General features: G+C 43.7%; 1 protein-coding gene across 6 annotated transcripts; it reads right to left on the reverse strand.

The window, feature by feature from the left end:
• Nucleotides 1-7,468: 7,468 nt before the first annotated feature.
• LOC145355464 (peroxisomal succinyl-coenzyme A thioesterase-like) lies at nucleotides 7,469-57,501 on the reverse strand. Of its 6 annotated transcripts, none has more exons than XM_080207601.1 (12): nucleotides 57,443-57,501; nucleotides 48,432-48,575; nucleotides 42,603-42,809; nucleotides 39,137-39,236; nucleotides 35,643-35,833; nucleotides 33,164-33,339; nucleotides 30,598-30,717; nucleotides 29,087-29,169; nucleotides 27,401-27,494; nucleotides 10,288-10,368; nucleotides 10,039-10,180; nucleotides 7,469-8,372 (listed from the first exon to the last, which is right to left on the reverse strand). In XM_080207601.1, the coding sequence occupies exons 2-12, from the start codon at nucleotides 48,553-48,555 to the stop codon at nucleotides 8,239-8,241; spliced, it is 1,452 nt and encodes a 483-aa protein (XP_080063727.1). In that variant the 5' UTR covers nucleotides 48,556-48,575; nucleotides 57,443-57,501; the 3' UTR covers nucleotides 7,469-8,238. The 6 variants fall into 6 exon arrangements, with proteins under 6 accessions (XP_080063727.1, XP_080063726.1, XP_080063722.1 ...); XM_080207600.1 differs by lacking the exon at nucleotides 57,443-57,501 and adding an exon at nucleotides 57,330-57,428 and having other exon boundaries at nucleotides 48,474-48,575; XM_080207596.1 differs by lacking the exon at nucleotides 57,443-57,501 and adding an exon at nucleotides 57,330-57,428.
• Nucleotides 57,502-72,089: the final 14,588 nt, after the last annotated feature.

Consider the following 72,089-nt stretch of genomic DNA (forward strand, 5'->3'; position numbering starts at 1 on the left):
ACAGCTGCAGCAAGACCTCCCTACTTTTATATTCAATCCCCCTCGCTATGAAGGCCAGCATCCCATTCGCCTTCCTGACCACCTGCTGCACCTGCAAGCTGGGTTTTTGCGACTCATGCACAAGGACCCCGAGGTCCCTCTGCACCGTCGCCTGCTGCAGTTTTTCGCCCCGTAAGTAATAGTCCTTCCTACCATTCTTCCTACCAAAGTGGACCACCTCACACTTGCCAACATTAAATTCCATTTGCCATTTCCTGGCCCATTCGCCCAGCCTATCTACATCCTTCTGCAGACTCTCCACACCCTCCGCACAATTTGCCGTTCCCCCAATCTTGGTGTCATCAGCAAATTTCGACACCCTACACTCGGTTCCCTCCTCCAGATCATCTATATAAATGGTAAAAAGCTGAGGCCCCAGCACCGACCCCTGGGGCACTCCACTAGTCACCATCCGCCAATCCGAATAGCACCCGTTGACCCCCACTCTCTGCCTCCTATTTGACAACCAATCCTCTATCCACGCTAACACCCTACCCCCAACTCCATGTCCCTCGACCTTCTGCAATAACCTCTTGTGAGGTACTTTGTCAAACGCCTTCTGAAAATCTAGAAAGACCACATCCACCGGCTCTCCTCTATCCACCGCCCTAGACACATCCTCATAGAACTCCAGTAAATTTGTCAGACACGACTTCCCTTTAATGAAACCGTGCTGCGTCTGCTCTATCAAGCAATTCCCTTCAAGATGCCTCGCAATTTCCTCCTTAATGACAGATTCTAACATTTTACCTACCACAGACATTAAACTAACCGGCCTATAATTCCCCGCCTTTTGCCTGGCACTCTTCTTAAACAACGGCGTAACATTAGCCGTTTTCCAATCATCCGGCACTTCCCCGGAATCCAGCGACGTTTGGAAAATAACCACCAAGGCATCCACTATCACCTCCGCCATTTCTTTCAGAACCCGCGGATGCATTCCATCCGGTCCTGGGGACTTGTCCACAATCAGCCCCCTCCAGTCTGTCGAGCACCGCCTCTCTAGTAACAGTAATGTCATTAAGACCCTCCAGTCCTACCACCTTTCCATCGCTAACACCCGGCAAATTATTCACGTCCTCCTCCGTGAAGACAGAAACAAAAAAGTTATTCAATATCTTAGCCATATCCCCATCCCCTACCACTAGGTCCCCTTTCTCATCCTCTAAAGGACCAACATTCACCCTAGCCAGCCTCTTCCTTTTTATATATTTATAAAAACTCTTGCTATCCTTTTTTATATTAAGCGCTAGCCCAGCTTCATAGTTTCTCCTACCCTTCTTTATCAACTTCTTTGTCACTTTGTTGACATTTAAACCTCTCCCAATCCTCTTCTCGCCCACTACTCTTAGCTACTCTAAATTCCTCCGCTTTTAATTTAACACTTTCCTTCACCTCCTTCGTTATCCACGGCTTATTACCTCTCCTCCTACTATCCTTTTTGACCATCGGAATAAATTTCTGCTGAGCACCAAGAAAGATCTCCTTAAAGATCCTCCACTGCTCCTCAGCAGACCCTCCCTCCAACGCGCTCCCCCAGTCCACATTCGCCAATTCTTCTCTCATCCTACCGTACTCCCCTCTATTCAAACAAAGGACGTGTGTCCGGGAACCCACTTTCTCCTCCTCCATTTGCACCAGAAACTCCACCATACAATGATCACTCTCCCCAAGAGGATCCTTCACCGCAAGGTCCCTAATTCTACCCGCCTCATTACATAGCACCAGATCCAAGATAGCTCGCTCCCTCGTCGGCTCCAACACACACTGTTCGAGGAAACTATCCCGGCAGCATTCCAAGAACTCTTCCTCGAGCCCCCCGCGTCCAACATGGGTCGACCAATCAATATGCAGATTGAAATCCCCCATAACTACGGCCGTCCCATTCCTGCACGCTGCACTTATTTGCGCGTTAACAGCCCGTTCGACGATATTAGGATGCGATGTCCCATTAAAGGCTTGGTGTTCAGTTCTGGACCATGAACCTCAGGAAAAATATATTGGACTTGAAATGAGTACAGCACAGATTCAGCAGAATGATACTGGTGTAAACAACATTAAATTATGAGGTTAATTTGGTTTGTATTGCATTGAACAGATGGTAAAGATGGATAATATGATTGAAAGATATCAATAGAATCCTTACAGTGCAGAAGGAGGCCATTTGGCCCATCAAGTCTGCACCGACTCTCTGAATGAACATCTCATCCAGACCCACCTCTGTACCTTATCCCCATAACCCCAAGCACTTATCATGGCTAATCCAACTAACCTACACATCTCTGGACAATGAGGGGCAATTTTAGCACAGCAAATCCACCAAATCTGCACATCTTTGGAGTGAGGGAGGAAACCGGAGCACCCGGAGGAAACACACACAGACACGGGGAGAATGTGCAAACTCCACACAGTCATCCAAGGCAGGAATCAAACCTGGGTCCCTGGCGCAGTGAGGAAGCAGTGCCAATCACAGTGCCACCGTGCTGCCCTTACGATCGGGCTGACGGAGAGAAGTTAATTTCTCTGATGGCCGAGTCCAGTACGAGGCGCAAACCTTAAAATTCAATCGAGGCCATTCAGGGGTGATATCAGAAAGCAAATCCCTCAGACAAATGGGAATGAAAAGCTGGAACTCTCTCCTTTAAAAAGCTGTTGAGGCTGGTGCTGATTGGAACATTACAAAGGAAAGATTTTGATAGATTTTTGTTAAGTAAGAATAGTAATGGATAATCAACCAAATCAGGTAGGGAGGAGTCAAAGTAACAATTCTGAGGGATTTCCTTGAGGTTATTATTTGGTTTTGGGGGATTCCGTTTGTATTCTCACTAACTCCTTTATTAGGTGAAGTGATTACGTAGTAACATTATTCGTGACATTCTTTAAGTTTTCCTATTCAGCTAATTTCACCAACAAGGCAACAAAATATTAATGGCTTTAGTCGGGCCCCTTTGTCAATTGAAGAGGCCACAGAGATGATTCTCCCAAAAGTGCTGAATTGTTGGGAAAACTGTTCGAGATCACAACTGTTTCCTCAGTGCAGCTGCACACTCGAATCTCCGCACTCTGTGCAATGCAGAGGTTCCAATCGCAAATCTCATTAAAAACCCTCGGGAGCGGGGCCGATTCACACCAGAGTCTGACAGTACTGGAACTCTGTGCGTGCGCAGTGCCCCCGATCTGTCAGTCTCCCCATTTGGAGGTCAGTTTGATCACTGGCCAGTCTAGGACCCCCACTGTGCTGCCCCTCCACCACCCCCCACGGCCCGATCACAGCTCCACAACAATTCCCGGGCCAGCCCTGGCCCCTCCCCCACCATCCCAGAGTGCCGCGATGTCCAGCCCACATACCCCCAGCAGAGGCAATTCCCCCATCCCTTACCCAGGGAGACACCCCCCCTGCTGATTCCACGAGGGTCAGGCCCTTTGGGAGGCAGACTGCCCCTCCCAGACCGCCCCAATTGCTGGCCTCCCTCCAGCCTAGACCGATCCCCATGCAGAGTGGCAGCGGGATCACCCCTGGTTTTCTGGTCAGCTGTTTGACCGGATCTGTTTATTGCTGTTTGCTTTTAACTTGGATTTGGGACAATCCAGATCTGTTTGCTGATCTTTAACACATGAGGTGGGATTTTCCAGCCACGCTTGCCCAAGGCCTGAAATTCCTGCCTGAGGTCAACTGACCTTTGTACGGTTGCTGAATGTTCTGTCCCTCCCGCTGCGATTCTTGTGGGATGGGAAAATTCTGCCCACAGACTGTAAGCCTTCTGTTTGACAGGATGGTGTGGCATTTCATGGAGCTATCTGTATTTGAATCACGTGTCTTGTTTAACCCCAGTCCCAACCAGGTGCCAAGGGTACAAGTGGATGCAGAGATTTAAGGTAGAGGCAATATTTTGTTCTGCATACCAAATTGGATCCTACTCACCACCTGCACCCCACACCCCACACCTTCCCCATCATTTTAACTCACCAGGAATCGGGCACTGGATAGTCATCCATCCCGCAGCAACAGGGGTCCTGCTTTAAACAGAGTCATTGGCTGTCAGAAGTGTAATCGCAACGTGCTTACCTTGATAATGATGTGTGTTTATCCAGCAGTAAGAATCCACTAGTAGCAAGCAATAATACACAAAAAACCAACTTCACAAAATTAATCCAAAATAAAGGCGGTCACTGGGCCACAAATTCTCCCCCGGAAGACGTCTTAGAAGGCTCCTCTAATGAACAATATAAACCAGAAAGGAACAATCACATTGTTCGGGGCCCACAAAACACCCCCAGTAGTCAGAGGGAAATAGAACAGCAAACGTGTCAAGAAATTTCAGAGAAAAGTAATAAGGTAGTGATAGTAGGAGATTTCAGGGCATAAATGGGCTGGTCGGATGGGTTGATCAGTGGCAAGTGGAATTCAATTTGGATAAGTGTGAGGTGATGCCCTGGAAAAGATCTTTAGGCCAAATTAACAGGTGGAAAGACATTCTATGTTGGACATGAGCCATGCCCATCTTCAGCTTGAATGGGATGATACCTCCAGAAGTAAGTGACAATCAATACACATAAGGGACTCTACGAGTAGACCCATTTGTCTTTTGGGGTCTCGTCTGCAATGTGCCATCTTCCGAAGAGTTACGGAGAACATCCCTCAAGAACTACCCTCCTGTAATCTAAGTTTATCCTCCTCACTATTTACCACCCTACCAATTTTAGTATCCTCCTACATTTAAGTCTAAATGATTTATATAAACCCTGAGCAGCAAGAGTCCCCAACGCTGATCCCTGTGTGACCTCAGTGGACACAGTCTTCAGTCTGAAAAATACCCCTCAGCCATTATACTCTGCTTCCTGCCACTCATGATGTGGATGTGCCGGCGTTGGACTGGGGTAAACACAGTAAAAAGTCTGACAACACCAGGTTTTAGTCCAACCGATTTATTTGATAGTAAACTCACAAGCTTTCGAGGGGACTCCCTCTTCGTCAGGTGAATGGAGAGTTCTGGCCTCCAAGTCCTAAAGTGGCCACTTTAGGTCTTGAACAGCAGGTTAGGTGTAAAGATTCGCATTCTAATCAGTAATCTCTAAACTGTCTGTGCTTTATATGCTCTGTCTGAGGCCAGAACTCTCCATTCACCTGACGAAGAGGGAGTCCCCTCGAAAGCTTGTGAGTTTACTATCAAATAAATCAGTTGGACTAAAACCTGGTGTTGTCAGACTTTTTACTGTGTCCTGCCACTCAGCCAATTCTGGATCCAATTTGCCAGAATTTCCTTGAATCCCATGGGCTCTTACCTTTGCTATCAGTCTCCCATGTGTGATCTTGTCAAAGGCCTTGCTGAAGTCCAAGATTACACCCAATTTATTGCCCTCATCTACACACCTGGTCACTTAGATTGTGTTTTGTCACACAGGCTTCAGAACAGGAACATCTGGCCAACCTTGCAGCAATTCTCCCTCTTCTCTTGAGGAAGGAGAAATGCATTTTCTAGGCAGTCAAAATAACCTATTTAGGCCACCAAGTAGCCTGGTAGAGGATAAAGTAAAGACCATCAAGGAGGCACCAACCTCAAGGAACACCATGAAGCTAAAATCCTTTCTGGGATAAGTCAATTATTATGGAAAATGTATCCCAAATTTAGCTTCCATGCTGGCCCCTTTGCATTACCTTTCATAGAAATACCACATATGGTCTTGGGAGGCTCTGGAGATAGAGGAATTCCTAAGGTCAGACATCAGTTACTATCATTCAGCTTACTGGCCCATTTTGACCCTAAGAAAAGCTTACTTTAACCCTGTGACACTTCCCCACATTTGCGTTTGTGCAGTGCTGTCACATCACTGAAAAGATGCGATGGACAAGACCATTTTTATGCCTCCAGGACCCTTTTGGATGCAGGGCAAAGGTATTCTCAAATTTAGAAGGATTGGCTGTTGTATTTGATGTGAAGACGTTTCATCAATACATCTACAATAAAGGGATATTTTTACTGATGATAAAGCCCTACTATCAAGGGGGCGGGGGGTCCCACTACTACTTTGGCAGAGGATCAGTGGGAGAGGAAGGGTGTGAGGGCGATCAGGACTGGCCATTGGGTGTGTGGCAGGGGAGATCTGGAACACTGGCATTGGGGCTGGCCATCAGGATCAGGGTGGGGATGTCCATCGGTGCTAGCCCAGGGAGGTTTGGAAGACCAGCCATCAGGGGTGTGAGGGTGTTTGGAAGGCCAGAGATTGGGCTAGCCAGTTAAATGGAGGTCGGCAATGAGAGCCCACTGCACATATGCCAATCACTGCATGACAGACCAGCACATATGCAGTGGCCTACTCAGTGCTATGCTGCCAGCCCCTTGGGCAGAAATAGGTCCCACCCATAGATTTCCAAAGTGAACTGCACTAGGGCACTCTGTGATGCACAGCGTGTGGAAGATTCATTCTGGAAATCACACTGAAAATACCAGTGGGATTTACTTCCATTTTCCTGCATGTTGGGAACTTAGAACTTCTTTAGGAGAGTCCTGGCCCTTGATCTTTGAAGCTAATCCTTACTCAGTTCTGTAACTACCTAATCTTTTACTAACAGCTAGGTAACCTTCTTTTCCTTTCAAAGTGTCAAAATATCCTTTCATATTCAATTGCCAGTCTTGATCATCTGATAAATACATCTCTATAATGGTTATCAGATCGTACACATTGGTTTTAATTTGTACTATCAATTTATCTATCTTATTACAAATGCTTTGTGTATTTAGGTCAAGATTTTAAATCTGTCTTTACCAATTTTTTTCCAACTCTGGCACCACTTGTTCTCAAACTCTTATGTCTGTATGCTCTGCCCCTTCCAGTTATATTCTGGTTACCATGATCCATATTATCTTGTACTGCTGTATTGTCCTGTCTGTTAACTTTCTATATCTACACCCATGTGAACATACCAAACCCCTGCAGTTCAAGTGAAAGCTATCCCAATCATACACTCTTTCCTCAGTATGGTGCTCATGTCCCATGAAACAACCTCCACTTCTCCCACATAAATCTTTGAATTATACATTCAGCACTCGTTATTTGTCCTATGCCTTTCACGTGGCTCAGATAGTAAATCCAGAGATTATCCTTCCAGGTCTGCTTTTCAGCTGTCTATCTATTACTTTAATTCCATGTTTCTGGTTATTAATCTCTCGGCTAATGTGAATCTCAATGTTTTGTTTGCACTTTTTTGGATTTGTAAGCATGCATTGCTACTCTAAATGATATGATATGCTGTAACTTCAGCTCCAGGGCAGCATAACTGGGGCGTACTCCAAATAGAACCCCCCTCCCCCCACTTGCTGCACCCCGACCAAAAAAAAACCCCAAGTAAGGTTTGCACAGTTGCCCAATCCCTAAAAACAAAATAAGCACAGAACATTATGTGGCTCTTTCACAATAAATTTGCTCCAAGTTGTATTAATCCTTTTATTAGTGGTAGATGCAACATCTCATTCCGATAACATAACATTCATGATAAACATTTTCCTACAAGTTATAATATAATCAAAACAGAGCATGAGAGCCTCTTTCTGGCTTTCAGTATTGCATGATTATTCAGTGGAACATGTCATGTTCAAAATAACTTCTAAAATGAAAAGTATCTTTCAGAAGAAACTGCATTAGTCATTGAATATTTGGCAGTTATTCTGAGGAATATGCAGAACTACAATTGAAAAAGCAATTTTATTGAAGTAATTTTACAAAAATGATAAGCATAACTGATTACAATCAAAATATTGTAACATCCTTAAGGATACAATTTGAATTAGCAATTTTTTCAGTAATTCTCCAACAACTGAGCCAAATAGTAGTCCCAAACGTACACTTAATTCTTATGATTATCTGGAAAGGATGAATGTGCAGAGCTATGGAGAGAAGCACCAAATACATTGCTCCTTGGAGAGCCATCACAGGTACAATGGGCTGAATGGCCTCCTTCCATATTGTAACAACACTGTAGTCTGCTAATCTATAATTCTACTCCAAAGCACCAAAACAAGATTTTTGTTAGTTGTTCCCCAGAAATATACTAGTGTCAAAAAAAGGAAAAAAAATGTAGATTAGAGCAAGGACACCCTACAGTCAGAAAGTAAAATGGATTTTTTTCTTTTGACACAGAACAAGACAAAATTTCTCTCAGCACTGATGCAGTACAGAAAAAACAGTATGATATTGCCACTCTCACAGTTTAGCTTGGGCTACAGCAGTTGAGTGTTGAGGCGCAAGGTTTTTTTTTAGAAATGCTAGAATCTTTTTCCAGGAGTCCTCCTGAGCATCTGAATGAGGTTTGGTCTCTCCGCCCCACAACACATTCACTGCAGAAAGGAAGTGTACAATAAGGTATTATTAATTAGTATGTTGAAACATTATGTTAACGTAATGGTCAAGTCTTTGGTGTTGCTGGGAATCCTGTAACTGAACAAATTCTCAACTTAAATGTTTTCTCTTGCAACATCTCAGCGGAGAAAGAACTGAAATTTGCATTATGGAAGTTAACACTGGTGAAACATTAATGATCAAAACCAAAGGTTTTGAGAAATGTTACGCAGTCACGCATCACAAAGAATTCCTGCAATATTTCTGTCCATTTTTCAGTCACTGATTAACAATTAATGATGCTTAGAATAACTGGAGGTAGGTCAAATGGGTTCCTCCCCCCACAGCCTTCAGTGAATGAGGCCAACAGTTAACTTTAAATTTCCATTCTGCTTTTGAATCAAGTGAGTGCAGCATAATTTCAAAGTAACTTCATTGCAGTGTTAAGGTAAGCCTACTTGTGACTAATAAATAAACTTTATATCCGACTGTAAAATGGTGAGGGAGGAAAATACATTTCAAAGTAACCAAATTCAAAGAAAGAAACATACTTCTGAACATAATGTGCAGGCCTAAAGTAAACTGCTTTATATACCTTGCAAAATCCTCAAATCACAAGTGCACGCAAAGATCTTCTCCCAGTCAATGCAAATAATCATTTCAAAACTGAAGAGCAATCAGACACATGCTGAACACAGCTCTCAACTTAACTAAAATAAGCAAAAGACTATGGATGCTGGAATCTGACACGAACAGAGAATGTGCGAAAAACTGAGCAGGTCTGGCAGCATCTGTAGGGAGAAAGCAGTAGGACAGAGCAATTCTCCCAGCCCGCTGCGTTGCTCAAATAATGTAGCGGGCTGGGAGACATCAGCAGCAGCTGTTTCATGGGCTTCCATGAAATGGAAGGCGTCACAGCCTCTGGTTTTTCAGCTTCATCAGCTCAGCGCTGAGCTAATTAGCATATTGAAACTGCAATTTCCATATGATTAGCAGGCTTAGGACTGAAGTCTCCAGGCCCGCTAACGCCACTCCACCCCTGCCAGGAATGGTTCCCTTCTGCAGGATTTACTTCTTCTCCCCGCTAACAGGGAACACATGGCTCGACCCTGCTGGAGGGATGCAGCAGGCCCTCTAGGGAACTTGGGGAAAAGGGGCAGGGTGCCTCCAGGGCTGTGCCAGCCTGGCACTGCCAACAAGCATCAGGCTACCACTCTGCAATTGTACTGTTGAGGGAGGGCGGGAAGACGGTGATTGGGGCTGGTCAGCAGATTCAGGAGTGGGGGTAGGGGCACATAGGGGCTGGGCCGGGGAGGTTCAGGAGACTAGCGATCGATGGGGCAGGGGTGTCAGTAGGCCAGCGAAGGGAGGGTTGCGGGGCCGGCCAGTGATAGGAAGGCCAGCGATCCAGAGGCCAACAATGGGAAATTACTGCGCATTCACCAGTCTCTACTCTGACAGATTGGTGCATGCACAATGGCCTGCTCAGTGGCCCCAAAAAAAAGGGTCTCCCGCATCATAATGCTATCATTTTTAATGACCCAAGTAACATATTTGGGTCTAACTAATGAGGATAAGACTACCTAAAAATGACTGTATTTCAAATAGGAACATAAAATTGTTCATCAGTACTCAAAGTTAATTCTATTTTTGGGACAAGCTCACCTGTTTTGTTCATGGAATGCATCTTAAACTTGGATTCCTTGCAGTGCGGGCTATATGGAGGCTCAATCAGATGTCCTGTTAGAGGGTACGATAGTGATGTGAGCAAGTGATTCTTTCCTGCAGCCTCCAATATCTTCTCGATCTGAAAAAGTAAGCAAATATCTATGTTTCAATATTCCTGGTCCATATCTCAAATCCCATTCACAAATCAATCAATTTACCTTGAAATTGAGTTTAACAAGCAATTACCTCAATGGCTGATTCAGGTGCAGGCCAATTCTGATCATCCTCCCCAGAAATAAGCAACAAGGGGCAGCTAATTTTATCAACCTGCCAAACAAACATACAAGTTTACGAAATGGGGAGTTGACAACAGCCTACTCAGCTATGAAATCCTGGAACTATAAAATCTGACAGGCATGAGAAAATAGAAATGTCCCATGCGAGTGCCTGCCAGTTCTGTGTGGAGCAATTGAGTCAGTCCTATTTCCTCCATCTATCCCTGTAACACTGCAACTTGAATTCCCTCAAGAGTCTATCCATCTCCTTTGGAAAGAATCTTGGAACTTTTTCCTTCTGTGGTTGGATAGGAATTCAATTTCAATTTCTAAATAAGAGTGCCTTGTGAGATCTTGGAAGTTACCTGAGGGAGTTTCTCTGCATTGCTTCAGTGAAAATGAATATTTGAATTCAAATATTTGTTTTGAATGAACCTTTAATCATAAGTTTGTGCAACAAATGCCATTAAAATGTATAGTTTCAAAAAATTCAGTTAATATTTGAAGAAACAAAATTTCATATGCAGTTGGAAGCCACAGGTGAAAATTATACCGTTCCCAAATTAGATTTCAGCTTTTAATAGACTGGTAACCAATTCACAAGTTTGAAGGCCTTGAAGAGAAACTCTCTTTGTTAAACTACAGACAACCAGTTGATGAAGGTAGTACCTGTTTTAGATACAGTCACAAAATGAGCCATTACAAAGTGTATAGTTCCTAACTCTACAACCCACCATTAGTGTTAATAGGTGTCCTCTTATATGTGTACTAGTAATTGTCTAACAATGAATCTCCTCCAACTGTAATTTATACAATGAACATGCTGTATTTTAAAAACAGCTTTAATACAAATCTTGTGTTACAGTTGCACTTTTTTTTTTTAACTCATTTGTGGTACATGGGCATCGCTCGCCGGCTGGCCAGCATTTTGCCCATCCCTAGTTTCCCTAGGGCAGTCGGGACTCAACCACATTGCTGTGATTCTGGAGTCACATGTAGGCCAGATCATACAAGGACAGCAGATTTCCTTCCCTAAAAGGACATTAATGAACCAGATAGGTTTTTCTAATGATCAACAATGGTTTTACGGCCATCAGTAGACTCTTAATTCCAGATATTTTTTCTATTGCATTCAAATTCCACCATCTGGGGTGGTGGGATTTGAACCCGGGTCCCAGGAACATCAGCTGAGTATCTGGATTAATAGTCTAGCAATAATACCACTAGGCCAGTGGCTCCTCATAAACTACATGCATCTTTCCTGCATTTTCAGTGTGATACTTTCCACAAGCAGACCAAGTCTCTTAATGGTGAAAGTCTACACCTATACATTCCGTCTTTCATGTTTAAACTGTTATGATTTAACAAACTCCAAAATTACCGTATATTGCCTGCTGAGAAGTAGATATATGAGTACTAGTCGTATTATACAGTACATTAACAATAAAAAGTCCTAAAGCTGCATTTCAGAGTCACATAAGGAGATATTAGCACAGGTGATGAAAATCTTGGTCAAAGAGGAATAAGAATGAAGAGGTACAGAGAGAGATTTAGGAGAGAATGCCAAAGCTTAAGGCCTAGGAAGTGGAACAATTAAAGTTGGGATGTTCAAGAGTGCAGAATTAGAGGAGTGCTAGGCTGGAAGAGCTTAGAATTTTTTTTAAAATAAGATCACTATCATTTTCGAAGTCCAGAACGAGCGTGAAAATGGGAGCATTTTGGATCTACCTTTTTCAGTGAGGCCACAAGTCGAATCTTGTGCATTCTGTGCAGGAAAAAAAATACTTCAATGTGTTTTTTGCTGGGAGGAGGGAAGGGGGATAAATCACCTGAAAGCCAGCAGATTGGCGAGCCCAAATGCACATGCATGCAGAAAGCAGCAAAACAGTCACTTTCCTGCTGCACTACCCCTCCCCCCTCCGCTGTGGACAGTCTTCTCCTTCTCGCCACAGACATCGGATACCCTCCCCCACATTATTGGCCCCTTGCTGTCACCCTCACACATTCTCCCTCTCATCCCCAATTGCAGAGTGTCCCTCCTACCCCCTCCCCCGATTGCAGAGTCTTCCTGTCACCTCCACCCTCAGAAACCCAGCTTGGCCCCAGGCCCTGATGAAACCATGCAATTCTGTCCCCATTCCCAACAACCCAGCCCATCATTGCAGGCTGCTGTCAGTGCCAAGACCTGAGGTCAACTCCCATGAGCGGCACCTTCTCTACATAGATATAGATAGTCAAGTGAGTGAAGGTTTGGCAGATGGAGTGCAATGTTGGTAAATGGGAGGTCATCCATTTTGGTAGCAATAACACAAAATGGGCTATTAATTAAATGGTAAAAAACTGCAGCATGATGCTGTGCAGAAGGACCTGGGTGTCCTTGTGCAGGGATTTCAATGAGTTTGTTTACAGGTGCAGCAGGTGATTAAGGCGGCAAATAGAACTTTGTCCTTCATTGCTAGAGGGCTTTAAACTAATTAGGGGGGGGAGGGTGCGAGGGTAGGTGATGTTACAAGGTCTAAAGTTAAGGAGAGGGTACAGGTAAGGGAAGAGGCTGAGGATGTCCCAATAATAGAGGGAGTAGGGGGCGTGAGCATGGTTGGTGGCGTTACAGCAAATAGGGTCCAGGTGAAGGCTGGGATGAAAGCGCTTCATCTGAATGCACGAAGCATTCGGAATAAAGTGGATGAGCTGATGGCGCAGATCGACACAAATGGATACGATCTGGTGGCCATTACAGAGACGTGGCTGCAGGGTGACAGGGACTGGGAGCTGAATGTACAGGGCTATCAAGTGTTTAGGAAGGATAGGCAGGAGGGAAAAGGGGGGGGCGTAGCTCTGCTGATTAAGGATAGCATCACGGTGGTAGCAAGGGATGATATTGGAGCCAAGGAGCAGAGGGTGGAATCATTGTGGGTGGAGATTAGGAACAGCAAAGGGAGGAAGACGCTGGTGGGTGTCGTCTATAGGCCCCCGAATAATGATCTGGAGGTGGGGCGGGCTGTTAACGCGCAAATAAGTGCGGCGTGCAGGAATGGGACGGCCGTAGTTATGGGGGATTTCAATCTGCATATTGATTGGTCGACCCATGTTGGACGCGGTGGGCTCGAGGAGGAGTTCTTGGAATGCTGCCGGGATAGTTTCCTCGAACAGTGTGTGTTGGAGCCGACAAGGGAGCGAGCTATCTTGGATCTGGTGCTATGTAATGAGGCGGGTAGAATTAGGGACCTTACGGTGAAGGATCCTCTTGGGGAGAGTGATCATTGTATGGTGGAGTTTCTGGTGCAGGTGGAGAAGGAGAAAGTGGGTTCCCGGACACGCGTACTTTGTTTGAATAGAGGGGAGTACGGTAGGATGAGAGAAGAATTGGCAAATGTGGACTGGGGGAGCGCATTGGAGGGAGGGTCTGCTGAGGAGCAGTGGAGGATCTTTAAGGAGATCTTTCTTGGTGCTCAGCGGAAATTTATTCCGATGGTCAAAAAAGACCGTAGGAGGAGAGGTAATAAGCCATGGATAACGAAGGAGGTGAAGGAAAGTGTTAAATTAAAAGCGGAGGAATTTAGAGTAGCTAAGAGTAGTGGGCGAGAAGAGGATTGGGAGAGGTTTAAATGTCAACAAAGATTGACAAAGAAGTTGATAAAGGAGGGTAGGAGAAACTATGAAGCTGGGCTAGCGCTTAATATAAAAAAGGATAGCAAGAGTTTTTATAAATATATAAAAAGGAAGAGGCTGGCTAGGGTGAACGTTGGTCCTTTAGAGGATGAGAAAGGGGACCAAGTGGTAGGGGATGGGGATATGGCTAAGGTATTAAATAACTTTTTTGTTTCTGTCTTCACGGAGGAGGACGTGAATAATTTGCCGGGTGTTAGCGATGGAAAGGTGGTAGGACTGGAGGGTCTTAATGACATTACTGTTACTAGAGAGGCGGTGCTCGACAGACTGGAGGGGCTGATTGTGGACAAGTCCCCAGGACCGGATGGAATGCATCCGAGGGTTCTGAAAGAAATGGCGGAGGTGATAGTGGATGCCTTGGTGGTTATTTTCCAGACGTCGCTGGATTCCGGGGAAGTGCCGGATGATTGGAAAACGACTAATGTTACACCATTGTTTAAGAAGGCTGCCAGGCAAAAGGCAGGGAATTACAGGCCAGTTAGTTTAACGTCTGTGGTAGGTAAAATGTTAGAATCTGTCATTAAGGAGGAAATTGCGAGGCATCTTGAAGGGAATTGCTTGATAGAGCAGACGCAGCACGGTTTCATTAAAGGGAAGTCGTGTCTGACAAATTTACTGGAGTTCTATGAGGATGTGTCTAGGGCAGTGGATAGAGGAGAGCCGGTGGATGTGGTCTTTCTAGATTTTCAGAAGGCGTTTGACAAAGTACCTCACAAGAGGTTATTGCAGAAGGTCGAGGGACATGGAGTTGGGGGTAGGGTGTTAGCGTGGATAGAGGATTGGTTGTCAAATAGGAGGCAGAGAGTGGGGGTCAATGGGTGCTATTCGGATTGGCGGTTGGTGACTAGTGGAGTGCCCCAGGGGTCAGTGCTGGGGCCTCAGCTTTTTACCATTTATATAGATGATCTGGAGGAGGGAACCGAGTGTAGGGTGTCGAAATTTGCTGATGACACCAAGATTGGGGGAATGGCAAATTGTGCGGAGGGTGTGGAAAGTCTGCAGAAGGATCTAGATAGGCTGGGCGAATGGGCCAGGAAATGGCAAATGGAATTTAATGTTGGCAAGTGTGAGGTGGTCCACTTTGGTAGGAATAATGGTAGGAAGGACTATTACTTACGTGGCGAAAATCTGCAGCAGGCGACGGTGCAGAGGGACCTCGGGGTCCTTGTGCATGAGTTGCAAAAACCCAGCTTGCAGGTGTAGCAGGTGGTCAGGAAGGCGAATGGGATGCTGGCCTTCATAGCAAGGGGGATTGAATATAAAAGTAGGGAGGTCTTGCTGCAGCTGTATAGGGCATTGGTGAGGCCACAGCTGGAGTACTGTGTGCAGTTTTGGGCGCCGCACCTGCGCAAAGATATTTTGGCCTTGGAGGGAGTGCAGAGGAGGTTTACTAGGCTGATACCGGAGTTGAGGGGGTTGAGCTATGAGGAGAGGCTGAATAAACTAGGCTTGTACTCGTTAGAGTTTAGAAGAATGAGGGGAGATCTCATTGAGACGTATAAGATGATGAATGGGATGGATAGGATAGAGGTGGAGAGACTCTTCCCGCTCAGAAAGGATAGTAGGACTAGGGGGCACAGCCTCAAGATGGGGGGGGGGGTGGGGTTTAGAACGCAGCTGAGGAGGAACTTCTTCACTCAAAGGGTGGTGAATCTCTGGAATTCTCTGCCCGTTGAAGTGGTGGAGGCTGCCTCGCTAAATATTTTTAAGACGTGGGTTGATGGGTTTTTGATAAGAGAGGGGATTAAGGGTTATGGGGTGAGGGCGGGAAAGTGGAACTGAGCCACGACAGATCAGCCATGATCTTATTGAATGGCGGGGCAGGCTCGAAGGGTAGATGGCCTCTCCTGCTCCTATTTCTTATGTTCTTATGGAGTTTAAAAACAGCGAGATTATGTTGCAGCTGTCTAAGGTGCTGATGAGGCCACACTGGGAGTACTGTGTACAGTTGAGAAAGGATATACTGGCACTGGAGAGGGTGCAGAGAAGATTCACTAGGTTGATTCTGGAGTTGAGAGGGTTGGCTTATGAGGAGAAGCTGAACAGACTGGACCTATACTCATTGGAATTCAGAAGAATGAGGGAAGATCTTATCGAAACATAAGATTACGAAGGGAATAAATAAGGTAGAAACAGGGAAGTTGTTTCCACTGGCGGGCGAAACTAGAACTAGGGGGCATAGCCTCAAAACAATGGAAAGCAGATTTAGAACTGAGTTGGGGAGGAACTTCTTCACACAAAGGGTTGCAAATCTGTGGAATTCCCTGCCCAGTGAAGCAGTTGAAGCTATCTCATTGAATGTTTTTAAGGCAAGGATAGATACATTTTTGAACAGTAAAGGAATTAAGGGTTACGGCATGTGGGCGGGTAAGCACAGCACAGATAGATCAGCCATGATCTTATTGAATGGCGGAGCAGGCTCGAAGGGTCAGATGGCCTACTCCTACTCCTTGTTCTTATGTTCCCCCAAACCCCCCCACCCCAAAATGCAGCATGACCACTTCTGTGGCCCCCACCCTATTATGAAACCCTGGGGTCAGAATGACCTATTTCCTTGCTCACCCTCAATACTCCTGCAGCAGACATTTATGGAGCAGGTGTTTTACTCGCTGGTATAGAGGTTCCTCCCAACAAGGTCATTAAAAGTAAGTGAGGTGGGATGATTGGGAGAGCATTGCATTAATTATATTGAGATGCAAAAGCACGCTAATTGACGTTTCGCCATATCGTGTCTGGATTTTCTTTTGGTAAGATGGGAATGAGCGTGACAATGGGCATGATTCCCATATTTCCACTCAGTCCTGAGTTTACCTCACCTCACTGAAAAAAAAAATGAGCAGGATGAGGTCATTGGCTCACCCCAATGTGTGGCAAGGCCTTGGAAGGATTTAAAAACCAGGATGAAAATTTCAAATTGAGGCGTTAGTAAACCGGGAGCCAATATAGAGCACAAAGTGAGGGTGCAAACAGGACATTGTGTGAATTAGGATACGAGCAGAGTTTCGGACGACCTCAAGTTTACTCAGGATGGAAGATGGGAGGCCAGTCAGGGGAACAACAGAATAGTCTAGTCTAGAACTAACAGGCATGGATGAAGGTTTCAGCAGCAGATAAACTGAGACACAGTCTACAGAGATGGACATAAAAGAGTTCTTAGTGGTTGGAGTTTCATTTCAGTGGCAATATGCTTCTCAGCTGCAAGCTGTTAATCATTTTGAATTTGCAGCCTCTGATCCCCAAACATCAACATCTTGTGCATCACTATTGACCAGAGATTTTACTGGGCCAGCCATATTAATATTATGGTTACAAGAGCAGCTCAGGGACTGGGAATTTCACTGTGAGAAAATCACTTCCTGATTCAAAGGCACAATATTGTTTGATGGAGTAGTCTCCAGTTGCCTTGACGAATGGAATAACTTTGACACTATGGAAGTCAAAGCAGCCTACTTGACTGGCGCCTCCATCCACTACTTCAAAATATCGACCCCCACCCCGCCCCCCGCCAACCCCATCACAACTGGCGGACGAATGTGTGTATATGAGGAGATGGTGGTATAATGGTAATGTCACTGGACTAGTCATCCAGCGGCCTAAGCTAATAGTCAGCAGATACACCTCCATATCCCAACAATAAAACTAGTCTCAGTAATGGTGACCATGAAACCATCATTAGTAAAAACTCAAGTTCACTACATACTTTTCTTGAAGGAAATCTGCCATCCTTCCCGGTTTGATCTACATGTGACTCTAAACCCACAGCAATTAGGTTAACTCTTAAAAGCCCTCAGGGGGGCAATAAATGCTGGCTCAGCCAGCTACGCAAACATTCCATGAATAATTGATAAAAAGCTCTGTGTTCACCCCCTTTCAATTAGCGTAGCTCGAACACAACCTCAGCTGTCTGCAAATGCAGTTTCAGTTATCTAGAACATAAGAACATAAGAAATAGGAGCAGGAGTAGGCCATCTAGCCCTTCGAGCCTGCCCCGCCATTCAATAAGATCATGGCTGATCTGTCGCTGCTCAGTTCCACTTTCCCACCCTCTCCCCATAACCCTTAATCCCCTCTCTTATCAAAAACCCATCAACCCGCGTCTTAAAAATATTTAGCGAGGCAGCCTCCACCACTTCAACGGGCAGAGAATTCCAGAGATTCACCACCCTTTGAGTGAAGAAGTTCCTCCTCAACTCCGTTCTAAACCGCCCCCCTTTTATCTTGAGGCTGTGCCCCCTAGTCCTACTGTCTTTTTTGAGCGGGAAGAGTCTCTCCACCTCTATCCTATCCATCCCATTCATCATCTTATACGTCTCAATGAGATCTCCCCTCATTCTTCTAAACTCTAACAAGTACAAGCCCAGTTTATTCAGCCTGTCCTCATAGCTCAACCCCCTCAACTCCGGTATCAGCCTAGTAAACCTCCTCTGCACTCCAAGGCCAAAATATCATTGCGCAGGTGCGGCGCCCAAAACTGCACACAGTACTCCAGCTGCGGCCTCACCAATGCCCTATACAGCTGCAGCAAGACCTCCCTACTTTTATATTCAATCCCCCTCACTATGAAGGCCAGCATCCCATTCGCCTTCCTGACCACCTGCTGCACCTGCAAGCTGGGTTTTTGCGACTCATGCACAAGGACCCCAAGGTCCCTCTGCACCGTCGCCTGCTGCAGTTTTTCGCCCCGTAAGTAATAGTCCTTCCTACCATTATTCCTACCAAAGTGGACCACCTCACACTTGCCAACATTAAATTCCATTTGCCAATTCCTGGCCCATTCGCCCAGCCTATCTAGATCCTTCTGCAGACTCTCCACACCCTCCGCACAATTTGCCGTTCCCCCAATCTTGGTGTCATCAGCAAATTTCGACACCCTACACTCGGTTCCCTCCTCCAGATCATCTATATAAATGGTAAAAAGCTGAGGCCCCAGCACCGACCCCTGGGGCACTCCACTAGTCACCATCCGCCAATCCGAATAGCACCCGTTGACCCCCACTCTCTGCCTCCTATTTGACAACCAATCCTCTATCCACGCTAACTCCGTACCCCCAACTCCATGTCCCTCGACCTTCTGCAATAACCTCTTGTGAGGTACTTTGTCAAACGCCTTCTGAAAATCTAGAAAGACCACATCCACCGGCTCTCCTCTATCCACCGCCCTAGACACATCCTCATAGAACTCCAGTAAATTTGTCAGACACGACTTCCCTTTAATGAAACCGTGCTGCGTCTGCTCTATCAAGCAATTCCCTTCAAGATGCCTCGCAATTTCCTCCTTAATGACAGATTCTAACATTTTACCCACCACAGACGTTAAACTAACCGGCCTATAATTCCCCGCCTTTTGCCTGGCACCCTTCTTAAACAACGGCGTAACATTAGCCGTTTTCCAATCATCCGGCACTTCCCCGGAATCCAGCGACGTCTGGAAAATAACCACCAAGGCATCCACTATCACCTCCGCCATTTCTTTCAGAACCCTCGGATGCATTCCATCCGGTCCTGGGGACTTGTCCACAATCAGCCCCTCCAGTCTGTCGAGCACCGCCTCTCTAGTAACAGTAATGTCATTAAGACCCTCCAGTCCTACCACCTTTCCATCGCTAACACCCGGCAAATTATTCACGTCCTCCTCCGTGAAGACAGAAACAAAAAAAAGTTATTCAATACCTTAGCCATATCCTCATCCCCTACCACTAGGTCCCCTAGTGGTATTAAGCGCTAGCCCAGCTTCATAGTTTCTCCTACCCTTCTTTATCAACTTCTTTGTCAATCTTTGTTGACATTTAAACCTCTCCCAATCCTCTTCTCGCCCACTACTCTTAGCTACTCTAAATTCCTCCGCTTTTAATTTAACACTTTCCTTCACCTCCTTCGTTATCCACGGCTTATTACCTCTCTTCCTACTATCCTTTTTGACCATCGGAATAAATTTCCGCTGAGCACCAAGAAAGATCTCCTTAAAGATCCTCTACTGCTCCTCAGCAGACCCTCCCTCCAACGCGCTCCCCCAGTCCACATTCGCCAATTCTTCTCTCATCCTACCGTACTCCCCTCTATTCAAACAGAGGGCGCGTGTCCGGGAACCCACTTTCTCCTCCTCCATCTGCACCAGAAACTCCACCATACAATGATCACTCTCCCCAAGAGGATCCTTCACCACAAGGTCCCTAATTCTACCCGCCTCATTACATAGCACCAGATCCAAGATAGCTCGCTCCCTCGTTGGCTCCAACACACACTGTTCGAGGAAACTATCCCGGCAGCATTCCAAGAACTCTTCCTCGAGCCCCCCGCGTCCAACATGGGTCGACCAATCAATATGCAGATTGAAATCCCCCATAACTACGGCCGTCCCATTCCTGCATGCCGCACTTATTTGCGCGTTAACAGCCCGCCCCACCTCCAGATCATTATTCGGGGGCCTATAGACGACACCCACCAGCGTCTTCCTCCCTTTGCTGTTCCTAATCTCCACCCACAACGATTCCACCCTCTGCTCCTTGGCTCCAATATCATCCCTTGCTACCACCGTGATGCTATCCTTAATCAGCAGAGCTACGCCCCCCCCCCCCCTTTCCCTCCTGCCTATCCTTCCTAAACACTTAATAGCCCTGTACATTCAGCTCCCAGTCCCTGTCACCCTGCAGCCACGTCTCTGTAATGGCCACCAGATCGTATCCATTTGTATCGATCTGCGCCACCAGCTCATCCACTTTATTCCGAATGCTTCGTGCATTCAGATAGAGCACCTTCATCCCAGCCTTCACCTGGACCCTATTTGCCGTAACGCCACCAACCATACTCACGCCCCCTACTCCCTCTATTATTGGGACATCCTCGGCCTCTTCCCTTACCTGTACCCTCTCCTTAACTTTAGGCCTCGTAACATCACCTACCCTCGCACCCTCCCCCCCCTAATTAGTTTAAAGCCCTGTCTACAGTCCTCTTTACTCGATTCGCCAGCACTCTGGTCCCAGCATGGTTCAGACCAACCCCATCCCGCCCGAACAGGTCCCACCTACCCCAATACTGGTGCCAATGCCCCATAAATTCAAACCCATTCCTCCCACACCAATCCCTGAGCCACCCATTCACTTCCTTAATCCTGTCAACCCTACACCCGTTTGCACTCGGTTCAGGTAGTAACCCAGAGATAACCACCTTGTCGGTTCTACTTTTTAATTCCATTCCCAGCTTTTCATACTCCCTCCCCAGATCCTCAGTCTGCATTTTGCTTACGTCGCCGGCACCCACATGTACCACAACGACTGGATTCTCACCCTCCCACTCCAGGTTCCTCTGCAGCCCAGCTGCGACATCCCGTACCCGAGCACCAGGCAGACAACACACCCTTCTGTGCACTTTGTCATTGTGACAAAGGACAGTGTCATTACCCTTCACCCCACTATCCCCAATCACTACTACGTTCCTTTTCCCCCTCTCTTTGCCTATGTCCTGCTGCATCACTGTACCGTGTGCAGTTTGCTCACCAACCTCACCTGCCTCGTTCTCGTCCAGCCTGGAAGCAAGAACCTCAAACCTGTTATGCAGATTAAGAGGCTGAGGCCTCCTCTCCCCACCCTCCTTCCTCCTCTCCCCACCCCCCTTCCTCCTCTCAGCAGCCCCCTCTTGTCCCTGACCCTTAGAGTTAGCCAGTCTAGGGGGGGTGGATGTCACTTGCACCCCATTGACAATGGCACCCTCTCTCCCCCTGATGAGCCTCAGTGTCTGTAGCTCAGAGGCCAGCTCATTTACCCTGAGCTGGAGCTCCTCCAGCAACCTGCACTTACTACAGACATGGTCACTGGGATGGACCCTGGGGTCCACCAGTTCCCACATCATACAGAAACCACACATCACATGCCCCTCCATTATTCACTGTAGTAGTTTTGAAAAAAATTTTTTTTGTTGTTTTTTATTTCCTTGTTTTTCAAACGAACTCACCTGGCTTTTTTTCCTTCCAGCCCTTTTTGATATTAAGCCCTAATAGCTCACTCTGCTTCCCACTCACTCCGCTGCCCGCTCAGACGCTGCCCGCTGTCTACACCAGGCCTCCTTTTAAACCTGGCGCTGATTTAAAGCTGATGGCCCACAACTGCCTTCTAACCACTCCCTCAGAATTCTTAAAGCAGTAAGTACAATAAATAAATGCTTTAAACAGTTCTACAAAGAACAAAGTGCTTTAAACTTATTTTAAACAGGTTTTTAAACAGGTAAAATCTTAGCTCTCTCTCTGCTCCTTCACTCGTCTGCTCCAGCAAACAATGGAAGGCTGCACCGTGTGGCCACTTGATAATTAAAGCTGATGGCCCACAACTGCCTTCTAACCACTCCCTCAGAATTCTTAAAGAAGATTAATTCACAAAACGAGTGATGCTATAAACAGATAATAACCTATGTTTTGAATAAAGAGATTGTTGTTCGTCCATCATCGTTGATGAGGACCTCGACACCATTAGTCATTTTGAAGCTGGATGCAGTGTATCCGAAGATGACTGATCAGGTCAATTCGGGCATGGAACGTCCTGGCACATATTGGACAGACTTGTGTAGGCATTGTAGTTGTTGCAATGGTGGCTCTGGACTTGCGCAGCTCGCGCTTCAGCAATGCACCTTGCTTCGTAAACTCGACTGCCTTTGTGGATGAGGCAGTGCCAGGTAGGGTGGTTTTGTGCTAGCGTTTCCCAGGTGGTCGTGTCTGTCAAGCGACTTCGGGGAGGCTTTGAGCATGTCTCTGTAACGTTTCTTCTGCTCTCCATGCAAGCGTCTTCCAGCAGAGAGTTCCCCAAAAAGGGGCTGCTTGGGTATGTGCTCGTCTGGCATACAGATGACATGATCTGCCCACCGGGTCTGCGCTCTCATCAGTGTGTGGACTGATGGTAGACTTGCTCTAGAGAGAACTTCAGTGTGTCTGATACTTTGGCCATCAGATGCATAATGTTCTGCGAAGACAAGTCATGCGGAAATGAGGGAGCTGTCTTGCATGCCTTCGATACAGTCCACGTTTCACAGGCATACAGGAGGGTAGCAAGTACCACGGTGCTGTAGACCTTCAGTTTTGTTGCTAGGCTGATTCCTCGACGTTCCCATACAGAGGAACGCAGTCTACCAAAAGCAGAACTTGCCTTTGTTATTCTGCAGTTAACTTCTGTATCAATAAATTACTGCTTGGGAGAGGGTGCTGCCAAGACAAGTGAACTGGTCCACTGCCTGTAGTTTCTGCCCTTTGATTGTGATTATGTGTTCTGTGTATGGCGCATGAGGAGCAGACTGTGCATGGCTTCGGTCTTTTTAAAATGTAGATGGTGAGTCCAAAGTTGTCACAAGCCATGGAAAATTTGTCCATACTGATTTGCATCTCTGGCTCTGAGCCAGTATACAGGGCGCTGTTATCAGCAAACAGGAAGTCTTTCTGAACAGTCCCCTTCACTTTGGTAATAGTTTGAAGTCTCCTCAGATTGAAGAGCTTCCCATCCACTCTGTACTTGAGGTTGATTCCAGCAACACTGTCCTGGAAGGCATCATTCAGCATGGCAGTAAACATCATGCTGAACAGTGTGGGTGCGAGCACACAGCACTGTTTGATGCCACTGGTGACTGGGAATGCCTCAAGAGGATTCTCTGTCATCCCGTACTCTGGCCATCATGGAACTGGCGTACCATCTGAATGAATTTTGGGTGGGGGGCAGCAGCCAGCCAAACTCTGACATGATCCTCCACAGGCCTCGTCAGCTGACAGTGTCGAAGGCTTTCGCGAAGTCAACAAAGGTTGTGCAGAGCTTGCGATTCTGCTCCTCCTGAAGTTGGCAAGCAGCAAAAATCATGTCAATAGTCCCACGACATTTGCGGAAGCCATACTGTGACTCTGGAAGCAGGCCCAGCTCCAGATGAGTGACCAGATTTAGCAGGACTCTTGCAATGGTTTTTCCTGTGATGGAGAGCAGCGAGATTCCTTGGTGGTTGTTGCGTACTTGCCTATTGCACTTCCTCTTGTAGAGGTGTACGATGGAAGCATCTTTAAATTCCTGAGGAATAGATCCTTGCTTCCAAAAAGGACTGGAACAACTCGGTGAGCTTCTCGATAAGTCTACGATTCTAAATACAGGGCCAGCAGCTTTGTAGATCTCTGTGGGTATGGCATCTGCCCCTGGGGCTTGCCATTGGATAGCTGGCCAACAGCTTTCATGACTTCGGCTACTACTGGTGGGTCATCAATGGCACTGTTGACATCAACCTGGGGAATCCTGTTATTGCCTCATCATTAATAGATGACAGTCGGTTGAGGATTGCTTCAAAGTATTCAGCCCATCTCTTCAGGATCTGAGCCCTCTCTAATGAGAGTTGTACCATCTGTACTCAGGAGGAGGGAACTCCCAAGAGATTGAGGTCTGTGGAGAGTATTCAGGGCTTCATTGAACCATTTCAAGTTGTTTCTGTCAGCGTATCCCTGTATTTCATCTGCCTTGGCGCTCAGCCAGGCATCCTGCATTTTATGCAGCTTATTCTGAACTGTCCTGCGAGCACTGGCAAAAGCATTTTTCTTGGCAGCTGACGATGGGTCATTCCGACAGGCCCAATGAAGGTGGTGCTTTTCAACAAGTAGAGCCTGTGTCTCCTATCATTCTCATTGAACCAGTCATGCTGCATGTGGGTAGAGGGCCTGAGCATCTTCAGTGCAGATGATTGGACAGCATCCCTGAAGCATTCCCAGTTGTCCTCAGGGCTGCCTGCGAGGTGTAGGTCAGCAAGCTTGATTTCTAAGTCTTTAGATAGTGCTGAAGCTATGCTGGGGTTCTGTAGATCGGCCGCATTGATTCTTTTTATAACTTTGCTTCCTTGTGGTTGCCTCTTGGGTCTGATGCAGAGCCTCATTTTGGAGACAACGAGCCTGTGATCTGTCCAGCTGTCAGGACCACACACGGCCTCTGATATCCTGTCTGTCTTTTCTCCTGACAACGACTGGTCAAGGTGCCAATGCATAGAGCAGGGGTGCATCCAGGTGGTCTCGTTATTGGTAGGCAGATGGAAGGTTGTGTTGGTGATGAGGAGGTCGTGTGCTGCACAGTTCTTCATTAAGAGTAGGCCATTACTATTACACTTGCCCACTCCATGCCTCCCAATGACTCCCTGCCAGATTGCAGAGTCACACCCTACTCTTGCATTCAAATTGCCAAGCAAGATCAGCTTGTCAGTACTGCTCATTGCTGATAGTAGGGCGTCTAGTTCTTCGTATAACTTGTCTTTCATCTCATCCAGGTGGTTCATTGTGGGGCACAGGCGCTGATCACGGTGACTCGACTTCTGTTCTGTAGCGGAAGCTGTAATGTCATAAGCCGGTCATTCACACCCTTGGGTAGGTTAGCAAGTTTCCGAACAAGGTGACTCCTGACGGCAAATCCAACTTCAGTGTCACAACGCCCATCGCTGCCACGACCGCTCCAGAAAACAGTGTATCCACCTCCAGTTTCAGTCAACTGACCAACGTTGGCAAGACGAGTTTCACTCAGGGCTGTAATGTCAATGTTGTATCTTGCAAGCTCTCTGGCAGCTAAGGCTGTTCTTCTCTCTGCTCTGTCTGCTGTAGGGTTGTCCAAGAGCATGCGCAAGTTCCAAGTGCCAATGGTGAGCGGTGTCACTTTGTGTTTTATTTTGTTTGCTCGACCGCAAGATGGGACCCCGCCAGCCATAGTAAACTGGCCATGGTGTAGTGAAGCAGGCAATGTTTAGGGCACCTTTTCTAGCCCCTTCCTCAATCTACGGAGGTGAGCAGTGCATTCCTGAAGAGAACTGCTCAATCGCCCAAGTCGACGCTGGGTTTCACTGCTGCTTCAGTCAGCAGAAAACGGCCATTAGACCTGAGATGCCTGGTAAGCAGGTCCGTGATTACAGCTCCCAATGTATCCGTCCGTACCTGCTGCTTCGTCGCTCGCCCATCGCCACAGGACTTCAAAAAGGTTGAACCGGACAATGATGATGATGATGACGACATAAGAACATAAGAAATAGGAGCAGGAGTAGGCCATCTAGCCCTTTGAGCCTGCCCCACCATTCAATAAGATCATGGTTGATCTGAAGTGGATCAGTTCCACTTTCCCGCTTTCTCCCCATGACCCTTAATTCCCCTGTCTGTCAAAAAACTATCTACCCGTGACTTAAATATATTTAGCGAGGCAGCCTCCACCACTTCAACGGGCAGAGAATTCCAGAGATTCATCACCCTTTGAGTGAAGAAGTTCCTCCTCAACTCTGATCTAAACTGCACCACCCCGCGCCCCCCCCGCCCTTATCTTGAGGCTGTGCCCTTGAGTCCTGCTATCCTTTCTAAGCGGAAAGAATCTCTCTACTTCTACCCTATCCATCCCCTTCATTATCTTATACGTCTCTATAAGATTCCCCCTCATCCTTCTAAACTCCAGCGAGTACAGACCCAGTCTATTTAGTTCCTCTTCATAGTCCAACCCCCTCATCTCTGGTATCAGCCTAGTGAACCTCCTCTGCACTCCCTCCAAAGGCCAATATATCCTTGCGCAAGTGCGGCAACCAAAACTGCACACAGTACTCCAGCTGCCGCCTCACCAGTACCCTGTACAGTTGCAGAAAGACCTCCCTACTTTTATATTGTCAAGACTTGCGCTTGATTTGAATTAAAGTGAGGGAGAGTTGCAGAGCATCAGCCTCACTCACTCTCTTCCCAATTCCCATCTGGATCCAGTGGCAAGACAAGAGTCAAGATGGCTAGAGATGGGACTAGGTGCAGTGAATGACCAGGACATCTTCTGTATCTTGTCCTGCTCTTTGCGTTTCACGACACTTGCAGAGACCTCCTTCTTGACTGTCGGACCTTCCACTGGTCTCGTCCGCTCAATCCGCCAGAGTCTGTCTTCACATGCTGGGATAGACATCTCCCTATCTCACCGAGGGTTGAGACCTGTCGGCTACCCTCACCTGGTTTAGCCAGCTTGTCGAAACCATTGCTCGGGCATGCAAACAGCTACAGGGAGCCACAGATAAGAGCTGAGTGCCAGGTAGGGACAAAGGGTGGACAAACTACCCTGAAAAGGACGTGACACATTCTCCCACCAGAGGTACTACCCCTCCCTGACATCCCATACACCCTCTTTATTCAGAGATAGTGATTGAAACAACGAATATGTATTGAAGATATACTCACATTCAATAAAGGTAATAAGCCTAACTGCAATGCAGTCACATGAATGTCATTCATAAACTAATTTTGCCACACAAAGGTCTTACACAGAACAGAATCCAGAGTACAGCTAGCTTTGTCACTTGTAATAGTCAAATAATAGTCATAAATCATACAGAAATTAATATTTTTTACTGAAGTCTGCTCTGCAATTTTATTGAACTTGATATCTTTAATTATTTCTATATGTAGCGGAATCTTTTACCTGAACCATAAACTTTGAATCTTCTGGGAACGGTAAGATAACATTTCTCCATATCATAGTACCATCTTCTTTCATTTCAATTTTGTCTGCATCACTGGTTGGGGGAAGCAAAAACAAAAAAAAAATCAATGTAACTCAACAATAAACACATTTTTAGTTAAATCCATTAACTAATCCTTCCTTAAAGTGTATTAGAAATTTGCATAGCCTATCAATCTCAACAGCAATGGATGCATTTACAGATTCTTCCCCCCCAAGACCATTCAGTTTTTATGAATTTGTCGGAACATACAAAATAGAAGGTGGCCATTCAGCCCCTTGAGCCTGCACTGCCAATTTGTAAGATCATGGCTGAACTGCTTGTTTTTCAAGTTCTGCATTCCCATCTACTCCCAAAACCTTTTGATTCTCTTGCCTAACAAGAATCTATCTGCCTCTGCCTTAAAAATATTCAGCACATCATTTCCACCACATTCCAAGGCAGATTTTTAAAGTCATACAAGCCTCAAATCGTCTAATCTCTGTCCTATAAGGCTGATCCCTAATTCTGAAACAATGTCCCCAAGTACGGGACTCACTCAAGAGAAAACAGCTCGCCCACATCCATCTTGTCAAGGCCATTCAGGATCCTGTATACTTCAAACAAGTCACTCCTCACTCTATTCCAGTGGGAGCAAACCCAGTTTGTCTAATCTTCCCTCAAAAGACAGCTCGTTCATTTCAGGCATCAATCTAGTAAACCTCCTCTGAAATTCCAATGAATTTACAACTTTCCTTAAATTAGGAAAGCAGAACTGCACACAGTATTGGAGCTATGTTCTCACCATTGTCCTATATAATTGAAGCACAACATCCTTAATTTTATGTTTATGTTTAACTCTTATGTCTAACTCTTCTCATAATAAAGGATTGCATCCCATTTGCCTTCTTAATTACTTGCTGTACTTGCACATTAACTTTTTGTGACTCATACACTGGAATATCCAGTTCCCTCTGCACCTCAAGAATTCTGCAGCTATTTCCATCTATGACCTTTTATTTTTCCTGCCACATGAACAACTTCACATTTTCTTCACTCACTCAAATTTTTCTTTATCTGTCTTGCAAGCTCCTTATGCCCTCTTCAGAATATACTTTCCTACCTATTTTTGTGTCACCTGCAAATTTAGCTACCATGCCTTCACTCACTTCCTTCAAGTCATTGATATAAATTGTAAAATGTTGAGGCTCCAGCAGAGACCCTTGCATCACATCCGCCATTCTGAAAAAAAAGATCCATTTATGCACATTCTGTTTTCCACTGCCAACCTTCTATCCATGCTAATATATTATCTCCCACACCTGAGCTTTTACCTTCCATAAATGACCTTTGATGTGACTCCTTATCAAATGCCTTCAGGAGATCCAGGTCTACAGGCTCTCCTTTTATCCACAGCACATGTTACTCCTTCAAAAGAACTTCATTAACTTGATCAAACATGATTTTCCTTTCACAAAACACTGCTGATTCTTCCTAATTACCTGGAGTTTATAAGTGCCCAGCTAGAATCTCTTTCACGATCGATTCTAGCATCTTTCTGATCGTTAAAAGCATTACCCTTGCAATAAATGAATTACAACCCAAGGGAAGGGGAGAGGGGAGAGCATATACATAACATGAAACACCAGGAAAATAAATTAATTTACCTCGCAAAGGCAGGATGAGCATCTGATTTTCCTTTCTCAAGCAAATGATAATGACTTCCACTGATGCAGACTAAGCACTTGGGCTAAGGGAAAAGCAGAACATTCATAACTAAATGGATCAACTAACTGCAGTGGATGCATAAAACATGTTTGTGTTCATAATAAAACTAAAAGTAAAATAAAGTTAAAGTTTAATTATTAGTCACAAGAAAAGCTCACATTAACATCGCAATGAAGTTACTGTGAAATTCCCCTAGTCACTTCGGGTCAATGCACCAAACCAGAACATCTTACAGACTGTGGGAGGAAACCGGAGCACCCAGAGGAAACCCACGCAGACAGGGGCAGAATGTGCAAAGTCCATACAGACAGTGAGCCAAGCTGGGAACTGAACCCAGATCCCTGGCGCTGTGAGGCAGCAATGCAAACTACTGTGCCACCGTGCCGCCCAATAAATCCAAGGGCAAGAAATTGGGTAACAAATAATGTGATCAATATTCAGCAAATAAATCCATTTGAAAGGCCAAAGCACTAATCATATATTATCACAGAAATACACTGGTTTGTTGAGAAATGTACTTTAAGGTAGCCCTGCCAGAGGTATGATTTCTTCAGCAAAAGAGCAAAGTTAGTTGAATAAACCCCTACTGCAAAATCACATAGCATTCCACAATTTCTTAAGCTAGTTGTAAAGCTACAAGTAAATAAATACTTGATGGACAACTTACAACTAATATAATTTAGACAAAAGTAGTTAAGACATCAAAGTTGTAAGATAATTGAATTTGATATATTGTATACTTCTGAGAGGGAATAATATCCATACTAATAATTATGGAGAATAGTAGCTATATTAATAACTGTGTCCAGTGAAAGCATTAAACGAGGCAAACCACAAAAGTTTAACAGCACAGACATGCATACCAGGATGGTAAACTGCTATTACCAAATAAGCAGAAGAGGAGAAAGATGTCTTAGCCTGGGGGAGGCCATTAAACCAGGATTTGGAATGGGAGGATTGATTTGTGTTCGAATATTCAAACACAGCTGGGGTTTGCAAAGATAATCTACTGATGCAATTAAAACCTCACAGTGGTTGATATTATAATTAAGCAAGCATAAAGTGATTGTGACTGGTTTTAATATCTGTACCTTATGAACAGTGTAGCCATAATCAATAACTACAAGTAGACAGAGATCACTCCTATATCTTGATTGGCATATACTAATTACTTGTAATTGAATTTGAAACTATAACAGCTTGTGTATTTCCGAATTCTGTACTCTGACTGGACTTAATGACCTAAGTCAGGGTCCTACAGCTATAGTCTTCAGTAAAGCATTTTGAACCACTCTGTGACATTGTTTGGTTACTTGAGGGGAACAGTAATTATAACAACATTAACAAGCAAAGCATCAAAGGAGTCCCACAATACTTTCATCAACTTTATATTATCTGTGGGATGTATTATTCTTCTTATCTAAGTATATTTCATGCCCAGTCAACTTACATGAATACTTCGAATCTCTACTGCCATCATGAGTGCAATTGTGAATCCAAGTGAGAGTCCCAAAATAGCAATGTTGCCTTTTGAAATCTTTGGATGGTTATTCAGGGTATTAAAGGCCTCCTGTGGATCAGCAAATACAATATTTAATGCCTTTTGTGATGTTACACATCTCTATGAATCTGACAATAATAAACACCAAATGTTGAATTAGCTTTGCTGCAGTGATACTAGATCTTCAGCAGAGCAAACAAACATTCAAATTAGGAGTAGGACATTCAGTCCTTTCAACTCTGCTCCACCATGCTGCTCCTCCTTGTTCCTGTGGAGCAGCACGGAGAGGCAGCAATTTGGGCGAGTGTGGAGTTCGAGATTAAGGTAATTTTTTTTTTAGTTAAAGCTGCCCTCATCAACACATTGTTAACTCTTCAAAAATCTCTAGCAAGTTAGCTAAATATTATTTGCCCTCAATTCCCTTAAAATCAACCTGTATTGTCAATTTGACTATTAATTTTAATCCTGAATTATTGTCTCTAGAAGTTTCTTCACCACCGTAGTTAACATGTAATTGCTGGGCTTAACTTTGCACCCTTTCTGAACAGGAGTGTAACATTTGCAATGCTCCAGTCGTTTGGCACCCCAAGAGTCTCAGGAGTACTTAAAATTTAGACAAATTGGCAAGAAGAGTATGAACACAGTCTGATCCATACCAGTATCCACTGAAAGTGAATGCAGCAAGGACACAGGAGGTGCCTTGATGGCACAAGAGGACAACTGATGATACACAAGAGGAGGCTGATAGGCAGTGTTACAAGAGGGTTGGGGACTTACCTGTTAAAAGAAGCTAAAGGCAGTTCATGTCGCATTCTCCTTGGCACATCATGCAATCCCCATCTCACACATCCCTACCCACATTCCTCCAAAGAACTGTTAGATCCTGCCCTCCAAATGCAGCAAAATTCCAGTACTCCCAAATTTTGAAATCTCCTCTGAAAAATGTTGGGGCACCATCGCATTACTGACAGACCTCAAGATCCCTCCAATTCAGATAATATAATTTGGCATAACATCTTATTCTTACAAAACCTGAGTTCCATCTTGGGAGATTTGACGACAAATGCATTCAAAATACTGTCAGAACATAAGAACATAAGAAATAGGAGCAGGAGTGGGCCATCTAGCCCTTCGAGCCTGCCCCGCCATTCAATAAGATCATGGCTGATCTGTCGTGGCTCAGTTCCACATTCCTGCCCTCTCCCCATAACCCTTAATCCCCTTGCCTATCAAAAACTTATCAACCTGCGTCTTAAATATATTTAGCGAGGCAGCCTCCACCACTTCAATGGGCAGAGAATTCCAGAGATTCACCCCTCTTTGAGTGAAGAAGTTCCTCCTCAACTCTGTTCTAAACTGCCCCCCCTTTATCTTGAAGCTGTGCCCTCTACTCCTACTATCCTTTCTGAGCCGGAAGAGCCTCTCCACCTCTATCCTATCCATCCCATTCATCATTTTATACGTCTCAATGAGATCTCCCCTCATTCTTCTAAACTCTAACGAGTACAAGCTTAGTTTATTCAGCCTCTCCTCATAGTTCAACCTCCTCATCTCTGGTATCAGCCTAGTAAACCTCCTCTGCACTCCCTCCAAGGCCAAAATATCCTTGCGTAAGTGTGGCGACCAAAACTGCACACAGTACTCCAGCTGCGGCCTCACCAGTGCCCTGTACAGTTGCAGCAAGACCTCCCTACTTTTATATTCAATGGGAAGAAAATGGGATCCATAAGAAATAACAGAGCTGAAGTATAAATTCAATTATATAAAGTCAGGAGTATGATGGAATACTCCTTGCTTGCCTGGATGGGTACAGCTCCAAAAGCTTGACACCATCCAGCCTGCATGATTGGCACTACATCTACAAATATCCACACTCTCCACCACCGACGTTCAGTAGCAGCAGTTAGTACTACCTACAAGATTCACTGCAGCAATTCACCAAAGATCCTTAAACAGCACCTTCCAAACCCACAATCACTCCCATCTAGAAGGACAAGGGCAGCAGATATACATAGGAACACCAACACCTGCAAGTTCCCCTCCAAACTACTCACTGTCCTGACTTGTAAATGTATTGCCATTCCTTCACAGTGGCTGTGTCAAGATCCTGGAATTTCCCCCCCCAACACATTGTGGGTCAACCCACAGCACATGAATTGCAGCGATTCAAGAAGGCAGCTCACCACCATCTTCAAGGGCAAGCAGGGATGGGCAATAAATGCTGGCCACCTAACAATGCCCATGCCCCATGAATGAATTAAAAAAAGACTGATGACGGTGAAAATTACATCATCTTTACATTATGTTTTTGGAATTTAATTCCTCTTAATTATTCAGCAAATAATCAGTGGAATTATGCATGTGACCATCAGTCCAAATTTTACAATTCTTTGGCATATTCGTACTTCTGACATTGATGTTTTCCTGATAAGTGCACTGCAATAAACATCTGCCAACTACCTAATTATCACTTTTGCAAATCCAAATCAGTGCAACCCATTAAATGTTTCTTTACCTCAAAGTAAAGGAGTTCTGGGTCAAAGAGTTGCAGTGGCTGTGGAACTCCCTTATGTCCCAAATAAGCCAAAGCTAAAGTTGCAAATCCTCGTGATGCAAGAAGAGCTGCACGATATTCAACAAGACCTCCTCCACCACCCCACAGATCCAAAACTGCAGGAAATGGTCCAGGACCTAATAAAGACAATAGTAAGTGTAGTTCTAAAATGCAGTTAACAGGATGTTGCAATTCAGTAAGACATTGTGCACTACAGCTAAATGATTATTACATATTGAAAGTAAATTTTGTAGAACCTGCCTATACATAGCATGTTTAATTTCTTCACAAATGTAAAGAATAAACACTTATGTAACATTCTGCAGAATCACAGGATGATCCAAAACAATTCTGAAGTGTAGTCACTGTTGTACTGTTTGAAACATTGCAGCCAGGAAGAGCTTACGAACAAGAATGGGATATGTGACCAGATTATCTGTTTTTATGTGCTGAGGGATTAACGTCAACCAGGAAGGTAGTGGAATTCAGCTGCTTTTTAACTAGTGCCACAGGATTGTTAAAATTTCATCCGAGAAGACAGATGAGAGCTTGATTTAACACCTCATCCAAAAGACAGCACCTTTCACAATGCAGCAGTCCCTCAGAACAGCAATGGAGTGTTAATCTAGATGATGTGCTAAAATCTCTGGAATGGAGCTTCTGACAGAGGCATCAGTGCCATTACTGAACATTAGCCAACACCACAACAAAACAAAATCATATATTAACATAGGAATTTTTGATACATTAAGTTATGTAGTTCAGATGATGTGGTGAAGATTACCAATTATGGCCATGTGCATTTTCCTGTCCTACAATTTTGCTGAGAATACAGCCAATTTATTGTTATGCTAAATTATAGTTCTGTTTTCTGCAGGTAATGTTTACCTGTAAATCAAAATAAAACTTCTTAAACATTTGCATAGAACTTTTATAGTCTGTGCCAGTGAGATCTTCCTGTCAGCCCAGGGAGAATTTAACATTCCTTTGAGAGAACAGAGAAACAGAAAGCAAGAAACTATAGTCCAGTTTCCCCAATGTCTGACATTGAGATAATGCTGGAATCCCCTATTAAAAAAGTATATGCAGGATAATTAGAAAATCACATCAAAACCTATCGATTCTCCTTGATTGTATGAAAGCAAAATCTTGTTTGATCAATTTGTTAAAGCTTCTGAGGATATAATTAGCAGGGTTAATAAAGAAGAGTCAGTAGACACAGTGTACGTGGATTTCCAAAGGCATTTAATAAAATGCTACATAAAAGATTACTACACAAGATAACAAGTCAGTGTTAGGAGTGATAAATCAGTACGGATAGAGGTTTGGTTAACTAACAGGAGAGAGTCCGGAGGACTGGATCACTTTCAGGTTGTCAGACTGTAATTAGTGGGGGACCCCCAAAGGGATCAGTGCTGGGGTCTCAGTTATTTACCCATTAACGACTTGGATGAAGGGACAGATGCAGACAAAAAGAGTCAGCAACGGGATAGAGAAAAATTGAGAGGACAAAAATTTGGCAGATGGAGTATATGGGAAAAGGGTGGAATTATCTCACTTAGTAGGAAGAATAGAAAAGCAAAACATTATTTAAATTCACGAAGACTCCAGAATCCTGTAGTACAGTGGGATGCTGATGTCCTTGTGCACAAAATACAAAATATTAGTTTGCAAATGCAGCAAGCAATTAGGAAAGCAAATAGAGTGTTTCCTATATTGCATGCGAATGGATCATAACCAAGTAGAGAAATCTTGCAACAATTGTATACAGTGTGCTTGAGACCACACCTGAGAATACCATGGACTGCTTGGATCACAACTCGCATTTGGTTCCATTTCCCAATCATACCTGTGCTTGCTGATCTCCATTGGCCTCTTAATTTTAAAATTTTCATCCTTGTTTTCAAATTCTTCTATTTCCTTGGCCCTCCCCATCTCTATAACCTCCTCCAGCTTCACAACCCCACAAGATATTTGTACTCGTCTAATTCTGGCCTACGGAACAACCTCGATTGTAATCAGACCATCATTGGTGGCCACACCTTCAGTTGCATAGGCCTCAAGCTCTGGAATTCCCTCACTACACTTCTCTGCCTGGTCTTCCTCTATTAAGTCACTCCTCAAAATCTACCTCTTTGAACAAGCTTTTGGTCATATGACCTAATGTTTCCTTCCGTGGTTTGGTGTGAAAATGTTTGTGTGAAGCACCTGAGAGTGTATTAGTATGTTAATGGTACTATTTAAAAGGTGTTGTAGTTAGTAAGGAATCAGGTAAGAAAAAGGACAGAAAGTTACATCCATCAGCAATCAAATATGGAAACTCACTGGGACAGAACTGAAAAAAAGTCATCAATACAGCATGATCCATGGCATGTAGGGTACAAACAAAAAAAAAAGATAAATAATGAAACTTATTATTTTGCATCACACCTCTCATTACCTGGTGGAAAGAACATTGTTCCAATGATACGACCCTCTTTGAGCTCTAACCTGGTAGTGCCTGGTGCCATGTAAAAACGTTCTAATACAACAGATGCCAGGACTACTCGTTCGTCAAAATTATTGGAAATCCATCCATCATAAACAGAAATGGTTACCGAAAATGGAACCGTCACATCTTTCTTTCTCAGCCTAAAAGGTAAATTGGCATTTTCAATGATTATAACTTGCAACTAAAAGTCAACATAGAACTGAAAAAATGTGATGGCATACGTTTGCCTATTTAATACAATCAGATCTTTTGCCCATTTCCAAGATGTTTCATGACCCTGGAGCTATTTGTATAATCTGGGCAAGTTCATTGGTCTCAGCTGCATGCCATGAAGTTAGAGAATGGCTGCAGTTGACCTCAAGAGAAAATAGAAGGCAATCCTGAAGCCAGTAGTAAACTGTAAAATAATTTTCTTTCCGGTTTGACACTAAAGTTTATACAATCTATTGCTCAATGTTCTACATGATGATGTTTATTTGAACCATTACATGTATAATTTGCTATGAAATTTAACAAGGCTGTAGTTATGATTTGATTCACTTAGTTCAATGTTATTTTCTTCATGTAATCATACAAAACACTGCAGGGGAGGCAATGGCACAGTGATACTGTCAAAGGACCAGTAATCCAGCGACCTACAGTAACACTCTGGAGACCTGGGTTTGAATCCCACCATCTCAGATTAATTCAATGAATGTCTAATGGTGACCAAACAATTGTCACCTGCTTCACTAATGTCTTCAGGGAAGAAAACCAGCCATCATTAGAAGTGACTCCAGACCCATAGCAATGCAGTCTGAACAGCTGAATTCCAAATCCATAGTGGTGAAGTTTAGCAAAGCCACTGACTCATTTGCCGTGGACAAAGCTACAGATGCTAACGCTACACCATCTGAACTCATCAAGCACAGGAAATCACTGCTGGAGGAAGAAGAAAGTGCCCTATGATATAAACGATGAAACTATTATGACATTGTATAAGAGGGACTGCAACAACTATTGAGGCACCTCCTTACTGAGCATGGTGGCAAACATATTTGCCCATGTTACTCCTGTCAAAGCTGCAGATCTTGGCTAAACGTATCTGTCCCAAATCCCAAAGTGGTTTCAGAACTGGGAGATCCAGAATTGACGTGATCTTCTCAGTCCAACAGCTGCAAGAGGAGTGCCATGAACAAAGCAGACCTTAATCACCTGAGCAATGACAGTCTATTTGAGCTGCGAGAGAAATTTGTCTCGTCTCTGAAGTTACTCAGTGTGATCTCTTTCAATGATAATATCATGGGTAAAGTCAGCCATGAAGGGGCAACATTGGAATCCTTTGAGATCTGCAGTGGAGTTAAATAGGATCACCATCCAGCTCTAGACTCGAAATGCTGGCTGTATTCTCTCCCTAGAGGTGCTGTCAGACAGGCTGAGATTTTCCAGCATTTTCTGTTTTGTTTCAGATTCCAGCATCTTCAATATTTTGCTTCTAAACAGGATCACGTTCTGCCACTGGCACTTTTTGGCATGTTCCTCTCTTGTGTTGTCAATATCTTCATGGCATCTGTAGAGGGGTCTGAACTGATAGAAAATTGTTCTGATTAGCCTGAGGGCAAGACAAAAGTGCGCCAAGTCCTTGTCAGAGAATTGCTCTACAGTGATTTTACGCACTAGAATTCCACACTGAGGAACACTTTCAGTAGAAAAATGGACAGATTCTCATTTGGTTTGACTATCAGCACTCGTAAAATAAATGTCACGGTCCAAGTCATTGCCATGTAATTGACAAAGTAACGCTGCAGGTTCATCTGCATCAAAGGGTCATCTGGACTCAAAACATCAGCTCTTTTCTCTTCTTACAGATGCTGCCAGACCTGCTGCAACTTTCCAGCGTTTTCTCTTTGATTTCACATTCCAGCATCTGCAGTAATTTGCTTTATTTAATGCTACAGCTGTTGAAAGCTTCACATATCTAGTCATTTATCTGATGCTGAAATCAATACAAATATTACAACCAATTCCTTCAGCTTACATTCACTGTTAAACCCCATCAATGTCTGCGCTGGTTCAGCCATGTTCATCGAATGGATGATGATCAGGCACCCATAGACCTTCTGGCTACAGACCATGACCTGCTGGGCATCCAAGCCTCTGCTACAAAGTCAGCATAGGAAGATGGTGGATATTGATACTTACAACTTGTAGTCACTGACAGCCATGAACTCAGGAGGCTGATTGTTTGGAAAGGCATTGGAGGGATGAGATGAAACAAAAAGTTAATCCGGCCAAGAAGAGGACCCAGAGAAAATAGAGGCAAATGTATCCTGGATCTTCTCAGTCTTCCTCCTAAGCAAATATGACATAGACTCCCATGACAGACTCGGGTTCCTAAACCATACCAGGTTGAGTCGACCACAACACAAGCCATCAACTCACAAGACAGAAGGCCGCCAAGAAAGTCACAATTGAAACTAAACTTTAAAGCAAATGCAAAGTAATTTTTCATCAATAAAGACAGATTAACAAATTGCTTATTATTAGCAATATTTCCTATTGTCTCTGACTCTCTTTTATCTTACAGGAATTAAAAATGCTAAGTTTAAAGTAGCTCCACTATCCCCAATTCTGCATTTAAAAAGGTCCAAAAATTGTAAGGTATTATAACACAAAACTTTCATTCTTGTACCAGTATTTAAAGTCAATCCAGATGGATGAAATGAAAATCTCCACTTTATTGACTGTCTTAAATGGATAGTGTAAAGTTTATTTATCGTTAGTCACAAGTAGGCTTACGTTAACACTGCGATGAAGTTACTGTGAAAATCCACTAGTCACCACACTTTTGCATCTGTTCAGGCACACTGAGGGAGAATTTAGCATGGCCAATACACCTAACCAGCATGTCCTTTGGATTGTGGGAGGAAATTGGGGCACCCGGAGGAAACCCAGATATGCAGATTCCGCACAGACAGTGACCCAAGCTGGGAAACCTCGCTACCCTTTGCGCTGACTGAATAACATTCAGTGAGGATGGGCCTGCAACACACTATATATGGTAAGTTCACTTCGAAAAACTACAGAATTAGTGCTGTGTGAAATCAGGAAATATCATTCGAGCATACAAGGGAGTGCCACAGCACTGGGACTGAAGTACAATATTCAGGCTCAGTAAAATAAGCTTCAAACTGGAAAACCATTTCTTAGCAAACTTCACAAAAAATAAGATGTAATTTTATTATGCTCATGTGAAGATGACCAATGGAAATGAAAATGAAATAGGGAGAAATAGGACAGGAACATATTTTCTTCCAATTTTCTGATCATTGAAATGATAAATTTATTTGCTTCCCAAAGGTTTAAGAAACACAAATATAGAAAACAAATATAAATATAAGCAGCTATTATTTTTTAAGCAGATGCATATTGTTTAACGTCTGTAGCATTTTTAAAAATTGTACCGCATTCCAGGGGGACTGCCAGGTGCAAGCTTCATGCTCCATATTAGGCCCATTGGTTCCTGGCCCACATAAGTGCCTCCAAGTGACTTGTCTCTGGTGACTGAACAATACAGTTAAATAACACTTACAACTGATGACATTTTGAACTAGATTAAACACTAAGTACTGAATTTTCTCCAAAGTATTCTCAGTGTCAAACAGGCAAGAAAATGCCATAATGCGTATTTTGCCAGTAAGGTGGGAGAGGGTGGAATCTCAGTTCACCTGTGAGGCTGCTGAACTCAGGGGCACCATTGCGCAGGAGCCCTAATCTTCCCGTATACTGTGTATACATAGTGTACTGGGAGATCTGTCATCACCTCATCAACTCCCATCTCAGGGTTCTCCCTTCCCACTCCCCGCTACAGAGCTTCCTCCCTGCCAGGCTCCATCCATTCAGGCCTCACACCTTGGCACTGCCGGGGTGACCACCCGGGGCTTTAATGGCCTCTGGTTCCACCTGCTAATCATGTCATTAATATTGAAATGTGCCTCCATGGTTTCACCAGCAAAATGGTGCTAGCAAGATTGAGAGAGGTGAAAAACCGGGCATGAACCCATTTTTTTGCCACTCACCCTATCTTACTGGCTCGTCACTCCAATCGACCAGCATGGCGAGCCGGTAAGATCATGCCCTAAATTCTGAATACTGTTCATATGAAAAATATATCTTTATAAAACATTTTTCTTAATGCGAGACATAAACCAGATATTGTAACAATGTAAAGGTTAGATCATCAATGAAGGCATCTTTTCTTTCTCGAATCAGTTTGGCATCAATTAGATTGAAATTTTCAGTGATAATATTTCTCGTTTACAGCATAGGTTCAAGAAAAGAAGAAAAGTCTTATTTTCAAGACTTATCTTGATCTAAAAATCTTGACTTTGAGAGTCTTACTTCTGTTGTGGGCAAAGTTTTAGGAAAAATTATTAGGGATAGGATTTATAGTTATTTAGAGAGTAATGAATTGATTGGAGATACTCAGCACGATTTTGTGAAGGGTAGGTCGTGCCTTACTAACCTTATTGAGTTTTTTGAGAAAGTGACCAAAGAGGTGGATGGGGGTAAGGCAGTTGACGGGGTATATATGGACTTTAGTAAGGCGTTTGATAAGGTTCACCATGGAAGGCTTCTGCAGAAAATGCAGATGTATGGGATTGGGGGTGATGTAGTTAATTGGATCAGGAATTGGCTAGCAGATAGGACACAGAGGGTGGTGGTTGATGGAAAGTATTCGTCATGGAGTTCGGTTACAAGTGGTGTGCCTCAGGGATCTGTTTTGGGGCCACTGCTGTTTGTAATTTTTATAAATGATCTGGATGAGGGTATAGTCGGGTGGATCAGTAAATTTGCTGATGACACCAAAGTCGGAGGAGTGGTAAGTGGTGAAGAGGGGTGTCATAGTTTACAGAGAGACTTGGACAAGTTGCAGAGCTGGGCCGAGAGGTGGCAGATGGAGTTTAATGCGGAAAAGTGTGAGGTAATTCACTTTGGCGGGAATAACAGATGTGTAGAGTATAGGGCTAACGGTAGGACTCTGAATAGTGTTGATGAACAGAGGGATCTAGGTGTATGTGTACATAGATCCCTGAAAGTTGGGAATCAAGTAGATAAGGTAGTTAGGAAGGCATACGGTGTCTTGGCGTTTATTGGTAAGGGGATTGAATTTAGGAGCCGCAATGTCATGTTGCAACTGTACAAAACTCTGGTGTGTCCGCACTTGGAGTATTGTGTGCAGTTCTGGTCCCCACATTATAGGAAGGATGTGGAGGCATTGGAGAGGGTGCAGAGGAGGTTTACCAGGATGTTGCCTGGTATGGAGGGAAGGTCCTATGAGGAGAGACTGAGGGATTTGGGGTTGTTTTCGTTAGAAAGAGGGCGGCTAAGAGGGCACCTTATTGAAACATATAAGATGACTAGAGGTTTAGATAGGGTGGACAGTGATAGCCTTTTTCCTCGGATGGAAAAAGCTAGCACGAGGGGGCATAGCTTTAAATTAAGGGGTGGTAGATATAGGACGGATGTCAGAGGTAGGTTCTTTACCCAGAGGGTGGTGAGGGATTGGAATGCCCTGCCTGCTGCAGTTGTAGATGCGCCTAGTTTGGGGGCATTTAAGAGATCCGTGGATAGTTTATGGATGGAAAGGGATTGGTTTAGGTTAGAGGGTCATTGTTTTTCTAATTGGTCGGCGTAACATCGTGGGCCGAAGGGCCTGTTCTGCGCTGTAATGTTCTATGTTCTATTTTCATGTATAACTTTTAGCACCAACTGTTTGTTGACTAACTTCTCTGTATTCTACACTTGCAGTAATCATGACTGACATACTGGCCCAAATCTTCCTAGGGGCATCAATCACTATTGGTTTGCAGTTCTGCTACTTTCTTTTCGTACCGTGCCAGAGGGCTGGGGCTTCCCATCCCAGCTTGTTCAAAATGCATACTATATCCTCACTCCAACTGTTTTCTTATAACACAAGATCACTGGGGCAAGGCAAGCCACATTCCCTTTTAATGGCACTAGCCACTGTATTCTGGCAAGTGTTCTCTAACACACCAAAAAACTGGGTCATTCAGCCAGTTTTTTGGTGTGTTAATGTATATCTGGATGAATGGACAAGTGAATGCATGAATGCATCAATGGGTAAAGAGATAGGGAGCATGAGTAAGTAGGTGCAGTAGCAAATGGGTAGGGCAACAGGTGTCTAGAGTAGTAAAGTGAGGTCAGGTCAAGTGAGTTAGGGGTGTCAGCAGAGATGGGGAGTAGGGTGGTCAGGGAAGTGGGGAGTCAGGTTGTGAGGTTTAATCAGGTTTAGGGATTATGGGAGGTAAGGTTGCATCAAGTCGTGTCTGCAGAGGATGGGGAGAAGCAGGTGATCAGCGGGCATCAGTGTGGACGATTAGGGCTGTCAGTTGTGTACTTGCACAGGAGTTAAACTAGGATTTTTCAGTCTAACATTTCCTGGGTAGCTATTCAGAACAATCCAAAATCTCTAACTCAGGAATTGGAGACTTTTCCAGAGGGCTCCAGAGAACAATGGGACCGCCCATCTGAAATTCAAACATCCTGGGCAATCCCAATGGAGTCAGTGCGTTAGGACCTCCAAGGGGTCGCGTAGTGCATCTTGCGGGGTACGCCCGGTCTCCAATGATCTGTAGTCTGGATGATCTGAGCCATTATGTAGGAAAGGCCTGCCAGCAAGAATTAACTAATAGAACAGCAAGCAGATGATGTGTACTTTACTAAAGCATTCGACAGACATCAAATGTTTAAAATATTTATAACATGGAGATGGCAGTAGCTGTGGGAGGGAAGCAATGTCAGAGATGGCCTAACCCAGCTGTCCTCGAGGATTGAAGTTAACCCCAATGCTTCAATAGCATGGAATTACTTTGTAAAAGTAGCGCAGTGTAACTCAATTGCACAAACCTTGAACAATCCCTTCTGAATCACTGACATAGTGGGCATATGCCTCCCACCAATTAGCATCCTCAGATAACAGCCTTGATTGCAATGTGACTTGTTGGCTAGGCAATAAGTGTGTGACTTCAAGCTGGACTGGCTCATCGATAAGACCCCTTGTTGGCTCTGCTCTGATCATGGGTGCCACACTGTGACTGTATCTTCTCATAGCACCTAGATTTTTAAAAAAAATGTCTGTTGGCTATTGATGAAATGGAAACATTTAAATCACACATCTCCTAATGTACAGGGTAAGATTGAGCTCAGTAAAATTCATTAGAACAATTCAACTCTCACAGAGCTTGATCTTGTAGAATGATAATATGCCAGTTTTGTGATGAAGCAATCAGCTACAACAACTTAAATTCAGAAAGCACACTGCATGTAACGAAAACATCCCAAATGTGCTACAGAAGAGCTATATCAAACAAAACATGACACCAAGCCACATAGGAGATATTAGTTCAGGTAACAAAAATCATGCTGAAAGTTTTAAGAGTGTTTTAAAGAAGATGAGCGATAGCGAGGCAGAGAAGTTTCGGGAAGGCATTCCAGAACAAGAGTCCAGACAAATGCACAGCCGCCAATTTAAATCAGGGATGCAGAAAAAGTCTAAAATCAGGTGGGTGCAGAGGATCATAGCACGTATTAGAGATAGGGAGAGATAAGCTACAAATCGATTTGGAAACAAGGATAAGAATTCTAAAAATCTATGTATCACCAGACCTTGAAGAGTAGAAGATGGGATGGTGGACAGAAGAACAATGGAATATTTCAACAATGTGGAGATGCCAGTGTTGGACTGGGGTAAGCACAGTAAGAAGTCTCACAACACTAGGATAAAAGTCCAACCTGCTGGACTTTAACCTGGTGTTGTGAGACTTCTTACTATATTTCAATGAGACAGGATTAACTAATGACCACATAGTGAAGGTTTCTTTCGGATTTATGTAATCATTATATTATTGAATTTTGCATTCAGTTTAAGACTAATATCTTAAACTTAAATAAGGGAAATGAGTGAATGAAGACAGCTGGTTAAAGGAACTGAGAAATTAGCATGAGGGATACTTTAGTAGAGATACAGTGGTAGACACTGAAGGAGATATTTCAGGATGCTCGGAAAGAATACTTTCCGGTGAGAAACAATCAGTGGCTAACTAAAGAAGTTAAAATGGTATTAAATTGAAAGAAAAAGCATAGAATTCCTCAAAGCCAAGTGGCAGATCAAAAGATTGGAAAAATATAAAGAATGGGAAAGATTGGCTATAAGATTAATGAGAAGGAAGAAATTGGAGTATGAAAGAAAGTTAGCTAGAAATATAAAAACAGGTAGTAATAGTTTCTACAGGCATTTAAAAAGGAATTGGTCTTCTGGAGTGTGGGAATGGAGAAAATAATGGAAAGAAAGAAAATGGCATTTGAATTGAACAGATATTGGGTGTTTATCTTCACTGCTGAAAATACTAATAGCATCCCAGGTATAATGGTGAATCAGGAGGTGACAGAGAGGGGGAAACTTAAAACAATTACAATCAGAGGAAAGGTACTAACAAAATTATTAGAACTAAAAGCTAACAAGTCACCAGGTCCTGATGGACTTTATCTTAGGGTCTTAGAAGTGGCCACTGAGGTAGTCAATGCATTGGTTTCAGCTTTCCAAATTCCCTAAATTCTGAAAAGACCCATCAGATTGAAAATAGTAAATGTGATTCCTCTATTCAAGAAAGGAAGAACATAGAACATAGAAAAACTGCAGCACAAACAGGCCCTTCGGCCCACAAGTTGCACTGATGATATCCCTATCTACTAGGCTTACCTATAAGCCTCAACTCTATTAAGTAGCACATACTCATCCGGAAGTCTCTTAAAAGACCCTATCGAATTTGCCTCCAACACCACCAACGGCAGCCAATTCCACTCACCCACCACCCTCTGAGTGAAAAACTTACTCCTGATATCTCCTTTGTACCTACTCCCCAGCACCTTAAACCCGCATCCTCTCATAGCAACCATTCCAGCCCCTGGATATCTCTCAACATTTTATACACTTCTATCAGGTCACTTCTCATCCTTCGTCTGAGGAGAAAAGACCGAGCTCCCTCAACCTATCCTCATAAGGCATGCCACCCAATCCAGGCAACATCCTTGTAAACCTCCTCTGCACCCTTTCAATAGCTTCCACATCCCTCCTGTAATGAGGCGACCAGAACTGAGCACAGTATTCCAAGAGAGGTCTGACTAGTGTCTTATACAGCTACAGCATTATCTCCCAACTCCTAAACTCAATCCCTCAATTGATGAAGGCCAATACACCATATGCCTTCTTAGCCATGTCCTCTACCTGCAAGGCCGATTTAAGAGTCCTACAGACCCGGACCCCAAGGTCCTTCTGACCCTCTACACTGCTAACAGTCTTACCCTTGATATTATACTCCTTCATCCCATTTGACCTACCAAAATTGACCACTACAAATTTATCTGGGTTGAAGTCTATCTGCCACTTCTCTGCCCAACCTTGCATCCTATCTACGTCACGCTGCAACTTCTGACATCTCTCCAAACTATCCACAACACCACCAACCTTCGTGTCGTCAGCAAACTTACCAACCCATTCCTCCACTTCCTCATCCTAGTCATTTATGAGAAGTACAAACAGCAAGGGTCCCAGAACAGATCCCTGGGGCACTCCACTGGTGACCGACCGCCATGCAGAAAAAGACCCATCTACAACCACTCTCTGCCTTCTGCAGACAAGCCAGTTCTGGATCCACAAGGCAATAGCCCCTTGGTTCCCATGTCCTCTCACTTTCCCAAGGAGTCTTGCATGGGGGACCTTATCGAACGCCTTGCTGAAGTCCATACGAATCACATCTACCGCTCTTCCTTCGTCAATGTATTTAGTCACATTTTCAAAGAACTCAACCAGGCTCATAAGGTATTATCTACCTTGACAAAGCCATGCTGACCACTACTGAGCATACTGAACTTCTCTAAATGTTCATAAATCCTGTCCCTCCCCAATCAATAATTTCCTGGGCGATCTCTTCTCCCTTTCTTGAATATAGGTACCACATTCACAATCCTCCGGAACTTCTCCCGTCTCAATTGACAACGTAAAGATCATCGCCAGAGGTTCTGCAATCTCTTCCCTGGCCTCCCACAGTAACCTGGGGTACATCCCATCTGGTCCTGGCAATTTATCTATCTTAATGCTATTCAAAACTTCCAACACATCCTCTTTCTTAATGTCCACATACTCAATCTTTTCAGTCACCCGCAAGCCTGCAGTACATCCACCCAGATCTTTACCTCAGTGTTCACGGTTGAAAAAGTATTCATTAAGCACCTCTGCTATTTCTACCAGCTCTGTACCAACTTCCCACCTTCACATTTTATAGTTCCTTTCCTTTCACATCTCATCCTTTTACTTTTCACATGTTTATAGAACGCCTTAGGGTTCCCCTTAATCTTACCTGCCAAGACCTTCTCATGACCCCTTCTGGCTCTCCTAATGTCCTTTTCAAGTTTCTTCCTATAAGCTGTATGCTCCTCTAAATCCCTAACATCTCCTAGCTCTCTGAACCTTTTGTACGCTTTACTTTTCTTTTTGACTAGGTTCATTACAACTTTCGTGCATCATGATTCCCGTAACATACCAAGAAGAAGCTAGAAAGCATGGAACTGCAGACCAGTTAGTTTAACATCTGTTGTAAGGAAATTGCTGGAATCTATTACAGAGATTAAAGCAGGACATTTAGAAAATCTCAATGCAATCAAGCAGAATCAGCGTGGTTTTGTGAAAGGGAAATCATGTTTAACTAATTGGAATTCTTTGAGGAATTAACAAGTTACACAGATGAAGAGGATGAATGCAAAATATTACAGATGCTGAAATCTGAAAAACCGAAAAATGCTGGAAAATCTCAGCAGGTCTGACAGCATTTGTGGAGAGAGAGTAGAGCCAACGTTAAGTCTAGATGACCCTTCACCCATGGATAAAGGGGAACCTGTTGATGTGCTGTAATTTGATTTTTAAAAAGACATTTGATATGGTGCAACATTAAAGGTTATTATGCAAAATAAGAGCTCATGGTGTAGGAGTAATTTAATAGTATGGATAGAAAATTGGCAAGAATGGATAATTGAGTCTGTTTGGGTTGGCAAGGTATGACAAGTGGTGTGCCACAAGGCTCAGTGCTGGAGGCTCAGCTATTTATAATTGATATCAATGGCTTGGATGAAGGAACTGAACATATGGTTAATAAATTTGCTGATGACATGAAGATAGGTAGGAAAGGAAGCTGTGAAGATAGACAAGAAAGGAAGCTAACAACTGTACCACCATAGTACTGAGGGATCCAGGTATCCTGGAGAGGAAAGGGAGTTTAGAGATCAGACAGTTTACAAGGACTGAGAGTCAGTGTGGGTTTTTTGAAGTGGTGGTGATGCTGGTGGATTTTTAAATTCGTTTATGGGATACACACTGGTAACTGGTAACTTTGTTTCTCATACTTAACCGCCCTTGAGAAAGCGGTTGCAAGCTGCAGTCCAGACAGTTCCAAGATTTTGACACAGTAACAATGAAGGAGCAATAATATAGTTCCAAAATAGGAACATAACTTGATGGCAACATGGCCACCTGCAAGCTTCCCACGCACAATACCAAATCTAGAATAGCACATTCCCCAGTTTCCTCATCATACTGATCTAAAAATCACACAGTCCAGGAACTCATCCACCTAATTTGGTTTGCCCAATCCACATGCAGATTAAAGTCGCTTATGACTCCTGTAACACATCTGTTATGTGCATCTTGAATTTCCTGATTACTGATCCACTGCTGTTGGGGAGCCTACAGGAAACCCCCACTAATGTTTGCCACCCCTTAGTACTTATACAAGCAGAATTAGGCCATTCAGTCCATCACATCTGCTCCGCCATTCAATCATGGCTGATATGTTTCTCAACACATTCTTCGGCCTTTCCCCGGTAACCTTTAATCTCCTTACCAATCAAGAATCTATCTCAGTCTTTCCTACTAATGGAAACATCTTCTCCACATCCACTCTATTCAGGCCTTTCAGTATTCTGTAAGTTTCAATGATATCCCCCCCACCTCAATTTTCTAAACGCTTGTCGGTACCCTAGATATTCTGAAATGTTAACTAATTTAGTCTCAAATCATGGATTCTGAGATATGCTAGTTCCTTTGGATTGAAAGATTCTAGTCAGAACCTCTGCGATCTCCTCCATAATTTTTTTTCACCAACTTCACATTCATGCTATCTTAATCCAATTATTTATCCACAGTTCTTTTAAAATTTTCAGAAATCATTTTCTAGTTATCTTCAACACTTTGAACTCATGCTTTTTGATGCATGCTTTCAATGGAAGTAACACCTTGCAAGTGGGAAAAGGGCTGAAGCACTCTAATGCAGCCAAGAGCAACACTTGAGTGGCGACATCTATTTAGAAAAACAAATTCATTGTTGCCCAATCAGTGCCAAACAAAATCAAAATTTACTCCCATTGTGTCCTAAAAAAAAGGATGGAAGTAATATTTTTTGAAGAAAGCAATAATGGAAATATAGATTGAATCAACATTTTGAAGTTTGGATACTCAACCTTTGGATATCACTGTGTACTTATCTAAAACTCAATGTTTTATACACAAGTTTATAGTAAACAAAGAGCAAAATCTACATGGTCTGTAAACAAAAAAACAACTTTTTCTCCTTTGAGTTTGTATAGATGTAGTAACTATAACAGTTTTGGTCACAAGTTTAATTTTACCTATTTTTGTTGAGTGAAGACTATTAAACAGCCATTCCTTACTAGTTATTGGTAGTGATAGAACCCCAGCATTATGATTCCAGCGCATTAGGATCTTAAAGGGTTTTGTTAGGCAGAACAGCATTCCATTGCTGGTGTTTCTTCCTGAATTATACAAAATAAATCATGAGAAAACAACATAGTCAAAAAACAATTTCAATATATCATTCAACACTTAAATCAAAAAGATTACCATAATAAGACTGTAGAATATAATACAGTACCTGAGGAAAGTTTTCTTCCAACGAAGCACATCATATTGTGGTTACGTTTAGAACAGTTGCTGCTAATGAATCTTTATGTTCCAAAAGTACATCATATCCTAGCGAAGTAATAAGTGAAGCTAAGAATAGCGCAACTCCAAAAATATCCCACGTGATCAAAATATCTATTAATAATGATTAGATTTACAGGTGCTCTAACTCTACACTAGCTACAAGGATCCCTTGTCCCTGGCAGACCCAACGCGATGTTACACAATTCAGAATGTACAAATGAATAACTTCAAATGTGTAACCTACGTAGAAGCTTCTTCGTCACATTTTAAACAGAATTGCCAAAGCAGAAAAATATGACAAAAGCAACAGGACAGCTTCCAGAATAGGCAAAGAGAATTTTCTTTGTATCTCATTCTATGTTCTGCCTGCTATAGTTCTTGGTCCCCTTTACATTCTCTGCATTAATCCAAAATTGGTTTAATGTCCAAGTTCAATTCCTGGCTTGGGTCACTCTCTGTGCGGAGTCTGCATGTTCTCCCTGTGTCTTCATGGGTTTCCTCCAAGTACTCTGGTTTCCTCCCACAGTCTGAAAGGTGTGCTGGTTAGGTGCAGTGGCTATGCTAAATTCTCCCTCAGTGAATTTGAACAGGTGCTGGGGTGTGGCAACTAGGGGACTTTCACAGTAACTTCATTACAGTGTTAATAGAAGATTACTTGTGATGCTAATAAATAAATATACAAAACAAATAAAGTATAGTAGGGCTTAACTAGTTTCATGCAGTGCCAAAGATCTGCAAACTGTATATTTCAATTTTTATGTTGCTCCTAATTTGGCCCAGCAATTGGCACAATGCCTGTGCTTCAAGTGCTCAACCACACTGGAATCAATGACACAGCATTCAAATTGCCAAATTATTTGTAATTGTTATTTATTAACTCTTTCAATTCTCTGTCAGATTCCAGTTCCATAGCCATGTCCTTCCCCAAACTCTTTCATTCTCAAGACACTTGCCTGTAAGATTACAAGCCTCTAAACCATCTATTGAATCAGCTCCCTTTTTCTTGTTTGAACATTTCTGTCTATTACAATCAAGATGCAATCCAGATTTAGGACTGTCCCATATATAGTGCGTCTTTTCTGGTTCCTTCTTCCTTCACATACAATTATATTTTTTTCCCTGATCCTCACCTTCCAGTCCAACAGCTTTCTTTCATGACATCAATATTTGCCATTTCTACCATTTAAAACATGATCAAATACATCTTTTCCCTTTCCACTAGCATTATTTGTTAATTTTTGGGTCACTGCCACCATCTGTGTTTACAGCTGCACCAGTTCTGACATCTTCTCATGCAAAACTGGAAAATATGTCACAACCCCTCCTCCCACACTGTTCTCCAGCATTTCAAACACATCTTTCATTTGCCATGGTAATTAGTGTCCCTTCTCAAACCGTTGTACTGCATTTGCTGCCCTACTCCTATCTCCTGACCTTGTAGATAATGGCCATCTTCCATGCCCGTTGGGCACCGCAGGGGCTGAGGTGCCCTATAGACCCCGATAATCACATTTTGATTTGACGTGTTTTAAGTTTCCTTTGTACCTTTTGTTTCTGTTCGGGCCGTTCCCCCTCCTTTTGGGGGGCTGCCCCCTCTTTCTTTGTCCGAACGTAATTTAAGTTTGTTTACTTGTTTGGCCCACCCAAAAGACCCACCCAAAAGACCCACCCACCCAAAAGACCGACCTTAATCTTTTGCTTTCTTAAAATCTAATTAACAGCAGGTAATTGAAAGGTAGATATTCAGCTTCTTTCGGGCCCAAGGGAAGTAAAAAAAAGCTCTCCTAATGCTGTCACTCATGAGGGGGGCAGCTAATTAAGTAGCGATTAAATCCAGCTCCTGAAGCAACACAAGCCTAAGCTATATAAGCAAGGTCTAAGTGCAAGCAACACAGAATGCAAGTTGGAGAGTATGAGACAAAGTTGAAGTGTGGGAGGGAGTAATTGCTGTGCCTGGTATCCCTTACTACCTCCACAGGTCCAGTGGGAGCAGGTGTTGACCAGACATTACAATTCAGAATCTGATGGATGACCAACAGATGCAACTGTTTGGTGAGCAAGTCCTGGTAGGTATTTCCAAACCATGTTAAATTGTAAGTCATTATTTAAGCAAGGGTAGGAAATTTTGATTCCTTTCTTTTAAGTCCTATAAAGTTCTTAAACGTAAAAGGGTTTAGTCACGGCAGGAGAGCTTGAAGCTATGGTTTGCTGTTCTTGTTCCATATGGGAGGCCTGCCACATTTCCAGTGTTTGGGGCTAGTATGTACGCAGGAAGTGAGTCCAGCTCCAGCTCTTAGAAGCTTGAGTTTCAGAACTGACATGGCGGCTGGGATCAATGTAGAGCATCCATGAGTCTGGGAGCATTATGGATAGCACATTTAGAGAGGCAGTCCCACTGCAGCTGAAGGGACTTGAGGAAGGGAACGGGTGACCACCAGGCAGTCCAAGAGATATGGACAGGTAGTTCAGAAATCCCCTAGGGTCTCAATCACACATTGATATTCCATTTTGGAGGCTGATGAGGGTGCTGATTTCTCTGGGGAGTGCAGACAGAGCCAAGCTTCTAGCACCACAAGCAGCCTACCTCATAACTCCAGAGTGATACATTGCCTCCCTGGTGCTCAGGTCTGAGATGTCACTGGTTGCAAGGCATCCTGAAGGGCAGAGGTCATGGTGCATGTTGGTACATAAGAACATAAGAAATAGGAGCAGGAGTAGGCCATCTGGCCCTTCGAGCCTGCCCCGCCATTCAATAAGATCATGGCTGATCTGTCGTGGCTGATCTGTCGTGGCTCAGTTCCACTTTCCCGCCCTCTCCCCATAACCCTTAATCCCCTCTCTTATCAAAAACCCATCAACCCGCTTCTTAAAAATATTTAGCGAGGCAGCCTCCACCACTTCAACGGGCAGAGAATTCCAGAGATTCACCACCCTTTGAGTGAAGAAGTTCCTCCTCAACTCCGTTCTGAACCGCCCCCCCCTTTATCTTGAGGCTGTGCCCCCTAGTCCTACTGTCTTTTTTGAGCGGGAAGAGTCTTTCCACCTCTATCCTATCCATCCCATTCATCATCTTATACGTCTCAATGAGATCTCCCCTCATTCTTCTAAACTCTAACGAGTACAAGCCTAGTTTATTCAGCCTCTCCTCATAGCTCAACCCCCTCAACTCCGGTATCAGCCTAGTAAACCTCCTCTGCACTCCCTCCAAGGCCAAAATATCCTTGCGCAGGTGCGGCGCCCAAAACTGCACACAGTACTCCAGCTGCGGCCTCACCAATGCCCTATACAGCTGCAGCAAGACCTCCCTACTTTTATATTCAATCCCCCTCGCTATGAAGGCCAGCATCCCATTCGCCTTCCTGACCACCTGCTGCACCTGCAGGCTGGGTTTTTGCGACTCATGCACAAGGACCCCGAGGTCCCTCTGCACCGTCGCCTGCTGCAGTTTTTCGCCACGTAAGTAATAGTCCTTCCTACCATTCTTCCTACCAAAGTGGACCACCTCACACTTGCCAACATTAAATTCCATTTGCCATTTCCTGGCCCATTCGCCCAGCCTATCTAGATCCTTCTGCAGACTCTCCACACCCTCCGCACAATTTGCCTTTCCCCCAATCTTGGTGTCATCAGCAAATTTCGATACCCTACACTCGGTTCCCTCCTCCAGATCATCTATATAAATGGTAAATAGCTGAGGCCCCAGCACCGACCCCTGGGGCACCCCACTAGTCACCAACCGCCAATCCGAATAGCACCCATTGACCCCCACTCTCTGCCTCCTATTTGACAACCAATCCTCTATCCACGCTAACACCCTACCCCCAACTCCATGTCCTCTGACCTTCTGCAGTAACCTCTTGTGAGGTACCTTATCAAACGCCTTCTGAAAATCCAGAAAGACCACATCCACCGGCTCTCCTCTATCCACCGCCCTAGACACATCCTCATAGAACTCCAGTAAATTTGTCAGACACGACTTCCCTTTAATGAAACCGTGTTGCGTCTGCCCTATCAAGCAATTCCCTTCAAGATGCCTCGCAATTTCCTCCTTAATGACGGATTCTAACATTTTACCTACCACAGACGTTAAACTAACTGGCCTGTAATTCCCCGCCTTTTGCCTGGCACCCTTCTTAAACAACGGCGTAACATTAGCCGTTTTCCAATCCTCCGGCACTTCCCCGGAATCCAGCGACGTCTGGAAAATAACCACCAAGGCATCCACTATCACCTCCGCCATTTCTTTCAGAACCCTCGGATGCATTCCATCCGGTCCTGGGGACTTGTCCACAATCAGCCCCTCCAGTCTGTCGCGCACCACCTCTCTAGTAACAGTAATGTCATTAAGACCCTCCAGTCCTACCACCTTTCCATCGCTAACACCCGGCAAATTATTCACGTCCTCCTCCGTGAAGACAGAAACAAAAAAGTTATTCAAGACCTTAGCCATATCCCCATCCCCTACCACTAGGTCCCCTTTCTCATCCGCTAAGGGACCAACGTTCACCCTAACCAGCCTCTTCCTTTTTATATATTTATAAAAACTCTTGCTATCCTTTTTTATATTAAGCGCTAGCCCAGCTTCATAGCTTCTTCTACCCTCCTTTATCAACTTTTTTGTCAATCTTTGTTGACATTTAAACCTTTCCCAATCCTCTTCTCGCCCACTGCTCTTAGCTACTCTAAATTCCTCCGCTTTTAATTTAACACTTTCCTTCACCTCCTTCGTTATCCACGGCTTATTACCTCTCTTCCTACTGTCCTTTTTAACCATCGGAATAAATTTCTGCTGAGCACCAAGAAAGATCTCCTTAAAGATCCTCCACTGCTCCTCAGCAGACCTACCTTCCAACGCGCTCCCCCAGTCCACATTCGCCAATTCTTCTCTCATCCTACCATACTCCCCTCTATTCAAACAAAGGACACGTGTCCGGGAACCCACTTTCTCCTCCTCCATCTGCAACAGAAACTCCACCATACAATGATCACTCTCTCCAAGAGGATCCTTCACCTCAAGGTCCCTAATTCTACCCGCCTCATTACATAGCACCAGATCCAAGATAGCTCGCTCCCTCGTCGGCTCCAACACACACTGTTCCAGGAAACTATCCCGGCAGCATTCCAAGAACTCCTCCTCGAGCCCACCTCGTCCAACATGGGTCGACCAATCAATATGCAGATTGAAATCCCCCATAACTACTGCCGTCCCATTCCTGCACGCCGCACTTATTTGCGCGTTAACAGCCCGCCCCACCTCCAGATCATTATTCGGGGGCCTATAGACGACACCCACCAGCGTCTTCCTCCCTTTGCTGTTCCTAATCTCCACCCACAACGATTCCACTTTCTGCTCTTTGGCTCCGATATCATCCCTTGCTACCACCTTGATGCTGTCCTTAATCAGCAGAGCTACGCCACCCCCTCTTTCCTCCTGCCTATCCTTCCTAAACACTTGATAGCCCTGTACATTCATCTCCCAGTCCCTGTCACCTTGCAGCCACGTCTCTGTAATGGCCACCAGATCGTATCCATTTGTGTCGATCTGCGCCACCAGCTCATCCACTTTATTCCGAATGCTTCGTGCATTCAGATAAAGCGCTTTCATCCCAGCCTTCTTCTGGACCCTATTTGCCGTAACGCCACCACTTGGGACATCCTCAGCCTCTTCCCTTACCTGTACCCTATCCTTAACTGTAGACCTCCTAACATCACCTACCCTCGCACCCTCCCCCCCCCTAATTAGTTTAAAGCCCTGTCTACAGTCCTCTTTACTCGATTCGCCAGCACTCTGGTCCCAGCACGATTCAGACCAACCCCATCCCGACCGAACAAGTCCCACCTACCCCAATACTGGTGCCAATGCCCCATAAATTTGATCCCATTCCTCCCACACCAATCTCTGAGCCACCCATTCACTTCCTTTATCCTGTCAACCCTACGCCCGTCTGCACTCGGTTCAGGCAGTAGCCCAGAGAAGACCACCTTGTCGGTTCTACTTTTTAATTCCATTCCCAGCTTCTCATACTCCCTCCCCAGATCCTCAGTCCGCACTTTGCCTACGTCGCCGGCACCCACATGTACCACCACAACTGGGTTCTCACCCTCCCACTCCAGATTCCTCTGCAGCCCAGCTGCGACATCCTGTACCCGAGCACCAGGCAGACAACACACCCTTCTGTGCACTTTGTCATTGTGACAAAGGACAGTGTCAATACCCTTCACCCCACTATCTCCAATCACTACTACGTTCCTTTTCCCCTTCTCTTTGCCTATGTCCTGCTGCATCACTGTACCGTGTGCAGTTTGCTCACCAACCTCACCTGCCTCGTCCTCTTCCAGACTGGAAGCAAGAACCTCAAACCTGTTATGCAGATTAAGAGGCTGAGGCCTCCGCTCCTCACCCCCCTTCCTCCTCCCAGCAGCCCCCTTTTGTTCCTGACCCTTAGATTTAGACAGTCTAGGGGGGGTGGATGTCACTTGCACCCCATTGACAATGACACCCTCTCTCCCCCTGATGAGCCTCAGTGTCTGTAGCTCAGAGGCCAGCTCATCCACCTTGAGCTGGAGCTCCTCCAGCAACCTGCACTTACTGCAGACATGGCCACTGGGAAGGACCCTGGGGTCCACCAGTTCCCACATCATACAGGAACCGCACATCACATGCCCCTCCATTATTCAATATAATTTGTTGTGGGAAAAAATTTTTTCCTTGTTTTTTGCTGTAGTAGTTTTGAAAAATTTTTTTTTTTCCTTGTTCTTTCCACCTGGCCTTTTTACCTTCAAGCCCTTTTTGATATTAAGCCCTAATAGCTCACTCTGCTTCCCTCTCACTCCACTGCCCGCTCCGACGCTGCCCGCTATCTACACCAGGCCTCCTTTTAAACTTGGCGCTGATTTAAAGCTGATGGGCCACAACTGCCTGATAATCACTCCCTCACAATTCTTAAAGCAGTAAATACAATAAGTAAATGCTTTAAACAGTTCTACAAAGAACAAAGTGCTTTAAACTTATTTTAAACAGGTTTTTAACAGGTAAAGTCTTAGCTTTCTCTCTGATGCTCCTTCCTCGTCTGCTCCAGCAAACAATGACCAATGACATAGATAGAAAAAAAAGAGGTCTTGCATCAAGTAAAGGAGTTAAGCAATAGACTAAAAAACCAGGACCTCTCTGGCTGTAATCTTGGGATTACCCCCAGTGCCACATGCTAGCAAGTGAAGAAATAGGAGACCAGTGCAGATGAATATGTGGCTCAAGGGTTGGTGCAGGATGGAGGGTTGTAGATTCCTGAATCATTAGGAACATTTCTGGGGATGGTGGGACCTGTACAATTGGGATGTTCCACATCTGAACCAGAGTAGGGCTAACATCCTTGTGGGATGTTTTTCTGGGGCTGTTGGGAGGAGTTCAGACAAATTCTGCAGGGGATGGTGCCACAGATTGTTAACAGAATTATACAGTAAAACAATTTGCGCCAGAGGGAGTGCAGCTGTATTAAGTTTCAAGGGAGTAAGGTAAGGCTGGATGGCCTCTACTCTAATGCCAGGAGTATTGCAGGTAAAGTGGATGAGTTGAGGGCAATGATTGACACAAGGAAGTGTGATATGGTAGCCATCACAGAGACATAGTTGAAAGAAGAACATGATTGGCAACTCAACATTCCATAATGTTAAATCATCAGGTGAAAGAAAGGAGGGGGTAAAAGAGGTGGAGGCATTGCATTATTAGTTAAGGAGTCAGTTACTGCAGTAAGGAAAGATGATATCTTGGAGGGGGTGTCAAATGAAGCTTTGAGTAGAGTTCAAGAGAAAAAGGGGGCAGCCACATTGTGTTTATTATAGATCACCACCACCCTCCCCCCAGATAGTCAGTGGGATATTGAGCAAATATGTGCACAATTCACCTATAATAATAAGGTAAATGTATTGGGTGATTTCAACTTTCCCAACACTAACTGGGATATAGATAGATTTAAGGACTTGGATGGAGCAGTTTTCTTAATGTGTGCAAGAGCACTTTTTAAATCAGAGGATCCAAGAAGGGAAAGTTGTGCTGGATCTGATTCTGGGAAATGAAGCTATACAGGGGGTTGAGGTAGTGGGACAGCATTATGATAGTGATCACAACATTTTTTGTGATCATCACAATTTTTAAACTTCCTTTGGACAAGGAAATAGACAAGTTGCAAAAAAGTTTGGATTGGGAGAACAGAGTTTAGGAAAATAATGCACCTTAACCACTAGGTGGATGAGACTTCAGTTGGACTGGGGTAAACACAGTAAGAAGTCTCAACACCAGGTTAAAGTCCAACCAATTTATTCGGCAGTAACCTCACACTCGGCCTGACAGTAACCGGGTGTTGAGACTTCTTACAGCTTACTTACAGCAATGATTGCAGCACGCTCTGTTGGCCGGAACTTTGAACGGGGTCAGCCACTTGGAGAGTAGTTGGAAATGAGACTCTTTCTCCCGTGAAAGTTGCTGATCTAAATGTTATTTCCGGTAGCTGGGGGTTTTGTTTCAACCAAATAAGCTGCGGGTCACAGCCTAGTGCTGGACTCTAGGCCGAGCAGAAATTCCTTACCTGTCAACAGGGCAGCAGAAAATGGCCGGATCGCCTCACTTAAAAACAAGTTGACGAACTTTGTACACGTACGCATAACACAAGATTCACGAGACAGTTAAAAAATAACCAACCTTAAGTTCAAAGGGCCCACTGATATATTACAGAAAAGGAGGCTAGACAGCCCATGCGCAGTGCAGCTTCACGGCGCTCCCGGCAGTGCGCATGCGCGATTGGCCGGCAGTTTGAACAGGATCAGCCATCTGGAGATTGGCCAGATTGAAACCGGCGCAAATGATCCACGCTCCGCTTGAACTTCCGCTCACCTTTCATCATTTATTATCGAACCTTTCTCACCGCCGCCGTTGTCCGAAGTCATGACGTGGAGATGCCGCCGTTGGGCTGGGGTAAACACAGTAAGAAGTCTCTCAGTAGCAGGTTAAAGCTCAATAGGTGAGTGGGAGATCTTTTCAAAAACAGGGCATATAAAGGTACAAACTCAATTTACAGAATAATGATTGAAATGCAAGTCTTTACAACTAATCAAGTCTTAAAGGTACAGACAAGAGTTGAGTTTAAGACTTGATTACCTGTAAAGACTCGCGTTTCTAATCATTATTCTGTAAATTGAGTTTCTGCCTTTATATGCCCTGTTTGTGAAAAAGATCTCCCACTCGCCTGACGAAGGAGCAGCAAGCTAGTTTGCTGCCAAATAAACCTGTTGGACTTTAACCTGGTGTTGTAAGACTTCTTGCTGTGCTTATCCAAAGTCTCATTAAATGTGTTCCATGCTACTCATGGCTGCAAGCTCCACCTTCTCACTACGCTGAACAAAGGTTTCGCCAAGGTTCCTTCGACAGCACCTTCCAAACCAGCAACATCTACCATCCATCAAAGGCCACCACCTGCATATTCCACCCCAAGCCATATGCCACCCTTATTTGGAACTAAATCCTTCACTGTTCCTAGATCAAAATCCTGGAACTCTCTGACAGCATTGTCATGTACCAACTCCCCCAGAGTGCAGTAATTCAAGAACAAAATGCCCCCTAGTTCTGGATGCACCTTTTAAAGTAGGAAATATCTTCTCCATATCTACACTGTATAAAATGCTTCTCTAATATTAAAGACCTTCCATCAGTTGCCTCTAGATGGGGAAAAAGTGGAATGATGCACATCATTGTGATCACAAATTTTAAATAAGAAAACAGCAAATTCATGACTACACCTGGCTCTACCTACATGCCTCTGCTTAAGAGGACTCCATCCTGTAGCGTGATTACCCACACAGAGTCCCAATTGGTCCCTGAAGCCACAATAGCCTTACTCATCTTAATCTTTAAAGGGACAATGACCACACAAAGCTTGTTCAATCTTTCCTGATGTACACAACCTTTCAGTTCTGGAACCACCCTTAAACATCTGTTGTTGCCATCATCTGCTCTATCATTTAATAAGATAATGGCAAAGCCTCAACCTCATTCCACTTTCCTGCCCAATCCAAATGCCTGAATCCTATAGAAACTTATCTATCAATCTCAGCCTCGAATAGACGCAATAATTGAGCATCCACAGCCCTCTGGGTTAGAGAATTTCAAAAAATTCACAATTGAGGGGAAGAAAAATCTCTCAGTCACATTAGTTAATTCCTTATCCTAGACTAGGTCTAAATTCGCCAATCAAGGAAAACTCCCCTCTCAGCACTAACCCTGTCCAGCTCCCTCAGAAATGTAATTGTTTCAATGTGATCATGTCTTGTTCTTCTTGATTCCAGAGAATGTAAGCCCATTCAATTTAGTCCTCATTGGATAACCCTCTCATGCCAGGAATAAATTCAATGAATCTATATTGCATTCCTTCCAAGGTGGAGTGGTTGGGGAGCTTTTAAACGTATATGGCAGGGGGATGGGAACCTTGGCAAGGATTCAGAGCAGGAGAAATTAAGAACAAGAAGAAAAGACAGAAAGAAGAATAAGGAAAGTGATAGGCAGGGAAATCAAAGGCCAGTGTCAGATAAGGACAGAGTAAAAAATAGTAGGAACTGGAAAAGAAATGTTAAAAGTGCCCACCTTCAGGTTTTGTACCTGAATGCTCAAAGCATTTGAAACAAATTGGATGATTTAGTTGCACTGATAAATGTAAAGGGGTATGATATAGTTGGCATTACGGAGACATGGCTCCAAGATGAACAAGGATGGGAACTAAACATTGAGGGCTATTCAGTGTTTAGGTTCCTACTGATTGGAGGGTAGCTAACGTAAGCCCACTATTCAAAGAGGGAGTTGGAGAGAAAACAATAAACTATAACTGGTATGGGAAGTTGCTAGAGTCCATTATCAACAATTACAGCATTTGGAAGGCAGTGGTATAATCAGACAAAGTCAACATAGATTTTCTATGGGGAAACCACGCTTGACAAATCTCTTGGAGCTTTTGGAGGATGGAACTAGTAGAGTTGACAGGAGAACCAGTGGATGTAATTTATTTTGACTTTCAACAAAGTCTCACATAATAGACTATTATGTAATGTTAAAGCACATGGGATTGTAGGCAACATCTTGAGATGGAGAAAAAGCTGGTTAGCAGATAGGAAGCAAAGTTGGCATAAATGCATCTTTTTTTTTGATTGGTAGTCAGTGACTAATGGGGTTCTAAATGTATTGTCTCCAAATTTGCAAATGATATAAAGATGGGTGGGATGGTGAGCTATGAGGAGGATGCAGAGATGCTTCAGCATGATTTGGACCAGCTGAGTTTGGATATGTTGGCATATGCATGGCAGATGCAGTGCAATGTAGATAAATGTGAGGTTATCCACTTTGGTAGCAATAATAGGAAGACAGATAATTACTTCAATGATTGTAAATTGAGAGATGGATACTCAGTGAGACCTTGATGGCCTCATGTATCAGTCGCTGAAAGTAAGTGCACAGGTACAACAGGCAGTAAGGAAAGCAAATGGTATGTTGGCTTTTGTAGTGAAAGATTTGAGTGTAGGAATAGGGAAGTTTTGCTGCAATCGTATAGGGCATTGGTGAGGACATACCTGGACTACGGTATGCAGTTTTGGTGTCCTTATCTGAGGAAGGATGTCCTTGCTATAGAGGAAGTACAGCAAAGGTTTGTCAGGCTGATTCCTGGGATGGCAGGTTTGTCATATGAGGAGAGATTGAGTCAGTTAGTGTTATATTCACTGGAGTTTAGAAGAATAAGAGGGGAATCTCATAGAAATTTACAACATTTTAACAGGGGTAGACAGGTAGATTCAAAAAGAATGTTCCCAATGATGGGGGAGTCCAGAACTGGGGGTCACAGTTTGAGGATAAGGGGTAAACCTTTTAGAACTGAGGTGAGGAGAAATTTCTTCACCCAGAGGGTGGTGAATGTGTGGAATTCACTATCACAGAAAGTAGTTGAGGCCAAAACATTGCATGACTTCAAGAAGAAATTAGATATAGCTTATGGGGCTAAAGTGATATGGGACAAAGGGGGGGATCAGGATATTGAATTTGATGATCAGACATGATCAAAACGTAAAGTGCAGCAGGCTTGAAGAGCTGAATGGCCTATTCCTGCTTCTCGTTTCTATATTTGTTTCTGACCTTACTAGATGCAGAAACAAAAACTGTACACAGTACTCCAGATGTAGTTTCACCAATGCCATGTATAATTGTAGAACATCTTTCTCTCTCAGGTAACAACATATGTGATTATGGCAAAATTAAACTAACCCCTCTGTCTTCTTTTTGACCTGTCTGCTGTCTTTGGCACAGATGATCACAGTATCTTCGTTCAATACCTCTCCCCCATCATCCAGTGAGATGGGACTGTACTCACCTGGTTTTGTTGTTATCCATCTGTTGTAGTCAGACTAACATTTTCAATGGCTTCTCTTCCACTTTCACACTTTTCCTTCTGTACTCTGGGCCCCCTCCTATTTCTGAGCCATGTGCTGCCCTTCAACAGCATTATCCAAAAACACTGCTGGTTTTCACACGTGCACTGATGATATCTGCTCTACCTAAATGATAAGACTGCTCTTTCGACATGCAGCACTGGATGGGTAGAAAAAACTGCTGGTTAGGTGAATTGGCCATGCTAAATTCTTCCTCAGCATACCCGAACAAGTGCCAGAGTTTGGCGACTAGGGGATTTTCACAGTAACTTCATTGTAATGTGAGCCTACTTCTGACAATAAATAAACTTTTATCACCTGACTCTACCCCAGTTTCAGCTCACTTGGTCAAACTCTCACACTATGTTGCTCTAGACTTGCCTGTTACAATGGACTTTAACCTGGTTTTGTGAGACTTCTTACTGTGCTTACCCCAGTCCAACGCCGGCATCTTCACATCATGGAAACCCTTTTCTGCCACATGATGGCACTCGGGGTCCTTGTGCATGAGTCGCAAAAACCCAGCTTGCAGGTGCAGCAGGTGGTCAGGAAGGCGAATGGGATGCTGGTCTTCATAGCGAGGGGGATTGAATATAAAAGTAGGGAGGTCTGTATAGGGCTCCAGCTGCGGCTGTATAGGGCATTGGTGAGGCCGCAGCTGGAGTACTGTGTGCAGTTTTGGGCGCTGCACCTGCGCAAAGATATTTTGGCCTTGGAGGGAGTGCAGAGGAGGTTTACTAGGCTGATACCAGAGTTGAGGGGGTTGAGCTATGAGGAGAGGCTGAATAAACTGGGCTTGTACTCGTTAGAGTTTAGAAGAATGAGGGGAGATCTCATTGAGACGTATAAGATGATGAATGGGATGGATAGGATAGAGGTGGAGAGACTCTTCCTGCTCAAAAAAGACAGTAGGACTAGGGGGCACAGCCTCAAGATAAAGGGGGGGGCGGTTTAGAACGGAGTTGAAGAGGAACTTCTTCACTCAAAGGGTGGTGAATCTCTGGAATTCCCTGCCTGTTGAAGTGGTGGAGGCTGCCTCGCTAAATATTTTTAAGACGCGGGTTGATGGGTTTTTGATAAGAGAGGGGATTAAGGGTTATGGGGAGAGGGCGGGAAAGCGGAACTGAGCCACGACAGATCAGCCATGATCTTATTGAATGGCGGGGCAGGCTCGAAGGGCTAGATGGCCTACTCCTGCTCCTATTTCTTATGTTCTTATGGACCAGATGATTTCACTCTGCTAAATCAAGTTTTAACCCTTTTTGTTAGCCTTTTTTTGTGTCAGTCTTGGTCTATGTGTAACCATGTCTTGCGCCAGTTGGCAGGATAGAACAGATCCCCTCTTTGATCACAAGAAATTCATTAGGGAAAGCACTCCTTCTAAGGGAATATCCTTGGTTTTTTAATAGTCCGGACTCTAAACATTCATTTGGCATAGGATTTATAGCACGGCACAGGAACCTGATGAGGTATTATGTTGAGAAGTTTTGCTCTGTGTTCATAAATTTGAATATATCTCAAAACGCTGGAATGTCAGCGCTTGTAAATATTCTTGTACTGGGGTTGCATCCTGATCTGAAGAAAATGTTTGCAATGACTTGTGTTGGGTGGGAGGGAAGACAGAACTCCCAAGCTTGTTAGAGCCCTCCAGCAGGGCAAACACCAGCTCCAATACCAGAAGCCAAAATCAAGAAGTAAAGTTACAGACAATGTATTATATGCCGACCAGTTGGGGCAGAGGTGGAGGATATGGGCTGGCAATAAGGCAATCAGCTGGCTGAGGCAGCGACTCAAGTGCATGTTTCACCTGTGGTCTCCAGGGACACTGGTCCTGGGGCTGTATTCAGAGACTTTCGGCCGTGCCACTCCAGCCTTCCCTACCGTCTGCACCTCCAATAATTCCCTATATCATGTACCGGCATTTAATTTAGCCATAAATGTCAATATATATGTGACTGCTGCTTAAAATATTGTAGAATTTACTTGTATAATTTGCTATGTAATGTTATTCCTGTGATAGCATTTTTTTGTTTTCTTTGTTTGTTTTGATTTTCTTGACCTTGTGAAGCTTCAGTTTTGTTGTGTTGCTATCAGTATCCATATTGTTTTGGATTGTAATTTCTGTTTGCCATTTACCAATATTTTTTAAAACTCAGTGGCTGGTGCTCGCTGTACCCCCTCTCTGCTCTCGGCCATTGCCTCTCTCTTTCTCTCTCTCTCTGTCCCCTTTTTTATTTTCGCAACAGTAACTCTGTAGGGTTTATGAAATTGTAATTTAATATAGCTGGTAATTTACTTTGATTACTTTAATTCTTGCATTTGATGCATATAATCTTATTATTTTTCATGTGTGAACAAATGTTTATAACTGTTGTTACAGAAAAGACCATGCTTTAACAATTACAGTAAAAAAAAACTGCAGTCATTTTGGGGGGAGGGGATTTGTGATCCAATTTATCGATTGCAACTTCCACTTGCCCAGCATTTTGAGGGCTGTATTTAAAATCAGATCAACTGCCTTCAATGTAATCCTTAACGCTGGTGCTAACCCTGCCGGGACACCACTATGTTCACTGTTCTCTTTAGTATGGAATTTAATATTTTTAAGACGTGCATATTCGGCAATGGAACTGGTGATGAGAAGATTTAAATTCAATCCCAACCTTATTGTAAATATTTAGAGGGAGAAAACCTCCTGTGATAAATGTAAACTATCACTTTTTACTGATATGAATGTTAAACTCATTTACTACTACAATTTGGCATTGCTGTGATCATGTTAGATATGAATCTTTCAGGAGGAATCTTAAACTTATGCTTTTACCTATAAAAACAAAGGAGTTCCTACATCCCAACAGGAGAAGCAGTCCGTTAGCTATAAAGTAGTTTGAGGCATTCTGAAGCTATTAAAGTATAAGTCCTTTCTTTTCACTCAATGTCCAAAACTGATGACACATGGCTAGTTGAAAACACAGCCAGAGTAGGCAATAATAAGAGGGTGAGGCAAACAATCTTATCCAGCAATTTATTCATTTGGGGGGTGGGGAAAGCGCTCAGTAAATTAGCTATTCAGATCCCCTTGGGAATCATAAGAATACGGTTATCTTAAACATCAAACATAAATACAAAAATGAATAAATCTGAGTAATAAATTAGTTTTCAAAGTATAAAATCAATTAAATGGAAGACACCAAAATTAAGAGAAAATGCTTCGCATGAAATAAATATCTGGTAATAAATACAATGAAATAACATGAGGAACTCTATATAAACGTGATAACATGATAAGTGCAAATAATATGGACAGTTACTTCTTTTGGGGAAAGGCCACACTATAAGGCCTTTTAACATAGGCAGACCGAGGGCCTGGGAACTGCAGAATACCCTCGACCTGCGTAACTGTGTGCCAATCAGAGCAATAACGGCACACAGTAAATTATTGAGGCATGTATATAACTTTAAGCATTGAAATGTAATGACGGTAATTTGTATAAATCTGTAAAAATGTTTTGATTCTGCACTGTTTGCAATTCAAAGCCCTGTACATTTGCAATAATTTATTTGAGATTTTTAGGAATAAAGTATATTTTTGGAAAAAAAAGTGAAAAATTGGGAGCAATTTGACTTTTGCCATTTGCCTAAAATGAGTGATTTTGGATTTGCTGCTCATTTTACATCCCTGTAAGAAAGTCAGGAGAGAGGTGTAACTGGTGGTGAACTGTGATCACCCACTTTACACTGTTGCCATAAGTTAATTTCAATGAATCTTGGGATTTATTCAGGTACTTTGCCACAGTCTTGTTACTACTGAAATTATAGATAATGCCAAATTGTGTCATATAGCAAGTAGATTGAGTTATATCTTTTTTAATTGTTAAAATAAGCTACTGCCGTTAATATACTCAGGGTTAACCCTGATCGACAACCTTCTTGAGATCATCCAGGATCTACAACAAAAGCTGTATGGTGTTCGTTGGAAATAACTTCTATTGTCATAATGCTTATTAGGTTTTGTCAAAGTTCAGAGTGGCTTCCTACTGCTGTGCAGATTCTATCAAATACAGGTAAATGCATGGATTCCCAACTATGCTGGAATCAGCCTCTAGGAACTCAGTCTCTCCTGGCCAAATTAGCTTAAGTTAGCTTACAGCGTAGCATAATTAGTTACATTAGGCAAAAATACCTTAAAATGAAGCTTTTTAACTGGGCAAACCATGCAGAGGATCCCACAATCACTCCTTGATTGAGAGACTGCTGTACCTTCTGCACCTGTATTACTGCTACTAGACTACAATAAGCCCTTTAACCTGACAAGTAAAAAGGGTCCTCCCAGGCCATACCCACCCAATCCCATAAGGTGGGTTCCTACTGTAGCTCTCCTGCCCTGGCTTGCCCATGTGTTCCATGTATTTACCCATGAGGGCAAAGGGGGGATGATCAGGATAGTGCAGCAGTCATGGTTTGCACCAAGATTTTCTACCATGGCAGGAAAGGTTGCTGCTCGATGCCTACTCTGCCATCGCCATAAGCCTGGAAAGACAACGCCTGTGGCTGCAGCAGCAGGCCCACAACCATGGGGCCCTTTTCTGAACTACAAATCGACTCGATACAAATGCCCAAAAGTATGTGGCATAGCACTGTACTTGTTATTGAATGTTTATTTTCGTGATGGGTAGAAGCAAACCCAACTGGAAAGAATGACACTGTAACTAAGTTGCTGTTATGTGAATATGTTCCTTGATTTGGGATTCCCAAGACACTATGTAGTGACAATGGCCCTCATTTTACAGGGAAACGGATACAGGAATTATTGAAAACATTACAATGCAGGCACCTTTCCTACCCCTACCATCCCCAGTTTGAATGCAGTTGAGAGGCAAAATGGGATACTAAAAAATAAGCTGGCCAAATTGTGTGAGGAAACAGGCTTGAAATGGCCTGGCCATGACCCCTGGCCCTCATGGTCACACGCTCCCATCTTTGACACCTTATAAGATTATAATGGGACATCCATTATAGGTGCTTACCTATCTTCCCATCCCTCACTATTAAACAGATGAATATTTATTCCATGGATGAAGGAATGATGGACTATTGCATACCTCTAACTCATTCACTTAAAAGATTTCATTCCTGGGTCATGAAAGCTCAGAAGCAAGTCACCGCTGAGGGCAGCCATTTCTACCAACCAGGAGACTTAGTCTTCATTAAGACCTTCCAAAGAAAGCATTGCCTGGACCCTCGATGGGAGGGACCTTACTGCATTTTGCTGACAACTCATGGCTAGTTGAAGGTGGAAAGGAAACCTTTGTGTATACACATGACCCACGTCAAGCAGGCATCCTCAGGAGAAGAAACTTAAACAAGGACTTGATACAGTTTGAAATGTGAATTTTGGTTGTCATTGATTGTACTGCCCTTTGCAGAGGTGCAGATTAGCAATTCCACGATCCAAAGAATGCAGGCTGTCAATTCACAGGGCAACCAGACCCCAATGTTGGATCTGTACTCACCTCCCTGCCACCCCCGCCTCATCAGAAATGCATTTTTTGTTCGCCCTTCAAACCTTGAGTGGTCTGAGGAAGCCACGGTGATCCTCAAGCTGAAGACAACAGCCTACCCCAGTGGCTATTAAAGCACAGACATGGCTGTGTGTTAGGAGAAATTGTACTGATGGGTTCATTCGGGTGGGTGATCTTCCATTGAGTTCCTGTACTTACCTTGCTGATTATGGCCACTGGGAAGCCTGGTTTTGCTTCCACAATCTGTCTGGTTCCATGACAACCTTTTTGGGATTGCACGCCTAACAACCCCTTGTGCTTCGCCCACTTCCAAGGCCAAACTCTGCTACACCAAGGGTGAGTGTAATTGCCAGTGGTCATACAACCTCAGCCTCCATGGTCTAGTTACCATCTGACCTTCTGATGGCACCTATCCGAAGGGATTAGGACTTCGTAACAATGGGGAGTGGTCTGGGTGTGCAGACCAAGTAGCCCTAAGGGCTTTATGTCTCAGTCAGACTTGTCATATCTGTTGGTATGCCCATACCCAGTATTGGCTTTCTTTTTGCCAAAACTCCACATTCTGGTACCTGACCCTGGTTCATAATGGTTCACTCTGGCTTTGTGAGGACGGAGCCTATAAGACCCTCCCCTTCAATTGGGCCGGCACTTGCACCATAGGTCTCATGATCCCTGAGGCCTTTGAGGTCAAGCACCTGTTTATCCACTTCCTTCACAACCATTTAGGGTGCGTGAAGTGTCAAGAATGGTTGATTCCAAACCCGCTAGTCACCCATAACACCAGCTTTCACCATTTTGCCCGGGCCCTCCTCCTGGGTCTTGGGGTCTCAGAATTAGAAAAGGATATTATTAATATTTCTACTACCATGGAAATAATTGAAAACAGCACCATGGACACCATTCAGGGCCTACAGTCGAAAATTCAGTCCCTTTTCTGAGGTGGTGCTACTGTGGCCAAATGGCCACCTAAAATGGCGATTTATAAAGCACTCTGGGACAATTGGGTAAAAACTAAAACAGCAGGCTGCAGCCTAAAAGACTGAGATAAACAGACTGCAGCTCAGATGACTGAATACACAGGATATGGGCCATTTCCAGGACAAAAGGGACTTTCTGATCAAACTGGGTTGTTTACCAGACATAGGGGTGCCATAATCCTTTATTTGGGAGGGAGGTGTGTGCTCTACAGACATGGCCGTTGGGGACACACCCAGAGATTGGTGTGGCAGCAACTGATTGGATTTTATCAATCAGGGTGATCAAGTCCTGATCGGTTGATTGGCAATGACCTAAAAGGGCGCAAAACCCAATGGGTTATAAAGGGTGCTGCATAAGCAAGAATCTCCCTCTCCCTCTGTCCCCACGAGCTACAACAACAGTGACCATCACCAGCAACAAGCAGCAGGAGGAAAGCCACCACACCTGAGAAGGAAGGAAGGCCAGAGACAGTGTGTCAGACCAGACCAAAGGACCAGACTACTCAGAGGACTATAGAGACTAGCGCACAGATAAATATCTGCTTGGGTACTTGCCAGTCACGCAAAGTTAAGTCAAGCTCGAGTATTGGATTTGAACTTTAGTATTTTCTGTAAGATAACTTATTGTTGGTTGGGTGGGTGATTATTGATTGTGTGTGTAAATCAATATTGTTGTACTAATAAGAAGTCTGCTCGCAATTCTTTGTCCACAGCAAAAGGGTTAAAACAGACTGTGCAGCAGCCACAACAGTACAGAACTGTATGGGCCTTCTATTAGCAGCGCAGGGGAGAGTGTGCGTGGCAGTCAATGAGACATGCTGTTTTTAAGTTCATGAGGATCATAGGATTGAGACAGATGTACATACCATTCAGGAGCAGGTGTGTCTCTTGCACTCAGTTGCTTAGGACAAATCATTTGACTGGTGGACCTGACTCCCTAACTTTGGCAGGTGGTTTGGAGATTTTTTTAAAACCTTCTCAAGTACCTTATTATAGGCCTGGCCTTGCTCATCATCTTGCCTGCAGTTATTCAGCTTGTCTCTTGCTGTATCCGTTCTGTCTGCTGTCCTCATTCTTTTTTTCCACAGCCCAAACCCCCATCTCCTTCCAGTCCTCCCAGTTAATGAACCAACTGAGGAAGAATTTAGAAAGCTGATGGTCAATGATGTAAAAGTCATGGAGGACCCATGAGGTTGACCTTAGAGAAAAAAAAGGGGAAGTATGGAAGTTAAAATGCTCAGATTAAAAGAAAGTCATGCCTTCTCTAACAGCTTGTGAGAATGTTATTAGTTGCAGACCTTCAAGGGAGCCTGTCTGCTTTAGACTAATCTTTTGCCCAGCCCTCAAAACATTCTACTTTTTGACCTTCACCAGAGGGTGAACAAGACCACATATTTTCCATAACAAATACCAAAAACAAGATATGGGGATATGTTATGCAAATGAAGAATTAAAAAAAGTCAATTTTTTCATTGAATGAGAAAGGGTGAAAAGCCAGGATTTAATTGGCAAATATGTATGTCAATGAAGGATGTGAACAAAATGCTTGTTCCTGATTTGTTGTAATTGACTATAACTGATGAGTTATTTCTCTCTAATGTCAGAACCATGCCAACCATTTCAATGGAAGATGGGGAATTCTCCTTGTGCTCAAGTAATTAAAGACCTTGCATTGGGTGCATGGTGTCCAGTGCTGTTTGTATTAAGAGTCGACGAAGTGTGCCTAAGGTTGCTGGTACCCAAGGATTTCTGACAGTATCAAGCAATAAAGAATGCAAAAAGGAATTTGAATATAGGAGTAAAAATGTCTTGCTGCAGTTGTAAAGAGCCTTGGTGAGATCTCACTGAAGTATGGTGTACAGTTTTGGTTCTCCTATCTGAAGAGGGATCTAATTGCAAAAGAGGGACTGCAATGAATGTTCAACAGAATCCCTGGGACGGTGGCTGAAGGAGGGTAATATCAAATTTATAGTATAAAAGCCCCATGTTTTAAATATACGATAAACAGACTAAATTAAGGTAAAGATTACAAGGTGCCTTATATGTAAAATAAAGATTCATCATGTACCTAATAATATACCATATGCAAACCTATTGTTTGTATAATCACAACTGAACCAAGTATTACAAAACTAATCTGTATTCTTCTCTCCTTGTAAACTTTGGCCAGTGGGGATCTAACTGCTCAGCATGATGGAAATTAGGTAGTAGTAGACAGACCAAATTCTTTTGAGGCAAAGGAATACAGAGTGAGTAGTTCTCCATATCAGCTTGATTCGGGTAGCTATAAGTTAATCAGGACATTGGAATGTATGGGAGTGCATTAGCTCATGGTTAACCAGGTTGGTGCAATTTCTCATAATGAGAAATTGATAATGAGACCAGACATAGGCAAGGGAATTGACTCCCCTTAGCAATTAAAATTTGCAGGTGATAACAACATCCTCGAATCTACCAGATTTACAAAGGTTTTCTACTAACGAGGGAAGAATTTTCAGTGCCTTGGACTAATGAGTTCTTAATCCTACTGATAGAGCATGTAGTATTGTAATTGAACCCTCTAATTTGGGTGACAAGCTTGGTGGGAAATCAAAGGGTTCAGCAGAGCACATCAATCTCAGATTTGTACTGTTACGTCAGAAAGGGTAGCTGGTGCTTGCTGACTAACTTTTCTCCTGAAGCATGCATTAGCAATAAATTTCTTTTCACTCTTTAAATATATGATGTCTTTTGTGGTCTCTGCATTGGTTGACTTCAGCTGAGTACAAGAACCCCAAGTGAGACACCCCAGAAAATTTCTCTTACAATGGGATTGTTTTGCGAGGAGAAATTGGGGCAACTGCGTCTTTATTCCCTGGGCTTATGAAAAATAAAGATCAACCCTCATTGAAATTTACAAAATTCGTACAGGTGGATGAAAATGAGACGTTTCTCCCTGGCTGGTGAGTCTAAAATCAGGGGACATAATTTCTGATTAAGGAATAGGCCATATAAGGCTGAAATGAGGAGGAATTTCTTCACTTGGAGGGTGGTGAATCTTTGGAATTCTCTACCTGAGAGGGCTGTGTGGAAGCTCAATCATGAGCCATGTTCAAAATAGAAATAGTAAGAAGTCTCACAACACCAGGTTAAAGTCCAACAGGTTTATTTGGCAGCACTAGCTTTTGGAGCCTCAAACTCCTCCTTCAGGTGAGTGAGGACTTGTGTTCACAAACAGGGCATATAAAGACACAAACTCAATTTACAAGATAATGGTTGGAATGCAAGTCTTTACAGGTAACCAAGTCTTCTAGGTACAGACAATATGAGTGGAGAGAGGATTAAGCACAGGTTAAAGAGATGTATATTGTCTCCAGTCAGGACAGTCCCTGGTGTTGAGACTTCTTACTGTACTCACTGCAGTTCAATGCCAGCATCTCCACATCAAAATAGAAATGACATCAAGGGTTATGGAAATAGCACGAAAAGTGCTGCTTTTTTGGGTAGATGATCAGCCATGATCTAATTCAAAGGCAGATCAAACTCAACGGACTGAGTCTACTTCTGTTACCAATATCCCGATAGTGGGAAGGTTTCTTCCAACACTCTGCTGAAACCCTTCTTCATTTTGGAAATTGTGATTAAATCTCCGCTTAACTTTCTTTGCTTGAAAGGAATAATCTCACTTTCTCTAGTCTCAGAATTCAGTCATAACTGAATTCCCTCATCCCGGGTACCATATTAATTTGAATCACAGTTGTTATGGAGCAGAAGGAGACCCTTTGGGCCTGCACTGGCTCTCCAAATAAGCATTTTGACTAAGTGCTATCTCTATAGCACTGCACATTGTTTCTATTCAAATCTAATCATGACCTTTTGAATACCTCCATCATACTTCCAGACAGTGCATTCCAGAACTGAACCACTTGTGTGGAAAAAGTTTTTCTCACATCACATTTGCTGCTTTTGCAAATCATTCAAAATCTATGTCCTCTTGTTCTCGATCCTTTTGAGTAAAAAAAGTTTCTCCTATCAACTCTGTCCAGCTCCCCCACAATTTTAAATGTTTCTATCAAATTGCCTCCTCAGGAGAACAGTAACAATCTCTCCACTCTCTCCTCATAACTGAAGTTTCTCATCCCTGGAAACATTGTTGTGCACTTTTTCTGCACTCTATCCAATGTGTTCATAATTTTCCTACAGTGTGGCACTGAGAATTGTACACAGCATAACCTCCTTGCCCTTGTGCTCTTTCCCCCATAAATAAAGCCCAGCATACTATATGCTTTATTATCTGTTCTCTTCTTTTGCTCCTGCATCCCCCAAAGAATTATACTCCTTATTTTCTATTGTCTGCCCATATTCTTCCTACTAACATGCATCCTCATATTTCTCCACATTGAACTTC

Source organism: Carcharhinus amblyrhynchos, chromosome 19 (assembly GCF_965287045.1).
Source record: "Carcharhinus amblyrhynchos chromosome 19, sCarAmb.v2.hapA, whole genome shotgun sequence".
In the NCBI taxonomy this organism is placed as follows: domain Eukaryota; kingdom Metazoa; phylum Chordata; class Chondrichthyes; order Carcharhiniformes; family Carcharhinidae; genus Carcharhinus; species Carcharhinus amblyrhynchos.

Excerpts from the sequence above, each read along its gene's own strand:
- LOC145355464 (XM_080207596.1), bottom strand. The coding sequence starts at position 57,405 with ATGCGTACGTGTACAAAGTTCGTCAACTTGTTTTTAAGTGAGGCGATC. Across the intron at positions 35,834-39,136 it reads GGCAGTCCCCCTGGAATGCG|GCTGAGAAAGAAAGATGTGA; the intron begins GTACAATTTTTA and ends TTTACCTTTTAG. Across the intron at positions 10,369-27,400 it reads ATTCAAAGTTTATGGTTCAG|GTTGATAAAATTAGCTGCCC; the intron begins GTAAAAGATTCC and ends TTTGTTTGGCAG.